At 45.4% G+C, this 56,340-nt stretch overlaps 7 protein-coding genes, 2 long non-coding RNA genes and 1 other non-coding gene across 14 annotated transcripts; 4 read left to right on the top strand and 6 right to left on the bottom strand.

Annotated features, from left to right (window-relative positions):
* The first annotated feature begins 2,388 nt into the window (after positions 1-2,388).
* On the top strand, positions 2,389-11,510 carry LOC9268732 (pentatricopeptide repeat-containing protein At1g76280). Of its 3 annotated transcripts, XM_026020340.2 has the most exons (15): positions 2,389-2,658; positions 2,737-2,794; positions 2,880-2,937; positions 3,306-3,499; positions 3,599-3,706; positions 5,035-5,217; positions 5,779-6,196; positions 6,290-6,456; positions 7,153-7,248; positions 7,714-7,893; positions 8,652-8,879; positions 9,813-9,956; positions 10,074-10,262; positions 10,372-10,491; positions 10,562-11,510. In XM_026020340.2, exons 1-15 carry the CDS (start codon positions 2,645-2,647, stop codon positions 10,997-10,999), a joined length of 2,595 nt encoding a protein of 864 aa, XP_025876125.1. In that variant the 5' UTR covers positions 2,389-2,644; the 3' UTR covers positions 11,000-11,510. The 3 variants fall into 3 exon arrangements, with proteins under 3 accessions (XP_025876125.1, XP_025876126.1, XP_025876127.1); XM_026020341.2 differs by lacking the exon at positions 8,652-8,879; XM_026020342.2 differs by lacking the exons at positions 2,389-2,658; positions 2,737-2,794; positions 2,880-2,937 and having other exon boundaries at positions 3,350-3,499; positions 3,581-3,706.
* Positions 11,511-11,981: 471 nt separating this feature from the next.
* Positions 11,982-13,395, top strand: LOC136351248 (uncharacterized). The gene is made up of 2 exons (XR_010735229.1): positions 11,982-12,193; positions 13,075-13,395. It is a non-coding gene; the product is annotated as an uncharacterized lncRNA (long non-coding RNA).
* A 413-nt stretch (positions 13,396-13,808) lies between these two features.
* On the bottom strand, positions 13,809-15,191 carry LOC136351937 (protein SOB FIVE-LIKE 4-like). Its single transcript, XM_066304402.1, has one exon. It carries the CDS (start codon positions 14,484-14,486, stop codon positions 14,004-14,006), a length of 483 nt encoding a protein of 160 aa, XP_066160499.1. The 5' UTR covers positions 14,487-15,191; the 3' UTR covers positions 13,809-14,003.
* Positions 15,192-15,241: 50 nt separating this feature from the next.
* LOC136351938 (uncharacterized) lies at positions 15,242-19,014 on the top strand. The gene is made up of 4 exons (XR_010735230.1): positions 15,242-15,390; positions 15,477-15,573; positions 16,809-17,148; positions 17,249-19,014. It is a non-coding gene; the product is annotated as an uncharacterized lncRNA (long non-coding RNA).
* On the bottom strand, positions 17,434-21,216 carry LOC4347348 (protein WHAT'S THIS FACTOR 1, chloroplastic). Of its 3 annotated transcripts, none has more exons than XM_015756165.3 (2): positions 19,995-21,216; positions 17,434-17,718 (listed from the first exon to the last, which is right to left on the bottom strand). In XM_015756165.3, the coding sequence occupies exons 1-2, from the start codon at positions 21,166-21,168 to the stop codon at positions 17,699-17,701; spliced, it is 1,194 nt and encodes a 397-aa protein (XP_015611651.1). In that variant the 5' UTR covers positions 21,169-21,216; the 3' UTR covers positions 17,434-17,698. The 3 variants fall into 3 exon arrangements, with proteins under 3 accessions (XP_015611651.1, XP_015611650.1, XP_015611652.1); XM_015756164.3 differs by lacking the exon at positions 17,434-17,718 and adding an exon at positions 18,386-18,858; XM_015756166.3 differs by lacking the exon at positions 17,434-17,718 and adding an exon at positions 18,386-18,807.
* Positions 21,217-21,338: 122 nt separating this feature from the next.
* LOC4347347 (uncharacterized) lies at positions 21,339-26,627 on the top strand. Its single transcript, XM_015756154.3, has 4 exons — positions 21,339-22,192; positions 23,318-23,450; positions 23,522-25,519; positions 25,973-26,627. The coding sequence occupies exons 1-4, from the start codon at positions 21,444-21,446 to the stop codon at positions 26,363-26,365; spliced, it is 3,273 nt and encodes a 1,090-aa protein (XP_015611640.1). The 5' UTR covers positions 21,339-21,443; the 3' UTR covers positions 26,366-26,627.
* Positions 26,628-26,833: 206 nt separating this feature from the next.
* LOC107276928 (EG45-like domain containing protein) lies at positions 26,834-28,151 on the bottom strand. The gene is made up of 3 exons (XM_015756167.3): positions 27,995-28,151; positions 27,440-27,716; positions 26,834-27,329 (listed from the first exon to the last, which is right to left on the bottom strand). The coding sequence occupies exons 1-3, from the start codon at positions 28,104-28,106 to the stop codon at positions 27,323-27,325; spliced, it is 396 nt and encodes a 131-aa protein (XP_015611653.1). The 5' UTR covers positions 28,107-28,151; the 3' UTR covers positions 26,834-27,322.
* A 15,736-nt stretch (positions 28,152-43,887) lies between these two features.
* LOC4347346 (EG45-like domain containing protein) lies at positions 43,888-44,846 on the bottom strand. Its single transcript, XM_015755813.3, has 3 exons — positions 44,637-44,846; positions 44,260-44,536; positions 43,888-44,124 (listed from the first exon to the last, which is right to left on the bottom strand). Exons 1-3 carry the CDS (start codon positions 44,755-44,757, stop codon positions 44,118-44,120), a joined length of 405 nt encoding a protein of 134 aa, XP_015611299.1. The 5' UTR covers positions 44,758-44,846; the 3' UTR covers positions 43,888-44,117.
* A 7,167-nt stretch (positions 44,847-52,013) lies between these two features.
* On the bottom strand, positions 52,014-52,149 carry LOC112936499 (small nucleolar RNA Z247). Its single transcript, XR_003238804.1, has one exon. It is a non-coding gene; the product is annotated as a small nucleolar RNA Z247 (small nucleolar RNA).
* Positions 52,150-53,121: 972 nt separating this feature from the next.
* On the bottom strand, positions 53,122-54,066 carry LOC9268005 (EG45-like domain containing protein). The gene is made up of 3 exons (XM_015755815.3): positions 53,844-54,066; positions 53,466-53,742; positions 53,122-53,311 (listed from the first exon to the last, which is right to left on the bottom strand). The coding sequence occupies exons 1-3, from the start codon at positions 54,043-54,045 to the stop codon at positions 53,305-53,307; spliced, it is 486 nt and encodes a 161-aa protein (XP_015611301.1). The 5' UTR covers positions 54,046-54,066; the 3' UTR covers positions 53,122-53,304.
* Between the last annotated feature and the right edge of the window lie 2,274 nt (positions 54,067-56,340).

Raw genomic sequence — 56,340 nt, 5'->3', positions numbered from 1 at the left:
ATAAGTGATATACATGAGTTTTGGCACAATTTTTCGGAGGGAAAAAAATGTTTCTCTGCTTGTTGGTTATTTGCAAATATAGGACTACATAGCATATCCTAACACTGTGAAGGTATCTCACACTGTCACAAATGAAGTGATATGCTTTCCTGTGCACAATGTAATAAACCACAAAACTGATAAGGTGCTGCTGACAAAACTGACAAGGTGCTGCTGACATAGTCATCATGTACACAAAGAACATCATGATACTAGTAACAGGCTAAATGGCCTCACCTCATCGTTCTACTCCTGTCAGCATTGTGCCACACCCACAACAGTAGTATAAAAGATAGCGACTACACATCAGCGCGTTTACAGAGTTCGTACTCTGTGTAATATTACCGGCAAAAAAAAAAAAAAGCCTAACCGTGAGTGAGGCAGCGTTCATACAAGCAATTACGCAAACACAGAGCACGCATTGCAGTAAAACAAGGAGCATAGTAACAGAGGGAGATCGCGAATTACGAGTCGTCTTCACGCAGCAACTGGGGCTTCGCCTCCACCTCCTCCTCCTCCTGCTGCTGCACGGCAGCAGCAGCCCCCGCGGCCGCGGCGTCTCCCCCTTCCTGCGCGAGGCTAACACGAGCTCAGTGTGACCGCGTATAACCGAGAGCAGAAAGAGCAAAGGGACAGTCGGACACAGATGCGGAGACCACGGGACGGGGTGGGGTGGGAGGGGGCGACCTTGACCGGGCGCTGCTCCGACGTCGTGGCGGGCGCAGCGGCGGGAGTCGCGGCACCGCCAGCCGCTCCTTCCGGAGGCGCGGGGGAAGCGGCGGCGGCGGCGGCGGAGGCGGCGCCCGTGGTGGGAGGCCACGGGGAGGAGGACATCGGCGCGCCTTTGCGGCGGTGCGTGGGGAGGCCGACGTTGGAAGAGAAATTTGCTCGTGGTGTTGGTGGATCGGTGGAGAGTGCGAGAGGGTGCCTGCCTGCTTGGCTAACTGCAGCCTGGTTTTTATTTTGGGCGCACATGCTGAGTTGGTGGCAGTGGATTTTGCGAGTAATTTGAATTTTGAAGCAAGTTTCTACGAAATTATTGTCCCTAGCAGACGATTAAATTTTTTTTGAGTAAAAAAGCTATTTTAAATATTGCCAAAAGTCTAAAGATTATGGGTGTATATCTCGTGACGTGTTATCTAAATCCGTGGGTTTCATTATTTGTCACTATTGTAGTTGCTAAAATATTAAGTGGAAAATCAATTATACTACACATTTATTAAGAAAGTAGTGGCACGTAAGTATAAATTGTATATATGTTTTTTTCACCTACTACACCTTAGTAACTTTATACTTATATTTGAGTAAAGAAATAATGGTGTCTCACATTGTAGATTTAAATGGAACAAATTTTTGACATAAAAAGGTGAAGAATTAATTTATATGTGCATTAAGGAAGAAGCAACATAGTTTCTACATAAAGAATTCGATATAAAAAAGATAAAAAAATACTTACAACAATGTGATAAAAAAATATTAGCCGTCCGATTTTCTTGCCATGCAATGTGAACCACTGGATCCTTCAATTGATAAAACCTCCTAGAGACCCTTCAAGAAACTTCTATTTATTTCTAGTCCTTGTTTTCGTTGCAGTGAATTTCCTGCAATGAGTTGTCTCATGCATATCTACTTTCTCGCGCCTACAAAGAAGAGTTGAGAGATCCTCTTGGCTTTGGACTGAAGGGTTTTTGGTTGGCACCAATGCACAAACAGACAAACTATACTAATTGTGATGACTCTGAATTTTTTACTACACTTCATAACAAAATTGTGTATTTTTATTTTGGGATGTTTATTATGTTATCTTCTTGAGATACTCAGAGGTCAAATGATCTTTGAGCAATTTGTGTTGGTTTCAAATCATGGACTAGATTGCCATTTAGTTTGTCACTGTGTATTGTGTTAGGTTTGACTATTTTATGCCTTATGCATCATATCGCTGAGTAAACATTCTCATCTTTTGACGGTATACGGTGAAAGGTTGATCCTGAACATAATATTTGAACCTTTAGTTTAAATATAGCTTGAGCTGAATCTATAGATTTAACTAATAGTTTATCAAGTTGTATGATTTTGTAAAAAAATATATTCAAAATTAAGTATGATTGAGAGCATTACGGGCACATAAAGTCGTGCAAGGCACGACTAAATGGCTAGTTACACTGAATTACTGAAGGGTATAAAATATCAAGATGCGCAGCCTATCCTACAGGTTTACTAATAGCTGTTTAGCACCCGATGGGCCTAAACCTATATTTTCCATTTCACGCTTAGCGGCGCGGCCCAAATCAACAGAAACGGCCCACAAGGCACAGCCCACTTAACTGGTAGACTTTCCTGTTTCCCTTTGCACTCTAATCGAGCCAACACGAACTCCCCGACGACATCACCAGCCACGCCGCCGCCGCCGCCGCCGCCTCCCCGTGCGCGGGTTCGTCGGGGTGCCCCCTCACCTGTCGCCCCCCTCGCGTCGACGGCCTTCGGCGCCTCAACGTCGCCGGCGGCCAGCCAGCCAGCCAGCCCCGCTGCCCGGCTGCTCGCGCGACGCGCCTCGCCCGCCGCGAAGGGACCCCGCCCAGGAGCTCTACGGACGACATCTCCCTCGATGCATCGAATACTGTAAGAGTATCGTCCGTGGAATGATTTTGCGCGGGGTCAGGTGTCGCCGTGATTTCACATTTCTCTCCTGTACTGCAGATCGAGAGCCGCTCGCCGGTGCACCAATTCCTCCGCGGCATTCAAGCCCCCGCAGATTGTAACGAAGAGTTTCTTCCTTGCGTCCTTATGTATTTTCTGTGCGTTGGTGTGTATTCTGGATGCTGAAGTTGCACGTTTTGCAGGCGCAAGCCAATGTGGTTAGTGGAGTTCACTCCGGAGAGGCCTCAACTTGTTCAAACGGTGCTGGGCTTTACACCTTTTCGTTGTACTGTCATGTTTTCCTTATGGAAGGCCATAACTGTTGTTTCTAATCTAGTTACCCAGTTCTATGCTTGCAAATTGTATATGAACGGTATATTGCAAGAAACGTGATGATCAAATGGGGAACTAAGCGTTTTCCTTTTATTTTTTTTTGGGGTAAATTCATATAGTTTGGAGCCTGAGGTTCCCTTTTTAATTTATCTGTGTTAGTAACTTCTGTAAGTCCTGTCTCACTGCCTTGCTGAATTATACCATGAGATGCTCTGGTTTGATTAATGCTCATATTAGATTGTTATAGAAGTGAATTTTATGCATATGCATAGGTAACAATGATGTAATGGTTGCAGAATATGATGAATTTAAATGGATGACCAGTTTGGCTACTAGATCCATTCAAGCAGATATTGTTGGTGCTCTTCGCAGAGGTGATCGGCAGCAAGCATCCTTGTTGCTTTCAAATCTTCAACAGACTAACAGGGCATTGACTTCAGAAGATTTTTCTCATATACTGGAATATTGTGCAACAGCACCTGATCCTTTGGTAAATCTTCTGCTGAGTGCATGTTTTATTCTTTGCATGGAGTAACAGTATAGTCATTTTGATTAGATATCTCTTTTGGAGCTTTTTGATTATCTATAGTTTGTTACGGAGGCTTTGGAACTCATGGAAGAGAATGCTGTACATATGAGTCAAAGAGTCTACAGATCTGTCACTCGAGCTCTCAGCAAAGGCGGGTATTCAAAGGAGGTAATCCATACTTGTGATTTATCTGTCAAAAATTTACTAATACCTTTATGCTTAGAAGGTTCAAATTTTATCTGTATAATCATGCACACTTGACCGGTTGTCTACATGCTCTAAATAGAGTGTTCGCAATAACGCTGATACCATGCTATGAAAATGACTTATTGCACAATGAACCTTTGACATTGTTTACACATGCAAATTGTAAAATGAACTTACACACTACATAACATGACAATTTGGCTATCTTAGACCTTGGCATGTAAAACTGTGATTTTAGAAGGACAAATATGAAAAGAACAACATATGGAAGGTTTATTATATAATGCTGAAGAAATCAAGTTTATCCGTAACAAAAAAATGCAGTGGGTGGTGGTGGGCTGGCACCTAACAGATTTTTTTTGGACAAAAGGCCTACACCCAGCTTTACTTAAAGCATAACAGGTTTCTGATACAATGTTTTTGCTGGGGACTCCAGCTTGATGACAGAAAGCAAACAGGACAAACTAAACATCGCAAGCTAAACACATAAAAAAAAAGCTAAAACTGAAAGTGCTGCAGGCAGCCGACCACAAGCATGCTAAACACACAAAACATCGCCGCAACTACCACACCGGTGCCTAAACCACAGGGCACTTAAGGCTAGAGCTAGGCAGGGGAAAAGTGAAGGAGTTCCTTGTGTCCTGGCTCCTGCCAGATTCACCACCACCACCACCATCACCACCATTACCTTATTAAATGATACAGAATTATAGATGTTGGCTGCTAAGAGTGCACCTTGCTTGATGAAGAATATGTATAGTTACACCATGGTGTATTACTATTCCAAAAGCTGATATGCACATGCTTGTATGTGCATGTAGTGGTCATCTGAAGTGCCTAACCGCATGGATAAGTTCACATTAACCCATCAATCTTGGATCCAATTCGGGATTTTTGTTGGGATGTTTCGGGAAGAATTTGGAATGGAATACTTCATCATACAATTCATACAAGATCCATCTGTCTACAGATTGCCATGTACATCTAGAAAGCCCCTTATATTTATAATGCTTTCATAGTCAAGAGTTGAGACACTGACTAGCAAATTAATGTTCTTAGCAAAATCTTTTGATAACAATGGTTATTAGGTCAATTTTTTTTTACCATAGACACGGTAATACGGTATGCAATTTGGTACAGTTTAAAATTTTCTCATTTATACCCATGTGCTATACATTTATCAATATATAGAATTATGCCTTAATAAATCATTACTTATGCAAGAGACATATTTTGGCTGTTTCAACCAGTCAATGTATTAGTTGTTCATAACCATCTTTCCAATGCAGGCAATTCACTGGCTGACTCTTTTAGTTGAGAAAGAAAGCAGTCACAATTATTTGCCAATTTTTAACATATTTTTAAGTGGCTGCGGGAGTACCACAAAGCAGAGTGATATTGAAGGCTGTCTAGAGAAAATGGAAACTTATTTTCTTGGGAAGTCTGAAATAACATATTGTGAGCTCCTGAAGGTCTGTTCCAACATCCTCAATATGCCAATATATGTTTCTCAGAAGTTCTTTTTTCATGACATTGTAAAAGTATTAGTTCATTTAGTTGGACTCCTGTTGCAGTCTTGTGGATGTGATGCAACCATAAGAAGACAGACTTACCATTTTATTTGCTGCCTATTTGGCCCTATTTTTAATCAACATTTGATTACGTTGTTTACTAATTCACTTTTAGTGTCCATGTGAATACCAGCCTCTAGCAATGGCAAAGGAAATCTTATCTGTTTGTTCTTTTGCCTTTTCTCTTTGTCAGTAATTGCATTGTGTTGATCTTAGTTTCTTCTGCCTCTCTTATGAAATACACCCACGTTTTCCTTTTCTAGTTTTATTTTTTGGTCTTCTCATATTGGCACATTGCTCCTATTCTATTGAACACTTAATCTGACATTTTGTGGGATATATCAGCTCTTGCCAATTAATTTACTTTCCTTGTTGACTGCAATATGTTGAATGCTCATTCTCTCATAGCTTTACATCTAATAATGTGAAATCTTGCTTATCTGATTATTATATCCTTTTTAGCTTGCAGTTTCTCAGAGAAATTTATCTGCAGTTCATGATATATGGAAGGACTGCACTAGGAATTATAACCCAAGCATCATTTTACAGAGGAAATTTGTTAGGGCCCTAACTACACTAGGGGACCTTCGATCTGCATATCGTATCATGCAACATATGGTAGTCCTTGCTGGACGAAACACTGACCATCTGAGGGGTAAAGGAAGATACCAAAGATCAAGACTAGACATTCCTGTGCCTGCTTTGACTGAATTAGAAGACCTCAAAATTCTATTAGGCTGTGACCTGCCATCATCATTTCAAGGAAAGGTGGAGGAATCTGAGAAATGTTCAACTGATACTCAACCTGAGCTGTCACAGGAAGAAAATATTTCATTTGAAAATTTGCAATTGAAGGGTTATGCTGAATTCATTTCTACTGGTCTGTCTTCCATTTACACAAGTCATTCAATATATTAGTAAGTTTAATCGCAATGAAATATTAGGAACTTATTTACGTTCATTCTTGTTTTAGGCGACAATCTCTCTGACAAGTCTGTCCTAGACAATGGGAGGATGGCAAGGCCATTAAGATTGGTACCAGCTACAGTAAAGAAATTTCTGCTTTGGTCTTTCAATGATATTGTACATGCGTGTGTGCAACTGAACAACTGCCAGATAGCTGAGCAGTTATTACTAGAGGTAACAAATAGTCAAATACATACAGTTTTGTTGACTACTGCCTCTGGTCACATAAATATGTCATTTTGGAAACACATCAAGTAAAACCTTCTAAACTTTGATAACATTGTAATCTTGGGTTTTGCAAATATATTACAATAGAGATCAGTAGTCAAATTGCATTTTGGAGACTGTCGGTGTCCAAATGGCAAGCTCTTGTGACGGGAAGGGATGGAGCATGGCTGTACCTATGTAACCATTTTTCTGGATGTCACTTTAATTATTTCTCTCATTTATCATATTTTGAACATTTCTTTCTTCTTGATGGTTGTTGAAATCCAGTATGGCAATATTACTTTTTAGTTGATTTGTTTCATGTAACGTTCCTATTTGAGTTTAGTGTGTAGGACAGATAGCGTTTTTCAAAAAAAAAAAAAAATCTCAGTCATGTTAATTGACCTTTGCTTGTCTACTTTATTAGCTTTAAAATTCTCCATCATAAGTTTGGCATTTCTATCAGAGGAATTATTCCGTAAACATTTATGAGCTTGCATGCTAGCAACTATTTTTTTTTATTGTGCTTTAATTAGTGGAAAAGGTAATGGCAAGCAGGAAATATGCAATTAATATTTGAATATTGAAAGCACTTAGACCAAAAACTTCTCACATTGTTTGGAGAACTCTGATGTTTATGTCAAATAACAAATTTCTCACCAGATGCAAAGGATTGGATTGCAACCATCAAAGTTTACATATGATGGTTTTATCAAGGCTGTCATGGTTGGGAAAGGAGTTGCATATGCCATCAAAGTGGTATGCTACTTATAGCCTGCTGTCAATTATGATGTATCCAGTTCTCTCAAAGGATATAGCGGTAAACTGATAATTACGCATATCCATAATCTTGTGAAACCCTGAATATAGCTTATATATATCTGATTGGATAAAAAAGACATGTTGTGCTTTCGTTTTTTTTTGTAAATAAGTTCTTTAATGCCAACCATTGTTTAGCTCTGCACCTGGACAAAATCCCATATTTTAGGATGGAGCTACCATATCTTTTTCAAATGTTAAGATTGGATATATGAGAATCTTGTGTGTAGATTTGTCTCAAAAAGTGCTTCTGTAATATGATAATTTGGGTTTTAGGAGGCCATGTCGATGTCCAAAACAACATGCATTTGTGATCACAGATTGTATTATTCATCATATTAATAATATATTATTAGTACTATTAAACTCACACATTGCTTTCTTTTAATTCCTTTTTTTTTCTAGATTGAAGCAATGGAGAGAAGGGGTATTGAACCTTACAATGACACACTTGCTGCTCTCTCAGTTGGCAGTAGCAGAAGTTTACAGTTGAATCTGGCTGAGGACTTTTTGGCAAGAATTTCAAAGCCACAACCGAAGTACATACACGCTTTTAATGCTTTGCTTGCAGGTTGCGACATGATGGTAATGCATTGGTTAAGAGATTTCCTGATACCCTGTGCTTCTGTCCATATCTTCATCTTGTCTTAGTTTTGTTTTGGTCATTTATTCTATCAGTAGCTCAATACTGATCTTCCGCGGTTATGGTATATTGTAATCTTTATACTAATAATGTTTCCTCATTCCCATGTGTTGCAACAAGTCTCAACTCAATGTAATACTGCCTCTTAGTCACAAAAGAACACTGTTTAGCCTTTTAGGGTGCGTACCGTCTAACACAAGTTAGCTTTGAAATTGTAGTTCAAAATATAGGTTTCAGTCGTATGAAAATAATGTTGGCGAGTTTATCATAACAGAGCTTTAATGATGTTATATTTGCATTTTTTTTATTTATGCAAAAGAATTAAATAGTATTGTTGACTTTGAAAAGTCCAAATGACATCTGTTTGTGACCAAGGCAATATAACTTTATAAATCTAAAATAAAAATGCAATACATAATTATTTGTTCTCAAATCTACTCATGTGCAAAGATACAAAATTTTGTGAAGAACAAACACATGCCCGTATTTGCAACCACAGAAGGTCTGGAGTGGGGGTGCATCTAGAACCTACCATCACCCCAACTCTCTTTTAAAGAGTAAGACTTGTATTAGTACTTGATGCTCCACAACAAAAGTTCTTCTTTAGCTATCAATGCGCATGCCTCTGTCCAAAAATTGTTGAAGGTTCCTTGTTGGTTATGGAAAGTATGAACTAAAATATTTTTCATTATGTTTGTAGAATGAACCAGAAAGAGCTGTCCGCGTACTAGCTGAAATGAGGCATCTGAATTTGAAACCGAATCTCAGGACTTATGAGCTTCTCTTTTCTCTGTTTGGCAACGTCAATGTTCCCTATGAAGAAGGAAATGTGCTCTCGCATGCTGATGTTTCTAAAAGGATCAGCATAATCGAGACAGACATGTTAAACAATGAAATCCAACACAGTTTTGTGTGCATGAAAAACCTGGTCTGTTTACTTTCCATCTGTTCTATAGATATCCCTCTTATGTAAGTTCATTTTGAAGGAAATAGATATTATCACAGAACATAGACAGTTGTGCAGAATTCTAAATAATTGAGTTCTGTGGGATGGCACATTTAGTGTGCTACTGCTACATGACCTTTGTTATTGTTTTTGGGGTTAGGGTCTTCACATTTTTGTTGTTCTTCTTAGAAAGAAATACAAATTTATCAAGAGGGTTGACACTTGGTGCTAGTAAGTATTAAGGACTCATGCCACAATGGTCTAGAGCCATGCTGTAAGTAACTATACCATTTATATGACTTTATATTTAGGTAACTTATATTGATAGTGGATCCACAACCCATTATGCTCTTGGCTGATGAAAGTTTGTAAATGTCTTGTTGTTTGTTGATGATGGTCTTTCAAACTAAGGAGCTGATTTATGGTTGTCTTAATCTACTCGTTTTCTACCCCAAGATCCCCTTTTAACATTTTGATTATTTATTCTCTATCAGTTTTAGTGTCTAATGTGCTCTATTTATACTAATTAGAAGCAAGGTTTAAATTTGCTTTTGCAAACCTGAAATATACTCGGTAATATAGGTGTTCTGGCTGAGGCCTCGGAGAGTAGCAAGCACCAAACACTTGACTGTGCATTGCATTCCAGAGTAGTCCTCACGTGTCATGATCTAATAACAATCTGAACTGTGGCTTGTGCTATCTGTTTACCTGAAACTGTTAATATAACAACTGTTTTGGTGAATGGGTAATACCACTATTTTTGCATGTCCACATTAGCAGTTCACAGATTGAATCAATTTATTTGCCAAAAGTACCTTTTCTTTTTTGTGCGTAAAGATCACCTGTCTGTTAAAACTTCAACGCATGCTGCTATCGATGTTTTTAAGCTGTTATGTTTAATTTGTGTTACTCCAGATACGAGCTTTTGGGGCTGAGGGAATGACAGAGGAAATGCTGAAGTACTTGAATGTAGCTGAAAATGTCTTATGGAACATGGATCCTTATCAGAAAAGTGACCTCTATTGCATTGCCTTGCATGCTCTGGTCAAGGCCAAGGATGTATGTACCTACCATCTTTTACTGCTTAGTTCGTTGTGTCCAAACGATTAATGTTTTTTTATATATTATTTTTGATGCTTGAATTTTGAATCTGATAGGTCCATTCCTTGTTTGCAGACCCACAAAGCAATAAAAACCTTCATGACCATCAGATCATACGGACTTCCAGCAAATGTTGCAATTTATAATATTATGATAGAGTGCTGTAAATTGTTGCCTTGTGTCAAATCAGCTAGCGCTGTGCTATCATTGATGCTCCGAGATGGCTTTTATCCTACAATTTTGACTTTCACATCTCTTGTGAAGGTTAGTCCAGTTAGCGATGCAACTGTGACTTTTGATTCTTTTCTTTTAGTTGACTTTGATTTTTTGGGTCCACTTACTTGAGTTTCATATCTATTATTTGCCATGACAGGTTGTATTGGCAAGAGAGGATTTTGAGGGGGCGCTGGATCTGTTGGATGCATGCATAATAGAAGGAATTCAGCCTGACATTGAGATTTTCAATACAGTACTCTTAGAGGCATTTGAAAAGGTTTGGCTATGATAATACACCTTTTTCCTGAATGATGCTGATGTCTAACTCATTTCTGAACATTCTGCAGGGTCAGATTCATGTCGTTGAATATATAGTTGAGTGTATTCACCGAGCTAAAATCCGACCTGATCAATCAACGCTTTGGTACACATTTTGTGCCTACGTGGATCAGGAACTGTACAATACTGCAATTGAAGCATTGCAAGTCCTCAGTGTGAGAATGATATCTGAGGAGGCCGATGTTCTTAAGGAAAAAGGAGTAATTGTAGAAGATCTAATCCTCAGCGAAGAGCCAGATGCTGAATTAAAGATCATGAAGACATTTGAAGCAACTGAACATCTTGCGACAGCCTTACTGAACTTGAGGTGGTGTGCAACAATGGGTTCCACAATATCCTGGTCACCCGAGGATAGCCTCTGGGCAAGGAGGTTGGCATCTTCTTATGACGGTAACAGAAGACCACATATATTTACCAGTATTGTGCCTAAACAGTTTGTGGTTTGACCAGTTCTTCCCAAAGGATCTGTATATACATATTGAGTGTCTTGTGACTCTCTCCTGAGGGCTGAGGCATCAGTTCACATCCATTGATGGACTGGTCTCATGCAATTCTCCCAGCTCCACCTGCTGCTGGCAATAGCGGTGTTCAGAGCATCAGCAGCACAAATTCTGTACCAATTTCATTGATGGTGACGAAAAGATCGAACCGCACAGCAGCAATAGTTTTTTCCTAAGATTTTGGAGACAATAATGAGAGGTTTTTACAAGAGCAAGAGTTGAGAGTGCTGTTCCTTGTAGCAAGACCTGCTGCTTATGAGCCTCTGACGTGAATTCTTTCTGATACATGTTGTAACAAAACCTTAGTCTGACACACTGATAAAAATGTTGTAGTTTATCCCTCTTGGAGAGGCCCCTAAAAATGAGAGCTGCACCAAGCATTTTTCATCGGCCATTTTGTCAAGTATACCATCAAATATAATCATATTTTCTTTAGGTTGTCTTTTGACATCATATTTTTCTTCTAATTTCTGTAGGCTGTTGTAAGTTGTAACATGTTAATTACTCCATTAGCATGGATAATCAGATAATTGCTTGTTACTGGCAGTCGGTCCTCGATTATTTAACATCAATCCTGGCTCACTATCATATACTCAGATAGCCCCACGTATCATATTCAAAAGTGTCAATATAATCAAATTTAGCCAATAAAAGGTTTAGATTGTCAAATTTTACTTATGTGAAATTTCTCTTATGATTTGTTTGTCTGATACTCTGTCTGATCGGTTTGTCATCTGGTGCCCACCGCTTGGCCTCCGTGAGATGGCACGAGCGCTCGTCCAGGTGGTCGGCTCGCCGCCTCCTCGCCCGCGCTCGCCGCGCCGCGTGTCGCGCCACCGCCTCCCTCTCTTCTCACCCCCCCCCCCCCCTCCTTCCTCTCTCTCCGCTGCCTACGATATAGGCATCGGCGAGGGCGACGAGGGGGATCGGAGGAGGAGGAGGCCCGATGGCGTTGGGGGCGGTGTTCCACGGCGCGCAGCTGATGCTGGATCTGGCGGTGGCCGGGCTGTCGCTGGTGGTCGCGCTCGGCCTCTTCGCCGTCGTCACCGCCGTGCTCTGCTCCGCCGCCTTCCTCCACCACTCCAAGCCCGTCGCGTCCTAGCCACCCGCTGCTCATCACCGCCGCCACAACCCCCCTCGGTGCGTATCATTTTGGGTGATAAATTTGCTCTAGCGTCGTGTTCCCCTGACGCGGACACGCATTAGTTTAATTATTTTGGGTGGAATTGGGGGGCAACAATTCGCTCGAGCGCCATGTTCCCCTAACGTAGAGGCGGGTACTGGTGCAATGGAATGATCTATGGATGTTGAACTGGATTCCCTGGCATTTTATTCTGTCGCGCCACATTAGAATCTTCACCGTAGCATTTACCAGATGCCAGTATCCTTGCCCTTACTTGTGATTTACTGCTTGGTAGGTGGTCCGTCCAGTGAAACATCCTGGATTGGTATTCCCTGAAGATTGTGCCTACCTGTTGTCTCTTTGGTTTGAAGAATATGTGTTGTCAGATTACGCATGGTGGCAAAGGCTATTTCTTTAGGGGCCTTTTGAGCTGTTCCGTGCTGTTAGGTGGGCATATTTTTGTTGCTCAGGGAAAAAAATAAGCAACAGACGAGAAGTGGAGTTGATAATCAGAAATCTGATTCTCCTGTTAGATGGATAATCTACCGCTCATTAAAACGACAAAAGCTAGGAATTTCACATTTGGCAACTTTGTGTTTATTTAGGCAACTTTGCTATATGAAGGCGTCGTGTTCAACCATATGATAAAGGCCACTCTATTAGAGTATTAGTAAAAGGGGCACGAACTAGCAATCTAGCATTTGCCATGATATTCAACATTACAGATTTGTTGTAAGCCCTGCAAAACTGTTTTTAGTTCCCATACTTGTCTGAGATAATTCAGCAACCTTTTTGATTCACCTTGTTTATTCTCGTTTGATCAAGCTCTGCCATGTAGTAAATAGTAATCAACTACCATTCCCTTGAAATGTTGCCAATTCTTCCTTTTCATTTTCAGGAATGAGATTGTTGTTGGAGGCATGCCTTCTCATGCACCATATGCATAGCAGAAGGCGCACCATTTGATGCCAGAGCTTCCTTCAGACACTTAATGTAGATGCAAGTGTAGTGAATCACACGTATCAGGTGATAGTTCGATGCACTTGTAGTTGTATGAATGTTATGTTTACTTGTACTATTCTGCCGATATTAGCTGTTTGTATTGTAAATTTCCCATTTAGTCAACCTTGGCAACTTTTAGGGTTTTACATCTCATATACCTTATGTACATTGTTTTATTCTTATATGGAAGTATGGAAGGTTCAGCTCCTTGAGGCAATAGATTTCATCTAAAAAGGTAAAAATGGCACATTAGCTGAGTTAGAGTGCTTTTTCTTATATATGATCTTCACGAGCATTAGTTCAGCAAAAGAAAACATAAACATGACCTAAATACATCATGCTCCGCTGCAACTATTTGTCATAGTAGATTTTGGATTAGATTAGTTATGATGGTCAAATTATCCACAGAAACAAAACAAATCAGGTTACTATGTTCTCTTTTCTGAGTATAACCGCTACAAATACTGGAAAAACTGAATCCATTAGATTGAACTATCCTTTTGTGTTGGTGACTTGAACAATTCATACCTTGAGAAAGTTTATCTGGACAAAATGTGGCTTTCTGTATAGTAGTTTTCATTCTTACAGATAAAAGACAGGAGCATACAATTTTGAAAGAGATAATGAAAGTATGTCATTGAATAATAACCAGAGGGCCTCAAATTTGCTTTACTTATGAGGTGGTTAACAAATGGACAAAAACTTGGAAGACAATTGCGAGGAGCCGAGGACCCTCACAAGGCATTCCATTCTACATGCCTCCTACAAGAATTTTTGCTCAAGAAAAAACATAGGTGAGGATATCCTACAAGGATTTTACAACATTTACCAAAAGAAGCTTGTTCTTGAGGAGCTACGTCTCTTGTTTTGTCCTCTTCTACTGGTCTTCTCATCTCCTTTCTTTATCTTGCCTACCTTTTTGCTGTAGCTGGTTGAGAGTTTGGTGGGTATCTCATCTTGTTCGTCCTTAGCATGTTGATGTCTGTTACCACCATTCATTTGATGATCTTTCTCTTCTTTGCCTTCTTGCATCTTCACTTCAGCTGGTCCAGTGGAAGCATCAGAAGCCAATGAGTCGTAATCTCCATCATCGTTTGCATGGCCTTTGTTTTCTTTCCCTCTGCGCCTCTCATTGCTAAATCCGCTGCCATCTTCTACGTTACTTCCTTCACTGACAATTGCTCTCACGTCATCACTATGTGTGGGGGATGCCAGGTACATCGTCCACCCGGATTCATTACTGTTGCATTCCTCACCATCATCCTCAATGAGCCGAGGGGATTCCATCACAGGAGATGGGGGAGACATGATACAAAGAAGGAATGCCAAAGACCAAGGGGCAGAAGGAAAACAAGTCAGAATGAAATTGATGGAGAATTCTAGGAACACTGACTCTTATGCTTCTTCAGAAACCCATAATAAATGCAGCAGCGAAGGAGGGCACTGTTCTTGATCTCGTTTGTGCTTCTTGACCTTCCACAATCTGCGAAGAGCTCTGAAATCTTCACCAACTAGCTATCTTCACAGAGAGGAAGAACAGGGGAAGAATTGGGTTGCATGAAGGTGAAGGCCAAGAAATTCTTCATGGGATGACTGTTTGTCTATGGTTGTGTCTGTGTGTGGAAGTGTTTCAAGGGGACTGCGGAAAAGGATGGCAGTGCCTTTAAATGGGAAAGATGGCCTATCCTTCCAACTGTATTCATAACTTTCTCAACCATTTCTGTACTCTCTCTTGTCACCAAAGCCAAGAAGAGACCATTTGCTTCCAATACAGTGTTACAGGTATTTCCATCTGTAGTCCATGTGGCCTTAGCTTCTCACACCTCATGGTGGGGGACTAGCAGAGGCTGGAGAGAGATAGAGAGAAAGAAAGGGAGATAGATACACACACCTGCTTCGTTAGGCAATGATTTGTTAGGATTAGAAGGTTACAATTAGGCTGGCATTGCTCAAAAGGCTTCTTGTCGCCGCTCTGTCAATCTGCCTGTCATACAAAATGCTTAGCTTGTTTATGACACATTTCCCTCGGATTGCAGGACCAGGAGAACATGTCTTTTGTTTGCTTTAGTACGTGTGTGCAGATGATGATCAACTAAACTCAACGCCGCTGGATTCCTATGCTGTATTTTTATTTCTCCCTGTGGTTCCAATACAATAATAACCCTGCAGTTCAAGCGACGATATTATATTTTGCTGCAGTTGCATTATAAAGGTGAGTCTCATTCCTGAGATGTTGCGGTTCATGGAGTAGATTAAACCGGTTGACTCTGCTCTTTGTTTTGCCATTGCATATAGCAGATTCTTAGCTTGATTATGTGGCATTCCTTTCCTCCAAGTCGGAGGAACGAACAAGCCTGACTTGTTTCTGAAGATTTCAGTAAGGGCTTTGAGACAGGTGAGAGGCCAGAGCTTGCGGTCCTTGTAAGAAAGTTCTTCTATCTAGTTGTTTCCTGTAGTACCCCGTTTTCTGTTGCTGATGTGAATTCTAAACCTGCTTACGCGGCAACATGCATCTTAGGTTTCCTTTAGAAAACAGGAATCTTAAAACAAAGTAACAGGAAACAAACATTTTAAATTGATAATCATACAAGATTAGAATATCCTAACATCTTAAATCCTATGGAACTACGCGCTGGATAAATATAGGAATCAGAAGAGAGATAGGTACCCATGGTTTTCCTTTTTCTAAAAGGTTGAAGCTCATATTAAAATTCCTCCAAGATTCTTAAGTTTTGAGCCAATCTAAAGGAATTTCATAGGATTCTTACATAGCTGTTCCTTTGATCTAAAGAAGTATGTAGAAAAATTTTAATTCCTCCAAGAATCCTTGGTTCCAAAGGAATCCTTGAAAGTGAGGATCATTTACCCCCAATTGCTTAAAATAATTTACAGGCTACATACACAACTTGTGACAAAAAAAATCCCTATTCCCATACGAATTCTAGATCATTGTATTTTCTTTGAGATTCGTGCGCATTGTAACCTTATCCTTTCCTCCTCTTCCTCTTATCTCCCTGTACGCACACGAGCAAGGTCTCCAACATGCCGCCTTCATACACAGTGCGCTGCCTCCTAGCCTTGTCGATTAGCTAGAAGGCACCAATGAGGCCCTCCTGGCTGGTCTCCTTCCCATCTCCTCCTCTCCTCTTTCTCAAGCTAGAGGCGGCGAGGTGCTTCCGCCATCTCCAGTGATTCCTACTCAGTCACTCTACTTTGCTCCTTCCATCGACACCGGTCAACCGGGAACAAAAATGAAATTGAAAAATGGAATTGTAGCTGAACATGCTGACCTATTGATCAAATCGTGTTCTAGAAGTATCTGCAAAAACACCCATCAGTCTTGAACCCGTTCCTCTCAAAACCCTAGAAAAAAAATAGTTTTCTCTTCTATAACTCGTACATTATCTCTTTCACTATCTTTTATACAAACCCACAATCCCATAATCTATTACGTAGTACAAACTAAATTACCGGTTCACTCCCATTACGTCCAAACACCACAAACCCAATTGCGTACAGTGGCGGCGCTAGGGGTATGCCTGGGTATTCCTTGGAATACCCAAGATTTCAGTAGACAAAATAAATACATATTATAGTACACATGTATATTCTATTTTTTAATTGGAACAGAAGCCCACAAACGAGCTAGTAGCAGCGAGCAGGCCAACCTGGCCAAGGCCCAAACGGCCAGAATTCCTACTGTCGGCATCCATTCACAAGTCACGACTCGCGTAGTCGCGTTCTTGTAGTTCTTAAAAAAAAAGTCACGACTGCTCCCGTCCCAACTCCCAAGCGGCGGCGCCAGCACATGTCGATCTACTGCTGCGGCCTCAGCCGGGCTGCCGGCTGCAGCGGTGGGCGGCGGCACATCTCGATCTACTTCTGCGGCGGCGGCGGCCCGCGGCCGGCCTGTGAGGTGGTGTCCAGCAGGCTGCAGCGCATCGTCGTCACAATTTCAGCAGGCAGCTAGGTAAAGATTTCTCTAATTTATTTGTCTTGCTACTGCTGTGCTGCGTGCTACTTTGTTTAGTAATTTTCTAACATTCTATTCTTTGTGAATTGTAATCTAGATGAGGAAGGGTACTAACAGCATATTTGCATTATGGGAGAAAGCTGCAAAGGCAAAAAAAAAAAAAAAAAAAAAAAACAGCTTCCACATCTACACCAAATCCTCCTCCTGTTGAGATTGAGAACAATCTGCAGGTAGCACTTGTGCAAGCACAAGATGATGGTGAAGCACAGGCACAGTCCGCTGTTGAAGCAAATGATGAAGCACATGCACATTATAACTTATGATCCATTATAATCCATTATATTGCATACTTGCTTTGAATTTTTTATATGTTGGCATACCCAGCCACAGGATCCTGGCTCCGCCACTGATTGCGTAGAACATCCCCATTCCACGTCGTCCATCATCTTATGTGCCTAAGTTAGAGCATGACCATCCAATGACATATCTCGACTGACTCTAACCTTGGAAATCTATTGTAGTTTCGGTCCCTCGTCATTCACCATGATCAACTCCTCCTAGCTTCACCTGCACATCAAATACAAAGGAAACATATTTTGAAAACAATTTTTTTAACTTGATCCACATTAAACCAAACAAAAATATCTTTTCTCAACTATTTATACATATATCACATATATATTTATCAATTACTGACAAGTGTTTGCTCAACATTCAACCAATTATCATTTTATCCCTTATAATTTGGTATTTTCGTTGGTCCAAAGTATTCCCCAGTAGTAAAACCGTCTACCACTGTCTTTTTTCTCTTTTTTCGCAATCGTTTTTGGCTACTTGAAAATTTAAGGTGTGGAAAGCTAATTATACAAAAGGCTCTTCATCTATATACATAATTCCTGCTTGTTGTTTCTCCATGGCAAAATATAGGGCACAACTATACTTTTTTTTTGGATGTTTCATAATACAAGATGCGCATTAACTAGCACCCCCCTCCTAAATTCATTGTTTCTAAAATTCCCAAGATCTCTAATTCTATTGATTACATACTTTGAATTTATTAGGGCGACCCAAATAAAGAGGTGACAGTAATTTTTCCTTGATCTTTATGTTAGGAGTATTTTGGAATAGAGGGAGTACTTTATTTTGCCTAGATTGCTCATCTTAAAGATCTTAAAAGCAACATAAGCAAGTAATTTTTGGTTCTTAACAATATGGCACTCTGGTGCTCCTAGCAACATGGCAGATTTGGAAACAGATAAACCAGAGAGTGTTTCAGCACGTAGAACTCTCAACTTTATCACTTTCTGCGAAGATAAAGGAGGCGGCCGAGACCTGGACTGCCAAAACGAATAGACTTGCTTAGATCATCCCTTAGTTTTATTTCTCTTATAGCTTTGTACATTTTTTCTCATGCTATATTTAATGAAATGAGCACACCCTTACACCGATTCGTTAAAAAAAAACAATACAACACGGCATAAAAAAAAATACAACACTGCATGGTATGCACCGGACAACTCGACCGAAGAAGCAGTGGAGTGTTTGTTGTTGGGCAGGAACTCAAACAACTTCCCTGCGGACATTTTTTCCACCCAGACTGCACCAAACTTCCCTGCGGACATTTTCCACCCGAACTGCATCAGGAAGCGTCTGTTGCTGAAGAAAGAAACAGTGCCCGAAGTGTAACGGTGAAGTTTAGTAGACCGCCTATTAAAACAATTATAATTTTTACTCTTTTATGTATTTCTTTTTAATAATGTTGTGTGGGAATATTAATAACATTTGAGCCAACTGGCATATTTATTTTTCCTGTCAGAATTTTTTTTCTATGAAATATCATGTTGGAACATGAGTTTGTGGGAAGACATATATGTTGTTCTGCCTCTTATATTAGGGCAACCTCAATGTTGGGTTGCTGAATGAGCAATAGGGGTGGGCCCATGTGCAGATAGCTTTAGCTATATCTATCTCTACAATGGTTATGGCCTTGGATGAGAAACAAGCCGGGTCCCACTGGGTCCCATCAAAGAAGAAACATACCACCAATTCGCAACCATTTGCTGATAGGCTCCATTAGATATCATTTTTTAATCTCTTAAGTTCAACTGTAAGCTTAGAGCTGTTTTTAAGCATTTAATGCCTTATGTCCATGTCCACAATGTATATAGCTGAAAAAAAGTCTTAAGGCTCACTCTTATGGTCACATTGTGGATGCCCTTAAGGGCAGCTAACTTTCTTAGCATTATTTAGGCTGTCTTCAAAGAAATCTTCCTTTGCAGTACTTAGGTCTTTTTCAGAGGTAATTTGAGCCCTGTTAGACCAAGTTTCATGGGATGTATATCTGCACTTTTGGTTCATATTTTAGCGGGGTGTCGGGGTGACATCTTTTTGGATATCAAGCACCATGTTTATAGTATAATGAATTTTGATGCTGATAATGCTATGGTGTAAGCAACATGGGCCAATCTAGGGGAGATATTTAACTAGGGAAAATTGCAACCATGCCATTATAATTTTGCAAAATTTGAGATATACCATCCTGACCCACATGTCATTGACTCATGTGAGTTCTACATGTCATTGAGATACCGATGGTATATCTCAAACTTTGAAAAATTATAATGGCATGGTTCCAAATTACCCATTTAACTATTAGCAAAATTGATTATATAGCATCAAAAGTTCACGTATATAACCAATTTTGCCTTAACTATTTGCCGCAAGAAGTGATCATAAGTGAAGAACTGATCAGCGTTACGCGACTGAAACCAAAGCTGAACCCAGTAAATTCAGATAAATTCTGCAAGAAAAACGTCACTAGTAGGCAGTAGCAATGCTCTCACTGGAATCCATCTTGGTCATGCACGCGTAGCGCCGCAGCTTCTCGTTGAACAGCACGAGGGGGTCCTTCTCCCTGAGATCGCCGTCGCCGCCGTACGCGTCCCTGAGGAACACGGCCCAGTTCATCTCCGTGCCGGCGAGGTAGAAGGCGCGGCTCTGCTTCCGCAGCGACGCGTGCATGTGCCGCGTGAGGCCGAGCTCCTCCTTGAACTCGAAGATGTGGTGGATCAGCGCGCGCTTCTCCAGCGTCAGGCTGAGGAACTCGTGCACCACGCCGACGCGGTACTTCTCCGCCTCCGGCGTCCACGGCCTCAGCAGCGCGCCGCTGGTGTACGGCGAGACCAGCGGGAACGTGGTCGCCGCGTCCAGGCGGTCGGCGTCCTCCGCGTCCAGCGGCATCGACCGGCTGTGCGGGACGGCGAAGCGGAACGTGCGCCGGACCCGGCGCTCGTCCACCACGAAGTCGCGCTCCAGCGCGCTCACGGCGAGGGCCGGGTCCCACCGCGCCAGCTCGAGGACGTCGCGGCCGTCGGGGTCGACGGCGACGCGGAAGTCGCCGGGGAACTCGCGGACGCGGTCCCGGAAGTCGTCCGGTAGGCCGAGCACCGCGCGGCAGTGGTGGAGCTTCGCGAGCGGGATGCGGCGGTGGTCGGCGAGCATCAGGAGCTTCCGGACGGCCCGCACCCTCGTCGGGAGGAGCTGGTCGTGCAGGCGGCGCTCCTCCTCCAGGAGCGAGCACATGAGCGGCGTGAGCGCGAGGTGCGGGACGGAGTCCACCCTGGGGAGGTGGAAGAGCAGCGGGTGGCGCGCGGCGGCGCGGGACACGCTGCGGCCGCGGGGGAACCCGAGCTCGCGGTACAGCTTCCCGGCCTCCGCGAGGGGGATCCGGTGCGGCGGCGGGAGGGAGGCCAGGAACGACCTCGCGCGGGCGAGGAACCGGAAGGCGGCTTCGCGGTCGAGGACGGCGTCGAGCTCCGGCACGCGGCGCGCGGCCTCCGGCTCGATCGGCGCGACGCGCGGGCTGCTCAGCTTCTTCCGGAGCTTCCTCCGCCGCTTGCAGGGCAGCAGCGGCAGGAGCGAGGCCGCCGCGGCCGCCGCCGCCGCAGAAGAAGAAGGAGACGGAGATGGAACGGCTCGGAGTAGCGCTCTCGTGGCGGAGAAGAGGCGGCGCGCCATCGGCGGCGGCGGCGCCGTGGTGGAACGAACCTGAGGCGAGTTCAGTCTATTTCGATCAACCCCACGCACGAATATTAAAGCGACAGTAACCGTTGGATCTGAAAGCCTAGTAGCGTTCGGCGTTAGCGTAGAGCACACCACATCACACTCCCCTCCCCTCTCTCTCTCTCGTCTCCTCCCTCTGAATCCATCTGTAAATCTGTTCCTCTCCCACGCGCCCCGCCCCCAAATCCCCCGCGCGCCGCGCGCCGCCGCCGACGCCGCCGTCCGCCGCCATGGGGACGGAGGTGGCCCCGATGGTGGACATGCGGGCGCTGTCCCAGTCGGATCTCGTGGCGCTGGCGGCGGGGTCGCCCTACTCCGCCGACCCCCGCCGCGGCCGCGACGCCGACGTCCTCCCGCCACCGAAGATCGATCGCGCCGTCTTCAATGAGAGCGCCGGCTCCCGTAAGCAGACCTTCTCCCGCCACCGCGTCGCCACCAACCTCTCCCACAGCCTGACCCCGGCCACCGCTTCCGCCGCCGCCGCCCCCGCCCCCGCCCCCGCCGACGAGGACTCCGAGAACCGCCTCATCGCGTTCCACCTCCAGCGCCTCTTCGCGGGCGAGGACCCCTCATTCGCATCCCCGCCCCAGATTGCACCGCAACCCCAGCCGCAAACCCTAATCACGCCCGCGATTGCCGCTGCCGTGACCCCCGCGCCCTCCCTGCCGACGCCGCCTCCCTCGAACGCCGACATGGAGGTGATGAATCCGAATGGGGTGGCGGTCGATCTGGCGAGGCTCGCGGAGCTGGTGGATCCCTACGAAGAGGAGATGCGGAGGCGGACGGCGGGATTAGGGGCAGAATCCGAGCTATTAGGTTTCATGAATGGGCTTGAGGGTCAGTGGGGGAGCCGAAGGCGGCGGAGGAAATTCGTGGATGCCTCTATGTTTGGTGACCACCTGCCCCGTGGGTGGAAGCTGCTACTTGGCCTCAAGCGGAAGGAGCGTGTTGCTTGGATCAATTGCCGGCGTTATGTCAGGTTTGTTCATGTTGTGTATAGCTTGTTTCGGTAGTGGTGAACATCAGTTGTTAAGTGTCTTTTGTATGCATTGATGATTTGGGTTTTGTGTTTGAAGTGTGAAATGCAATGTGCTTGTCACAATCGTTTTTGCTGTCTATGATCTCCTTTTAAAGCTTAGTTTGTAAAGTGAGCCTCATGATAGCAACATTAAGCTGATCTTAGAAACATAGGAACCACAACAATGGGTATTTGAATGTGTCGTAATCCAACTATTTGAGTTTTTCTTTTTCTTCCTTGTTTTTGGCTTTGTTTTCTTCCTTCCCTGGCGTAGGCCGGTCTGGCCGATTGCATTGTGTAACAAACACTCTATTCCTCTAATATATTGACGTGCAATCCTTTTGCGCATTCGCAAAAAAAAAAGATGGTGGGCACAGCATCTGGACAGTGTTGCAAGATACTTTGTATCCAGATTTACCTTGTCTGTGGTAGTAACTAGTACGTGCATAGACAGTGAGCATATATTTCTTCTAATCAATAGTTAGTTGATCATGTTTCCTTCCCCACACCCATCCACCCACCTACGCTGTTATATCCAGTTGTCATTTCTACGGTTCAGTAACTAAAACATAATCAAGTGCTCGCCTTAATATGGCTGCCTCTATTAACCGTCATGCCTGAAACATGTATGATGATTCATAAGTTTAACTTTGTTTAAAGTAAGGATTCAACGGCATTGATCTGTTTGATAGTTCGAGCATTCTCGTCATGCTCATTTGTTGGACATTCTTTCTTTGCAAAGATATATTCTTACTCATCATGCTCTACATAATAGGTATATTTGCTCTCTAGAAAAAAAAACGTACTATACATATTTCGTTATTAATCATTACATTTTCAGACATGTTGATTTCTAGTCACTGAATGAAGAGGCTACCTTGTATTAGTAAATGTCTGTTAGGACAGTGCAACTTCTTAATATTGTCTTCATAGTATTTATTTTGAACTTGGTGCCATGTTCTTCATAATATGTGAATATCTGCTGGACTTGGAAGTTGGATCTCATTTATTGGAAGATTGTGTGTTTCATATTTTTGCTCACTACCATTATTTGCTCTAGCTAATTGTCCATGATGTACTTGCCAGCCCCAGCGGACATCAGTTTGCTACTTGCAAAGAAGTTTCTACCTATCTTATGTCTCTTCTTGGATATGTGGAGGCAAAGCCAACTGCCATTCAGAGCAGCGATGCAGAAGTGCTTGAATTAAACGCTGTTAATGTAAGTCCTTTTAGTGCACCTTATATGCACAACTACCTTTCATGGTTTGACTAACTAAAATGTTCAATTAGTCTGTAGGCCATTGCCAGCCTAATTCAACTGAGGAAAAGCAGAGTGCGCCTCCAGTTACATCTGTGCCTTTCTCCAGTCACCATGGTGATCCTCAGAGGCAACTTGATAAGAATGAAACTCAGGTGGAAGCAAATGGAAAAGAGTGCCAAAAGTGCAATTTGACTTTTCAGGACCAGAGTGCCTATGTGCAACATCAGTTGTCCTTTCACCAAAGGAAGGCTAAAAGGCGCAAGGTTAATAAGTCTGGTGAAGTGGGAGCCAACAAAAATGTAACAATTGTGACTCAAGAATGTCACATAACTTCTGAAGATAAACTGGGCAATATTGACCATAGTTTAGCCACCACAAAATCTCAAGGTCAAACACCAGAAAAAATGCCTGACGAGACCATTTCAGGAGAGTTAGGTGGTCGACCATCCATGGCACCAGAGCCAGTTGGTTTTCAAGAGACGAATGGCTTAACTGAACAGGGAAAAGAATCTTCTGCTGGTGAACTTCTCTCTGGACATTGTGATCCTCTTCACAATATGGCTGGTGTACCTGAGAAGGAAAAAGGATCTGCTGGAGAACCTGTCACTGGGAATCACGAGGACCCCATTGACAATTTCAGTGACCACAAAATCCATGATGGAGCATGTCATAATGCTGAAGAGCCTCATGCTGTTGAAGCTGCAAGCGAATTTAATATTGGTAACTCTGCAAACTTACAGCAGACTGACAGCACGAAGGATTTAGTACTTTCCAATGCAGATTGCACCCAGAATGACAACATCACAAAGGATTTAGCTCCTAATCCTACAATTCCTCAAGGTGAAAGCAAGTGTATTGATGATCCGATGGAGTGTACTGATATGAAACCATCCAAAAAAGTTTCTGAGCCTTGTGATCTACTGGATGACAAATTTAGTAGTTTTCCTGAAGGAGCTAATTTTAATGGTCAGGAGGAAAATAGCCCACTTTCTGCTGCTTTGAATGAGCCTGATCTAAATTCGATTGACATGGAGGTAGACAATGACAATGTAGAATGCAAGTACGGGAATGCAGGCGATTCTACTAGTCCTGAAAATGGCAAACATATTGAAGATCAGATTATTGATTGCAGAATGACTGCTTTGAAAGATCATGAGATCAATACCGATGTCAGGATAAGAGATGTCAACCTCAATTCATGTTTAGATGCAATGTCTCCTCCTGTTTCTGGTGCAAATTATGAAACATCTAATGCCATAGATGACAATAATAGATCATCCATCATTGCCCAATGCTTTGGTGCTAATTCTGCCGATGACAATGCTTGTAAGGAGGAAAATTTTGTAAACAACCAGAGCAGTGTATCCAAGGCTGAAAGCTTCAACCAGAACAATGACATGATATATCAACCTAATTTGACCATGGATCCTATCTCTCCTGCTCAAATTAATGTGGATTGTTTTACTTCTTGTTCAATGACATCTGAAATTAAGAACAATAGCAACAGACGTGAAGATAATGCCAAAGAACAGTTGGTGAATCCACGGAACATTACTAGCAATGATGCAGGTTTTGATGTTGAAGCTTACAGCAATATCTTCAATGGCGCTATCACAGAAAGTAGTCTTGCCCAGCTGAATAATGCAATAAACATGAAAGCTGATTATTCAAGCTGCTATTCGTTATCTGATCTGAACACACTGACTGGTGGTCCTGCAACTGATGAAATTGATATTCACAGTATGAGGAATAGTTTTGTTAATAGCTCCACCAGTCGAAATGAACCAAATGAACATTGCACACTGGATTTTGATATCAAGGGTTCCATGCTTGAGGCACTGGAAAAATCTGACAGTGACCTGGAGAATCAATACAATGGCAGCACTCGTCCTTGTGGCTCACTCCCTACAGCTGGCACAAGTGGAAGTATAGATGATTTTATGTCCTTGCAAACCAATTTTGGTAGCCTGACCTCTCTGGTTCGTTCTGTTGAAGATGGTCCAATGAGTAGAATTATTCAAGACCAGGTAATTTCTCAAGATATGCTGACTTTTTGCAACATCCATGCTACTGCTTTAGCAATTGCCTAAAATTTTTCCCGTTCAATCTAGTAGAGCTGTTTGTACTACTTGAGTTATCCACACTGCAATCTACTGCAATCTACTCAAGCAATTGCCTAAAATTGCTCCCGTTCAATGGCATTTATTTGAATTCTGACTAATAATCGTTGAGTTATGTGGGTTCATTGGACACATTTGAAGGAACAAGAATGGCAGTTATTTTCTTGATAGCTGAAAACATGTAAAGTTTAAGATCACATAATGTATGTTCATGCAACTATTGCAGTAGATGAACTAATGCTATTTATTACTAAAATTTTATTGTAGGATCCCTAGATGACTCTTTAATTTAATTGTTTCACTTCAATTATATGATTGCACGCTGGAATCAGACATGCTAATTTGATTGTCTTTCAACAGTGTGATTTGCAGCTTGGATTTGGTGTTCAGAAACCACAGATGTATCCTACCTTCGAGGAGCAGCTGAGGATGGCCTCAGCTGGAGCTCCACAGTTTGGGACTATGAACAGGCATAATCATGTACCTGTACCCGAACCAACACTGATGTTAGGTTATGCGCCGCACATTGGCAGCTGCCCTCCTGTCCAGTTAGGATGGGACATGTCCATGTCAAAGATGGTTGGCGGGTGTGTGCTCCAGTCGTCCATGTGTGTATGGTGCAACACTCAGTTCCAGCATTTTGGCACCGTTGCCGATCAGCAGGCTGATTCACTTGGCTTCATCTGTCCGGCGTGCAAGGAGAAAATCTCTGGTCATCTTAGCATGCTCAACAACAGTTCATCACAGCTTTAGCATTCAGTTTCGGTCGCTCATTTGATCTTGCAGCCCGATCTGGCACTGAAAGCGATTGTTCTCCCGTTTATCCAGAACAACTAACTTGTCCACCTCTAGGTTCTAGATACCCTGCCTCAAAATTGCACGGTTATTTATGTAGGAATTGTTATGTATGTATCCGTTTGACTTTATGCAATGCATGAACTCTTCGAGAAATAACACTTTTAACACTACAAACGTTTAACATGTTAAACAATGGTTATCGTACCATTGGTTTTCATATCCGAGCAATTTATGAACACGAATGTAAGTGTAGAAAGAACTCCTTTCCATTTGGTGTTTGTTTTCAAACTTCAGCAAGATCAGGCCTACAGTTGCAAGAGAACCTGATCTGATTCCCTTTTCTTTCATTCTGCTTGATAGTGCCAGATGTTTTGCCAACATGCATCAGACAACTGAGACAAACTGTTCATGAGGCATCCATTGTGAATCACAAATTAATTGTGGATTTCCAATAAATGCCTGATATACTAGTACAAGCATTTTCTGTATTACAAGTGTTTGATTAGTAAGGGTCTGTTTGGCACTGCTCCAGCTCCTCCTGGAGTTCAGCCAAACAGTTTCAGCTCCACTAAAACTGGGAGTGGAGTTGGGTGGAGCTCTATTACAAAATGTACTAGAGTTGTGAAGCTGGATTTAGGCAGCTCTATAACTCCACTCCAGACTTAACTCCTGGAGTTATATTTAGGAGACTTAACTCCTGAAGTTATATTTAGGAGTTGGAGCGGTACCAAACAGTCACTAATACTCCAAAACTAGATTACTTGAATTTAAATCTAATGTCTCAGACGTATGGTTTCTTCTCAACCACAGTGGAATCGAGGCATCCTTTATTCTTCCCTTAAATCCATCTTATGCTACTGATGACCAGAAGGACACACGTTCGCTTGCCTTCAAGCCATCCTGATTTTGATCTTAGACCCTGCAAATGAGCACAGCTTATCGTGAATAAATCTGATAAGAAAAAATCATCCTAAAATGAAAATGAGGCGTAAAATTAAGTTACAGTCTATAACTATGATGATCACGTACTCGTGGTATTCGACGAGGATCTTGCCGGCGTCGGGGTTGGCGATGGCGGCGAAGGCCTCCTGCGAGAGGTCGATGGTGCCACGGCACCCCGCGGGGCAGTAGTCGACGATCTTGACGGTGACGCTCCGGCCGGTGCACGGCTGCGGCACCCCCTGGTTCGTCGCGCCGGTGCAGGTCACCGCCAGCCGCTTCCCGCACGCCGCGCCGCCGTTCCAGAACACGTCGCTCGCCGCCGCGGTCATCGTCCCCTGCTCCTGGAACCCGAAGCACGCCGACGCTGCACGCATGCACGGCCAGCCAAAATGTTATAAGCTCGCACGATAATTAAAGCTACTGAATTACAGACAAATGTTATACACGCGGTTTAATCAGTAGTAAAAAAATATATATCTCTCTGAAGAATGAAATGCAACTGGACAGTGGACACATGCCCTCCCTTCTGAGAAAGAAAAAAAATATATCTACTATATATCTATGCAGCATTGCGTGTTTTCGTTTACAGGTTGGAGAAATTTTAGTTTCAGAGGAGTATTAAGGATCGATAAGAAGCTCAACGTGTGTAAGGAGGCGTGTAGAAAGTCGCAGTCCCTGAACTCCCTGCGACCAGCGAGACCATGGCAAGGCTCACTACAATCGCCACAACAACTGAGCCTATCTTAGGCGCCATAACACTAGCGATCGGCTACTAACTAATCACCCTTGCACAAATGATCAGTGTTAAGCCCGTGCAGAAGATGGATTTGTGCAAGAGGTGTAGTAGTGAATGTTACACTGGTTAAGCCACATTATATAGGCGAGAGATTTTACTGTGTGCACTTGGAAGTTACTTCCACGATGTACCAGCATATACCACATTCTATTAAGGTGCCACCGTACAAACCATCTGTCACTATTACTGAAGATTGCTATCGCTATTGCAGTTTCTTAGCATCGAGATTAACTAACCATCATTCGTCAGTCCGCCCCCATCTCATTCATCCAGAGGATGATCTCACACGAGCATGACATGAACGACAGAGGTGTACATAGATAGTGTAAACACACTTGGGACAGGGCACATCACCAGCTAAGCACATGCAAGATTTGGTAGGTTGTCCTATTGGTTCATACTAAAATGCAACAGGATAGGACAGAGAAAACGTCCAAGATGCTACTCCTAATATCCACACTCTGCTCTAGGTTGATGACAGATGTTAGTAACTTGGTCGTCGTTGTGAGTTGTACTACTGGATTTCTCAGGATCCCAGTACTGTTGTTTGCTTGACAAGTAGAGTAAAATACTAATCTCAACATTCTAGTGGTACAAGGTAGCAAGCATGCACACAATGTTTATCAGTTCTCTTCTCATCATGGAGAAATTCTATGCGTTGCTCTGCTCTGCATGCCCCACGATTGTGACGTTATGGCCGGGCTTTGCAGCGATTAACCGTGTAGAAATTGCAAGTTGCACGTCCTTGGATATTGCCGGTTTGGCTTCTGCGGCAGAAACGTGCAAGAGCTGACGCCGCGGGATGCTGATCATATCGCGCAGCCGGCCGGCTCGGCGAAAGTTAAGTTCACATTGTTTTGTGCCAATGCGGCAATGCTGACAGGAAAGATCCCACTTGGACACTTGGTTATTAACTTTGTCCTAACTAGTGATCATCAAAGCGTGCATGGGCTCATACAACTAGATTATAGTTTATTTACAAGTAGAGTTGCATTTTAATTTAATAGGCAAACATTGCTTCTATTTCTTATACAACTATTTTTTAACTAGCTAGCAAAATACCTGTGTGTTGCAACGAGCTCTAATTATATTAGATGAGCTAATTAAACTAAATCATCACTCTCAAGTTTTGATTAACGATGATAGGATAAAACAGTGTGTTGTACAGTGTACATGAAGCAAATAGAGTTTCTCACTTGAATACATTATTGGTCAACAATGATAGGCCCATAAGATAGATGGTGGCCTCTACTTGTCAGATAGACGGGGGTAGCAGAATCACGGATAGAGTATATAGTAAATCGAAGGTCTTCGCGGAAGCCAACGCTGTGCGACCCGCCCTCGCGCACAGCGCATTGCTCCGCGTGAGCGTGACCCCGCGCGATATGGTTCGAGTCGCCTACGCGTACGCGATCCAGAGTTCCCCTCGCCCGCCCGGCGCAAGTCGCACCGCGCGTACGCGATCCCAGCCGTATACCCCTGGGCGGGGCCTGCGGAGTTTACGCACGCGTGCATGGGCGCATCTGGCATCCGCGCACATACGGCTGCACGTACGCGCGGATCAGGCCAGCGCGCGCCGCGCTATCGCACGTTTGCACGGGGCTATAGGCCTCCACGCGCCCTCCGTACGTGCGCAGAGCGCGTCGACAAGTACGTACTCGTGTTTACGCCGAGGCGCCAACACTACTACAAAAATCGTTTTTCTGTACGAGGGGGTCGGTAGGTTCCATGCGGGCCGCTTGTGGCGGCGCCTGCAAAAACCGCCCCCCCGGGGGCGGGTTGATTAGCCGCATGCGAAGATCCATTATCGCATACGGCTGCTTAAGACAGCCGCATGCGATAATAGGTCTATTTTCGCATGCGGCCGTCTTAAGGGGCCGCATGTATTAGGGCATGCGGCTCCTTAAGACGGCCGCATGCGAAAATAGGCCCATTATCGCATGCGGCTGTCCTAAGCAGCCGCATGCGATAATGGATCTTCGCATGCGGCTGGCTTAAGGGACCGCATGCGATGATCGGCCATATATGCTCCTCCAGGCCCGAGCTTGACCATTTGAAAACGAAGCTTTCTCTCTCCTAAAGCAAGCACCAATTAGGGGGGAGGTTTTCAACTCGAAATTTTTACTTGAACTCTATACGAAAGGTGAAGAACTCTCTATCATGCTTCATTTGGCTCCATTTTTGTTATATTTCGTTGGTGGAAAGTGGAGTTTTTTTAATATTTTGACAAGGTTTGTTCTAACTATTTTTTGCAAAATCTAGCTTCAAAATATATGTTTTGATGGGCAAATTTTGCATGTAATCAATTGTACATACTAGTTACATGTATTGTTGTATTTTTTTTTGGGAGACAAATGCATTTAAACTTTTGTATGAAATACCTGCGGTCTATTTTTTTATCTGTAACTTTTTTGCCTTTATATAATTAGATGGATCGGTCGTCATGGATGTATGAGATGCGGAGAACGCAGCCGATATTTATTAAGGAAGCATCTAAATTTATTGATCAGGCTAAGGAGCATGCTTTGAGGGAGAATATGACAAAGATCTTTTGTCCGTGCCGTCATTGCAAGAATCAGAAATTGTTGGTAGATCCTGGTGAAATATTGGGTCACATAATGGAGTACGGATTCACCGCCAACTACAAGGTTTGGACCTATCACGGGGAATTCGCCAATCCGGAAGATGACGATGAAGAGTTAAGTTTCGAGATGAATGAGGCAGAGAATTTTATAATCGAAGACATGTCGCGTGAAAGAATGGTTGTCGATGTTTCCACCGATAGTGATGATTTCGATGGTGGTTTTGATTTAGAGGATATGCTACGCCATGTTGAACCAGAGGTGCTAGCGGGCAGGTCACGAGGATTGGAGAATTGGCAGGCATTAGAGAAGGCATCGAAGGATCTTCTTTACGATGAAACGAAGGGATGTGATAAGGATTTCACAGTCTTGCGTTCAGTGCTTGAACTTCTGAGATTGAAGGCTAAACATGGATGGTCGGACACAAGTTTTAATGATCTGATGAGTTTGTTGCGTGTGTTGCTTCCTAAGCCTAACTTTGTATCATCGAACACGTATCAAGCGAAGAAACTCATATGTCCTTTATCTCTTGGTGTAGAAAAGATTCATGCTTGTAAGAATCACTGCATATTATACCGTAAAGAATATGCGGAATTGGAATGTTGCCCAACGTGTGGCACAAGTCGGTATAAAACGGGGAATGGGCCCGTAGATTCAGAGTGTACCGATCCAGATTCTGATAAGGGTAAGCGCGGGAAGATTCCTTCAATGGTGATGTGGTACCTACCAATTAAGGACCGCCTGAAGCGTCTGTACTCAAACCCGACTGATGCTGAGTTGATGATATGGCATCAAGAGAGCCGAAAAATAGATGGTATGATTCGACATCCCGTCGACGCTCGCCAGTGGAAGACATTTGATGCAAAACACCCAGAATTTGCTAAGGATCCTAGGAATGTAAGGTTTGCGTTGAGCACTGATGGAATGAACCCGTTTGGTGACTTAAGCAGCTCGCACAGCACATGGCCAGTCCTTCTCACAATGTATAATCTTCCAACATGGATATGTCAAAAACGAAAGTACATTCTACTCACTATCCTCATACAAGGTCCAAACCAACCTGGAATCGACATAGATGTTTTCCTTGAGCCTTTGATGGAGGACATGGAGGAGCTTTGGAAAGAGGGGTTACGACTATGGGATGAGTTTAAGCGGGAGCACTTCAATCTACGTGCGATCATATTCGTTACCATCAATGACCTACCTGCAAACTTTTCATTATCTGGGCAGATTAAAGGGAAGACTGGATGTCTGATATGTCTGGAGAAAACTTCATACAAATACCTGACGTCGTCTTTGAAGACAGTGTACATGCGACATCGACGGTTCCTACCACAAAGACATAGGTACCATAAGATGGCTAGATTGTTCGATAATACAGTGGAGAATGACACTGCCCCAGTAGCAAGAGGTGGTACATACGTGTATGAGATAACAAAGAAGATTAAGGTTGTATATGGAAAGGGAAAGAAGAAGACAGTAAAGAGGAAGAAAGCTGATGGTGACAACGGTACTACGTCGCCTTTCAAGAAGCACTCAATTTTCTTTAAATACTTAGATTACTAGAAGGACCTAGAGATTCGACATGCAATTGATGTTATGCACCTCGAGAAGAACGTGTTTGATAGCACCGTTGGCACATTGCTGGACATCCCGAGTAAAACGAAGGATGGATTGAAGTCACGTAACGACCTTGTAGATTTGTCCATACGGCATGACCTTCACCCAGTAGTGCTGCCAAATGGGAAGACCGAGATTCCTCCTGCTTGTTACTCGTTGACACTTGAAGAGAAAAAAGCCTTCTGTAAATGTTTACAAGGGGTTAGAGTGCCTACTGGTTTCGCATCGAACATCAGGAAGCTAGTATCAATGAAGGATTTGTCCATTTCGGGATACAATGCGTATGACTGTCATAGGTTGCTAACGGTGTTCCTACCAATTGCTATAAGGGCAGTCAAACCAGTCCATACAAAGGTGGTTATAACAAAGTTGTGCTACTTTTTCAATCGAATTTCACAGAAGGTATTTGATCCTTTGGAATTAGGTCCGCTTCAGACATTTGCCGTCGAGACTGTATGCCAGCTTGAGATGTATTTCGCACCATCATTTTTAGATATGATGGAGCATTTGATCGTTCACATCGTCCCTCAGATTATTGAACTTGGTCCATTATACTTACATCAGATGTGGGCCTATGAGCGTTACATGTCGATCCTCAAAGGCTATGTACGCAATCGCGCTCACCCGGAAGGATCAATGATAGAGGGATACACAACTGAAGAGGCAGTCGAGTGTTGTATGGACTACATAAAGGATGCTAATGCCATTGGCATTCCTGTTCATCGACATGAAGGTAGATTGTCTGGAAGGGGTACTGTTGGTAGGAAGCAGTTCTTCGATAATGATTACAAAAAGGTGTCCGCGGCACACAACAGCGTTCTTCAACAGCTCGCTATCGTTGAGCCATTCATTGAGCGACACCTAGAAGAAATCAAAGCCTGCTTCCCAGGGCGGTCCAATGATTGGATATCAAGAGAGCACAAGCGTCGCTTTCCTCTGTGGTTGAAAGATCTAAACCTGCCAGTTGGTGATTCTGTGGAGGAACTTACTTTACAAAGACTGGCATGTGGGCCTTCAAGTATTGTCAATTCATGGCAAGGTTACGACATCAATGGATTTACCTTGAGTACGACTACGAAGGACATGAAAAGCACCGCACAAAATAGTGGGATCCGTGTCGAAGCGATTGACACGAGTGGAGAAAAGAGGTCGTATTATGGGACCATTCAAGAAATATGGGAACTGGACTATGGCCTAAACATCCAGATCCCTGTGCTCCGTTGTGAATGGGTTAAAGACACAATAGGGGTTTCCGTTGATGACTACGGGCTAACGATAGTCGATCACAGTAAAACAGGCCACAAGGATGATCCATGGGTTTTAGCAGAGCGTATGGCTCAAGTGTTTTATGTGAAGGACCCTTCAGATGAAAGAAAAACTATTGTCATATCCGGAAAGCAACAGATCGTCGGCATCGACAACATCGAAGACCCCAATGATTACAACAAGTTGGACGATGTACCATTGTTTACTGATCTTCCTATGCGAATTAAGAAGGTTGAGAGAACAATCGATGAAGCAAATATGTCGTACGTTCGAGCAGATGGTGTTGCCAAGGTTATTAAGTCATAGTTATTTCGTAACCTTTAGTTCTCATTGTATTCCAAATGTACATGCATGAATTTAGGTCCCCCTTATGTTGTAATCATTAGCATGTAACATTTGATTACGAGTTTTGAGCAATTTTCATGAGTTTTCTTAGTGCCAAAAACATTTGGAATGTATAATTGTGGCGAAATATTGGGAAAAAATATATATGGACAGTTTACTTAGAGAAAAAAAAATGATTTTTTTTGGTAAAAAGATCTTTCTATGCGGCTGGCTTAACAGCCCGCATGGAAAGATCTTTTTCGCATGCGGCCGGCTTAACAGCCCGCATGGAAAGATCTTTTTCGCATGCGGCCGGCTTAACAGCCCGCATGGAAAGATCTTTTTCGCATGCGGCCGGCTTATGTCGACTGCATGGAAAGATATTTTTCCATGCGGTCCCTTAAGCCGCCCGCATGCGATGATCTGCGCCTATATATAGGGAGCGCGGGGAGCCAAAATTTTCTAAGTCCCGGCTCCCGCGAAACCCTAGCTGCCAGGCTGCCAAAATTTCCCAAGTCGCCGTCGCCGTCGTCCCCGCCACCGCCGGCTCCTCCCCAAAGTCGCCCCGCCCCACGCCGCCGCCGCCGCCGCCGTCAGGACCTCTCCCCCCTCGCCGTTGCCGTCGCCGCCGCCAGGACCTCTCCCCCCTCGCCGTCGCCGTCGCCGCCGCCAGGTCGCCGTCGCCACCGCACGGAACTCTCCCCCCTCGCCGTTGCCATCGCCGCCGCCAGGTCGTCCCCGCCACCAAGTCGTCCCCGCTACCGCCGGCTCCTCCCCGAAGTCGCCCCGCCCCTCGCCGTCGCCGACGCCACTGCCAGGACCTCTCCCCCCTCGCCGTCGCCGTCGCCGCCGCCAGGTCGCCATCGCCGCCGCACGGACCTCTCCCCCCTCGCCGTTGCCATCGCCGCCGCCAGGTCGTCCCCGCCGCCAGGTCGTCCCCGCCGTCGCTCGGTAACATTTACTTTTAAAAAAAGAAATGTGAAATGTGCAATTGTGGATTGTGGATTGTTTAATTGTGCATCGTGGATTGTGATATGTGCAATTGTGGATTGTTTAATTTTGAGAAGGTTTAATTGTGGATTGTTAAATGGAGATTTATGTTTAAATTGGGACTTATGTTTAAATTGGGACTTATGTTAAATTGGGATTTATGTATAATTGGGACTTTTGTTAAATTGAGATTTATGTATAATTGGGACTTTTGTTAAATTGGCACCTATGTTAAATTGTGACTTATGTTTAAGTTGAGACTTATGTTATATTGGGATTTATGTATAATTGTGATGTTTGTTTGTAGCGCCCGTTCCGTCGTGGCGCCTAGCGGGAAAATTATCTCCGAAAAATCCTAATTGCGAAATTTGTTTCTTTGATTGTTGTCTAGTGTCCGTGCCATCTCAAGATCTCAATTCCCGATCTATCATCGAGTTCAATTCCGAATCCAATTCCTTCCAAATCGAATCCCTCCGCAAAAGTCTAGTTTGCCTCCCCCGGGTTCGATGGGCCGAATTCCGCTCGGCCCATCTCTTCCCCGGCCCTCTCTCTCCCGGGCGCTCTCTCTCTCTCTCTCTCTCTCCCCCTCTCCCCGGCCCTCTCCCCTCCCCGGCGTGCTCCGCTCTCCCTCCCCCCGCTCAGCTCCGCTCCGCCTCGCCCGCGCGCCGCGCGCGCGTGCGCGAAGAGCCGCGCCGAGTGCTCCTCCTCCTCCGCTCCGCCCACGCGCGTGCGCGTGAGCCGCCGCGCCGAGCGCCCCCTTCCCCTCTCCTCGCTCTGCCGCGCCTGCGTAAGCCGCCCGCGCGGACGCCGCCCGTTGCAAGCCGCGCGCGCGTGCTGAGTGGCCTACCGCCCGGTCGCCGCCGCCGTCAGCCTCTGCACGCGTCTGTCGCCCGTGTCGTCGCGCCGCTCCAAACCGCCCCGCCGTCATCGCCGTCGTCATCGCCCGGCCCCCGCCACTCCGCGCGCTAGCCTCCAAGGGGCGGAGGCAGAGAGCCCCTCTCCCTCTGCCGAGTCGCCCCGCTCCCTCCCCCTTTTCCCGAATCGGCAAAAGGGCAAGCCCCTTTTCTCTCCCTTCTTTTTCCCCTTTTCCTCCCGCCGACGTCATCCTCCCTTCCTCCTGTCGCCGTTTTGGCCGCTAGCCGGAGCGCCAGCTCGCGCCTTGACCGCCAAAGTCGGTTTCCAAACCGACATTGCCGCCCCCTATAAACCCAGGCGCCCTCCCTTCCCTTTTCTCCCATTCTTCCCTGTTTCTCGCCCGCGCCATTGCCGTCCCTCTCGCCGACCGCAGCCATCGCGTGTGTGCCGGAGGAGCCGGTGCGCACTAGGACGCGGAAGGGGACTCCGGGCGCTCGTCTTCCTCCTCTTCCCCGGCCCGAGGCCGGAGAGATCACTCCCGCGCCGTCGGCCTCTCGTCACTGCGCCCCGTCCCGCACGGTAGTGTCTCTCTCCGTTCTTCCTCCTCGCTCCATCTCCTCCCCCCTAGCTTTCGGTAGTAGCTTGAGTAGACTCCCCGTAGTTAGCCGGCGCCGCCCCGACCGTTGCCGTCGCTCGCCGTGTGCTCGCCGCCGTCGCCGCCCGAGCTCCGTAGCACCCGCTCGTCGCCGGCCTCGCTCGGCGTAGTTCCGCCCAATCCGACGCTAGCGTCGAGTTCCCGAAGCCGCGTAGATGCTCTCACCGCCGGGAATCGACCTCTCGTGACCTCGTCGCCGTTTCCCTCTTCTCCCGCCGCCGGTTGCCGCCGCCGCAATCCGCCGCCGTCGAGCAACCTCCGGCGAATCCGAGCCGTTGGCTCGCCTCCCCTTGTCACGTGCAACCGCCCGGTGTGCTCGCTGTTGCCCGTATCGCCGTGGTTCGCTCCGCCGCTCGCCGCCGCCGCCCGCCGTCCATTCGCGGCCGGGTCGTCGTCTACCTCCCGCCGGCCCGCGTGGCAGCCACGTAGGCGCCACGTCGGCGCCAACTTAGCCAGACCGGGTCGGGCCGACCCCGGTCGGTCCCTCCGCGTGCGCGCGATCCACCGCGAGCCGTGAGGCTGCGCGTGGGCCCGCCGCACCTGCGTCCACCGTGGACCGCGCGCATGCACCGCGTCCCTTCCCCGCCCGCGCGCGTGCGTCGCGTGCTCCCTCCGCACGGTGAGCCGAGCCGCTGACAAGCGGGTCCCACCCGGGACCGCGCGTGGTGAGCCCGGTCCACCGGCTCTCTCTCTCCTCCCTCCCGCGCGCGCGCGAGTTTGGGCCGCCTTGGGCCGGCCGGCCCATTTAGCTCGGCCGGACCGCTCCATTTCTCTTGGGCCGCGCCCTAGCCGTCCGAGAAAAGTCTATATTCCCTCCCTCCCTTCTTTTCTTTTTCTTTTCCAAAAAGGATTTAATTAAATCCTTTTCCTTTAGATCAAAAATTCAATAATCTTAGAAATTCAATATCTTCCCAACCGTAAATCCGTTTGACTCCGTTCAACTTCCAAAATTCCCCAAATCTCGAGATCTATCTAATGGCGCTTAGAGGTCTTTAATAGGGCTTTATTTTCGCCGTTTGTTGAGTTGTTCCGTTTCGCGTATAGTTTCAGAGCCCGAAGACCCGCAGTGCGAGGATTTCGAGGATCAAGCTCCAGATCTCGAGCAAGGCAAGCCACCTTTGAACATCTTGAGCCTATATTTGAAATTTAATTATGTTGCTTGCAAAATATTATGCATTGATAGATCGCACTTAATCTGTTTGTCCCGTCTGCAAGGCAGATTGGCGGACCTACCTAATTTGTCGCATTTGATCCTTCCTTTGTTAATTGCTATACCATGTCCCCTTGTAACCACCCAGTTGCGCCTCGATACTCGTGCACTCTGTGCAAGTATCGACGGTCGTCTTCAAACTTAAAATCTGAGTAACAACTTGGGTAAAACTGGAGTTTTACAAAAGACTTGGAAAACCCGACACCTGGGTCGGTGCTTGCGAACTAAATGAATTTCCAAAACCGCGGACCGGGGAACGTACCGGGTGTACGGTTTCCCGCTCTTGCACTTAAGGACCGTTTCCTTGGAATTTCATCCGAACATAAGACAAGTACGACCACATGGGTGGAATGGGACGCCCCTGGCTGAGTAAATTGCTAATCGGGGGAGCCTTGATGCCGAGAGACATGTGGATTCGCCGGGGTGGTGTCGGGGAGGACCCCTGGGCTTCCTGGCACAGTATGGTCTGGGACCTAACCTGTTGTTGGTCTGGGACCCCTCTCGTCGGCATATGGTAAACCTGTATCGACTTTCGAAATGCCTTGTCATGAAAGCTTGGAGGTCTCCCGACGTGGCTGATCCCCACGGGCTGGGTGACCCGGGTTAGTAATGTCGTGTGGGTAAAGTGTACCCCCTCTGCAGAGGTTAACAAACTGTTCGAACAGCCGTGCCCACGGACATGGGCGGATGTGAGGTGATTCCTAGCGTAGTTTTGTTTGTCTACTGCTTGTGAAATTGCTGTTGTGAAAAGGGGTTCGATGTTTGAAAAATCTGCAGCTGATGGGATCAGCTAGGCCCGGGTGGCCGTTTGGAAAGTTGTTGGCCCGGGTGGCCGTTTAAAAAGTTGTTGGCCCGGGTGGCCGTTTAAAAAGCTGTTGGCCGGGTGCCAACCTTGTTGCAATCCTAAAGATTGACACATTGCACATACTCCGACCGGACGAGACGCACTGTCTCATCCGTGTCGTTTGAGAAGCACTCACTTAGTTGTTTTCAGAAAAGAGTTCAAATAAAATCAATTGCAAAAACTACAGCCTTCCCTTGAAGCCTGCATTAAACACTTATTTCCCCTGGCTTGCTGAGTACCCCCGTACTCACCCTTGCTCTATATAAATATCCCCCCCAGTTGCTGAAGAAGATGAAGCGGATCCTGCTGATGAGGAGTTCTTCCAGGAGCAAGCCGGCTACGATGAGTTTTAGGGTTTCGGCCTAGTTCCCAAGTCGCGCCTGTGATGTTTGGCCCAAGTCCTGGCTTCCGTTTCCCTTTTGTAATGCAGTTGTGAGCTCGGGATCTGTCCGCAGCCCAACATGACTGTACCTCTACTCTATAATAAAGAGACCTCTGTTGCTGTGATATTCTGTCTCCCTGTGATACCAGCACTGTTTCCTGGGACTGGTATCGATTAACAGGCTAAATTGGAGCGTCTCGGGCTAGTTCCGGTCGGGACTAGTTCGGGGCGTGACATTGTTAAACTGAGATTTATGTATAATTGGGACTTTTGTTAAATTGGCACCTATGTCAAATGGAGATTTCTGTTTAATTGTGACTGATGCTAAATTGGGACATATGTTAAATTGTGACTTATGTGAAATTAAGTTATTGGGACTTATGTGAAAATAAGTTAAATTGTGACCTATGTTAATTTGAGATTTATGTATAATTGGGACTTATGTTAAATTGAGATTTATGTATAATTGGGACTTATGTTAAATTGAGATTTATGTATAATTGGGACTTATGTTAAATTGGGACTTATGTCAAATTGAGACTTATGTGAAATTGCGTAAAATTGGGACTTACGTAAAATTGGGACTTATGTCAAATTTTTTTACGTCAAGTTGGAAGATGTCGAACGAAAAGGTTCCATCGAACGCACCAATAGCGCCTCAAGAAGGTAACGCTCCTCAAAATTTCGGTAGCAATAAGCAGCCAGACGCTTCTAGTGAATAAACGTGGCGCACACCAAGTGACCCGTTTCCAATGGAAATAACACAAGTCGCCCCCCGCGATGATGATCCGGACTACATACCTATCGAACAGGCCGTAAGTGCTGAAAATCGTTAGCCATGTATTATTCCCTAACTATGATGTGACATGAACCTAATGGTGTATAGAGTTACCTATTCTGTGCAGATGGTAGTCCGACGCCGCTCGAAACGTAAAGCCGGGAGGAACAGGACAGAGCAAGAAGTTGAGATGGACACCGCTACGTCTGCACCTGAACGTACGGAGACATCTACAAGTGCAGGCGGGAGTGGGAAAAAAAGACGTGGTGAGAGAAGCAAGAATAAATTACCCAAGGAAACTTACAACGTGATTGCTCTCGATCAGGATGGGAAGCCCGTCGAGCCACCGATAGTGCGGTTCAAGTTCAGCAACGCCTGTGGCACTCTAGTCAGGACGCGTTGTCCCATTAATGTCAAGTTGTGGGAAACAGTGGACGACAACATCAAGACACTTCTCTGGAATGAGTTGCAGAAGTATTTTGTGTTCCCTCCTGGATCAGAGGTCAGGGGGAGAGATTACGCACTTAAAAAGATGGGAGATCGATGGCGACAGTGGAAGTCCGATCTAAATCGGGATTATGTTCAGAAGAATCTCCCACCGTTTACGGATTATGGACATATATCGCAGGCTGACTGGGACACGTTTGTTGCGGATCGTACAATAGCTGAAGCATTGGCTTTGAGGAAAAAAATGTCCGAGCTCGCGAAGAAGAACAGATATCCCCATAGATTGGGGTCGAGCGGATACGCTGGTCACGTCGATCAATGGCGGGAGATCGAGCAAAGATTTGCCGCGGCCGGTAAGCCCCTGCTGGTAGACCCCATGGTTGAACGTAGCAAGAACTGGGTTTGGGCGCGCAGCACAGGTCAAGTCTCGGATGAGGGAGACATACTATTCGAGACTCCAGACATAGAAGAAGTGACTACTAATTTGCAGCAGATAGTCGAGAAAGAAAGATCAGGACAGTTCGTCCCATGGAGGGAGCGAGATCAGCTTACTGCGGCGTTGGGGACGGCTGAACACTCTGGACGTGTAAGGGGTTTGTCCTCAAAGGCAAGTTGGAAGGTCGGGTTTCCACAAGACGCACCAAGTTATAAGAAGAGAGACAAATACAAAGAACAACTATCGGACAAGATCTATGCGCAAGTGAAGGAACACTTCTACTCGTTGGCAGCTGAAAACCCAACAGCATTTCCAAGGTTATTCCCTGATAGCCAGCAACCCACACAATCCGCACAGCAAACAACTAATGTACCCAGCAGTGTAGGCTCAGTGCAGACAAGTACCTTCCCTGTGGATAGTATAACTAGACCAACTCCGTGCAGTCTCGTCGTACCAATCGGCCGCGCTGGAAAGACTAAGGAGGTTGCAACGGGTTTAGCGATACCCGGACGTCAATTCCACAACACGGCAATCCCTGAGGATTACGCAAGGGTACAGGTCGCCAAGGTCCATAGCGACCACGTTTCCTTGGAACTAGACATACCTGGACCTGAGGGGATTGAACTTCTCGGTGATGCAGTGAATCAGTTTATCTTGTGGCACCGCAGAGACATAATCCTGAGCGCGGCCGTTCTTGCAGCAGGATCTTCAACCCCATCCTCAGCTGCCGCTCCTGCACCACCGTCGCCTCCTGAACCACCGTCACCTCGACATCCGCCGTCACCACCACCGCTTAGGTCACCGCCTCGCCAACCTACACCACCACCCTCCCCTTCTCAACAACCGCCTCTCCCGGCCCCGCAACCAGTTCAAGCCTCTCCCACCTCCCCAGCTAAACAGCATGCTCCCCCGGCTCCGCCCTCAGTTCAAACCTCTCCACCTACACCCCAATCTGCTCTGGTAGAACAAGTGCACATACCAGATGGTACTACATCCGAACCGAAGTCTAATACTTTGGAACCTCGTCGTATAATTCCAAAGTTGATATCGACATACGACCCAAAGGAGATTGACAAGGATAAGGAGAAGTTCATGTTTTCAGCTTTCAGGAATTCTGAGAAGAGAAAAGAACTTGCTCACATCTTGTCAGACTCCCAGAAGTCAGTACTAGCGGCCCAAGATGAAGTGCAATCCTGGTTATCTGCCGATGTGCCTGAAACTTATGAGTATGGCAAGCCATTCTTGCCAACTTATCTTATGAACAAGCTACCATGGGAAATGAGGGTAATGCACGAATGGTATATGAAGGCATCTAGGAAAGGTCTCGGTTTCATAAGCGTCGCCGTCCCGGAAGGCGCTTTCATGAGTGGTCCTAATGGGATATTTTTTATCTCTTTCCAAGACCTTTACGCCCTCTACAAGCTAGATAAAATGGACGTTAATCTCGTTGCGGCTTTCTGTCTGTAAGTCTGAACTCTTTATTACATGTTGCACGTTTCATTCGAAACAAATAAACCAAATCTCATTTCTTCTTTATTCATTGTACAGTATGCAATTCCACGAAGCTGATAGAACTGGAGCAAAGGTTGGATACGTCGATCCAACAAGAATATGCAAAACACAACACACCGTAGAGCTGAGACAGGACTGCGAGCAATTGGTTGGCAAGACCCCGGAAGAAAAGGAAGAATATGTGAAGACATTGCACAAGAGGAAGAAGCTAGAAGTAGCAACATACTTGGCAATAGCAATGTTGGCGCACGCCGACAAAGATGTCTTAATGGTCCCCTACCAGTTCACGTAAGCTCTCTCTTCTTTTTGTTTAATTAATTTATCTTCTTCGGAATTTTCTGTCTCCAATAAGCCTATCTTATATGTAAAGACCACTACATATTATTCCTTGTATATCCGAAAGACCAATTGATTATATCATTGGACCCCGCACACTATGACAAGGAGACATTTATGGAATTCCTCACTATTTTGAATTTGTAAGTGATAAACATTTCATTACTATAAATTGTTTAGGTCGATCACCAGTCTTCTAACTACTAATAAAACAATTGTTTCCTTCAAACAGAGCACACAAGTACTACCGCAAAAGAGGTGGACCAGTACATATTCCATCCCAGAAGAAGTTATCCGTCAGGACTGGCTGGCCGGTACTATCAAATTTATACCAATACAACTAATTATCGAACAGTACATATATACTAAATATATCTACTGAGATCGGTCCCCATAATTATATCGCAGTGCTACAAACAACCACCAGGAACCAACTTGTGTGGTTATTACGTGTGCGAGATGCTCAGAGTAAATGGGAGGTACAAAACAACCAGTAACCGAGTAGGTCATCGAACTCTTCTCTACAAAGAAACCCATCTCGCACACACTTCTCACTGAGTACCGTTTTATTTTCCTTTCTGTGTGCAGATCCCCGAAATCCCATATATTGCACAACGATTCAACCACACTACTATCTTGAACGTGGCCGCTGACCTCTGTCGATTCATCCGTCGCGATGTCTGCAACGCAAGAGGTCTCTTCTACGACAACCAGAGTGAACTCGCAATGGACGACAAATTTAAACCTCTCAGAGAGTGGGAGAAAGAACATATGCAATAACATGTACACTACTTATACATATGATGAAAAAACTGTGCCACTTGTATTATATATTTGTATGTAAATTACGATTGAATTAATGGTTATGTATTACATGTTTGTTACTGCGGCACTTGTCTTATCTTATATACTTACTACTCCGAAATACGATAATAAATCCCTCAATAATTTAATATTAATTACGAATCACCAAAATGCTAGAATAAATATTATTTTAGCTATTCGGAAATTGAATTTCGCATGCGGTCTACTTAAGACGCCCGCATGCGAAAATAGATCTTCGCATGCGGTCTTCTTAGGTCGACCGCATGGGAAAATATATCTTCGCATGCGGCTTCTTATATGGACCGCATGCGAAGATCTATTTTCGCATGCGGCCGTCTTAAGTGACCGCATGCGAAGATCGATCTTCGCATGCGGCTGCGACGGCCGCATGCGCAAATGGTGATCTTTGCAGACCATTTCGCGCATGCGGGCCGGCCAACCGCATGTGAAGATCGATTCCGCCCGTATGCAAAAACGCTTTCTGTAGTAGTGCAAGCCGAGCAGGCAAACCTCGGTTGGGTCGTAGCCGCCGCCGTTTAGTTTCTAGGCGAGTCGACTCCACGAAGACAAAGGCCGCGCGCGCGAGAGTCGTCGTACGTCATGGACAAACGGTTTTCAGTCCTCTTCATGTTCACAATCACGTGACAAATTCTTCCATAGTATGGGTAAGGAGTATGTTTCTTTCTCAACCACAAGGTAACTTTATAGATCAGGAGAGACATTTTTTCACTCTCTCCCAGTTACAATCTGTTATTTTTGGTACGTACTAATTAATTAATTAACCATAATTATGGAACACACAAGTTCGCTCCAATCCAAGCTAGCTTGCCCTTATTTTAATTTGGAGATGCACTTTATTATATATAGTGACACACGTGCGGTCTTCATCACCTCAACCGTAGAATTATTACACCCTGCAAACCACACACACATCGATCGAACAAATTAATTAGGAACAGCATTATTCAGTCGTCGTCTGATACTTATATAACAGCAGCAGAGAGAAACAAATTAGAGGATTTATATAGAGAAGTTGATGAGTGACGTACTGTTGGTAGTCGATGAAGACCTTGCCGGCGTCGGGGTTGGCGATGATGGCGAAGGCCTCCTGCGAGAGGTCGATGGTGCCCGCGCAGCCGGAGGGGCAGTGGTCGACGATCTTCACGGTGACGCTCTGCCCGGTGCACGGCTGCGGCACGCCCTGGTTGGTCGGGCCCGTGCACGTCACCACGTACTGCTGCCCGCACGCCGCCCCGCCGTTCCAGAACACGTCGCTCGCCGCCGCGATCATCGTCCCCTGGTCCTCGAACCCGTAGCACGCCGACGCTGCATATATACATTGATTTAACACACATCTCTCTTATCAATTTTACTTCACGTATGGATGATCGACGAATGAAATATGTAGAAAATTTACTGTACGTACGAGTGTAAGGGGGCGTGTAGAAGGTCGCAGTGCCAGAGTCCGCAGCGACCAGCGACACCATTGCAAGCGCTACCACGGCTGCAATGACAACCGAAGTGATCACCTTAGCCATCGTCGTCATCGCGATCAATTCGATCGATCAGGTGTAATCTCTGGGAGTCTGAAAGATATATTAATTCTTGCAGGAGAGATGCAGCGAACTGAAGCTGACTTGCAGGGTTCAGTTTGCACCGGCCGTTTTATAGACAAAGGTTGCGTAGGAAAACACGCAATGGCGGGCCGTGTTTCCAACGTCGCCGCTGCATGTACAGGGCGCAAACCTGAGATATCTTCCAATACGGACGCACGCTAGGGAACTCCAAACCAAGAAGATCCACAAAAAACACACATTGACACGAGAATCGATCATAATTACTCGATATCTTCTCGCTTGTTCGTGGACCGATTGCACGCAGTTTACTGTTGCCTGTGGAATACTCCTGGAAGTCCGCGAATACGACCGGCGACCGGTGCTATACGCGCGCGCGCGGCTCACCTCGTGTTGAAGCTTGCACATGAACGTCCTTGTAGTGTGTCACCGCACGCTAGCTAGTTCTCCGCGAAACTAACACGGCGCAGCCTGCTCAGTTGTCTGACGCGCGCGGCCCGGCGGCGAGAGAGGAGACAGCCACCGAACGGTGATATGATTACCAACTGGGGCCAAGTGCCCGGCCGTCCGTTCGATCGACTGTGTGTTTGGCGCCGCCGTACGTAGAAATCGATCGCGCGCGCGGCTCTCCGAGTCCGAGGTCCAAAGGCAGCCGCGATGCGAGCGTGTGCTGCACGACACGGCCGCTCGAGGCTGCTGCACGGACGGGCCGTAGGTCTTCAGCGCGCGCGGCCGGAAGGCTTCGCTGCTATGAGTAGGCCACGTCACGTACAGAGCGGTCTGAAAGCCTAGCAAAGCTGCAAGGGACGACGGGACGACGAGTGGTGGTATTGAATGGGAATATCCAGTTTGATTCGTTCAAATATAAGTCCAATCTGGTTCAAATTCTTTACATATTTTTAACCTAGCTCCAACTATTAAAATCGGTACAAAATAACTCCCTTGGTGGTATTTAGGGTGGTTTTAATTAAGGCTGTGAACTCACCTCCCGCGTACGTAAAACGGAGCGACAAATATCTATCTAATAAGGACTAATATTTATCCACGGGGATAAATATGTACATTCAAGGTCTTTGTAATCTATCTCTCAATCAATACATCTCTTGGCATATCACCACCCTCTTTTCCAAGGTTTTTATCACTGGCGGAACTTAGCACTTGACGCAGGGTTGCATCGTTTCGATCTCCAGCGAAGGGGTAAGTCCTAAGTTATGTTGGCCCTGATAATTGTATAGGCTATATGACATTGTTCAAGACTGCGTCTCTTCGATCTCTTCGATTGTTCTGATTTGGTTGGTATATTTGTCTACATGATATTTCAATTCTATGTTTAATTGCATTGTGTTTAAAGATACATCGGTTTAGCTGGGACTATCTCGGTTAGGTCCGATCTTATGTCTTAGCAGATATATCTTTACAATCATAATGATGTTTTAAATAGATTTTTTATATTCATCACTTTAATATGATTTATCGACTTTACTAGTTTATTAGGTTTATTTGTTGATGTAAACTTATGCATCGGTTTGGTCCGACCTATTAGTTAGGTTTACTGTTGATTAATAGATCTAATCTAGCTAGCCTGGTAACTCACGTATATTGTTTTATCGGAATGCTAGCAGATAAGTTATCTTTACATCGATCTTCCAACCGATGTATTCTTTAACCATCGAGCCTACGTTTAATATTTTGTTTCAATATTGTCCGATTGGTTCATTGGACATCTACTTCATCATATTATCATCGGTCGATTGGATTGTTTATTCAAGTTCTTCCATTATTTTTATCTACATGTCAGAATCTACATCGAATATATAGCCGATTAACCCTATTGACATGGGCTAATATCGCTACATCGGCTTATTGACCCATGGACTCTTTGATTATTAGTTTATCTATCTTGTCAATTGCAGAATCAAACTGACTGGTACGTGCATACCTCATCAAGATCTAGGACCTGCACTAGAGCTAAGTAGATCTCCTAGGCCTTCATGTTTTTCGCGTCAACGAAACCTGACCTCAAGTGTCTCTTTTTTGAAGCCTTCTGATACATAGTGAATCGGTGGGGGATGATGCAGCTCGCCACAATCGATAGATGGTTGGCCGCTCGTGGGTGTGACATTGTGGGAGGTTTGGTGTCAACCGGACCTTAGCTATTGACTGGTTTGACTAATAAAAGAACCGGGCTTGAGATTTGGGAAAGAGTCCGATCGTCCGGTCTGACTGGTTTAGAGCATCTCGAATAGCCTCTCCATCTCACTCTCCAAGTCAAAGTTTAGCAACTTTGAACAAAACTCGCACTCCAATAGCCTCCCCATCCCACTCTCCAAACCATCTAGATGGCCAAACTCCTTCCCTCACTAGCCAAACTTGGCCAACCTACTCCACTTGCCATTCGTTTTCCATCCGCGGGACCTACCACCTTCCATTCACTTTTCCTCTGTTCGGGAGCAACGTGGCCGAGGGGGAGAGCCGATGGTCGAGCCGCATTGGTGGCCTCCGCGCCGGTGGTCAAGGCGGTGCCAAGATCTCTGGAAGCGGTGGCACCTTGCAGTACAAGCTGGTGAAGAAGCAACTCCGCCACGGACCACTGGTGTTGTCCTTTGGCCCAGCATCGCCGTCGCCCTTGCCAACGTGAGCAAGAAGGCCCACACCACCCGTCCACCTGAATCCTCACCGCTGCCTCCATGCGATCTCCGTCCCTACGTGGATTTGACCGACGGCGTGGATTCGGGAGTTGCGCGGTCTCCGCCTTCATTCGACGGGTCGTCGTCGAGGTCGTTGTAGCGAGCCGCCGCTGTCGTCGTCAGCCTCTGCACGGTCGCCGTCGCACGAGAAGAGGACCGAGAGAAGAGGAAGAGGGAGAGAAAGAGGAGGAAGAAAGTGTAGTAGAGGCTGGCATGTGGATTCCAGTGTCAAAGGCTTATAATGGAGAGTGTAGATAGAGACTGTTGGAGTGAGAAATGAGTTTGGCTTGACTAATCAATTGGAGAGCTGACTATATAGGTGTTTGGAGAGACTGTTGGAGATGCTCTTAGTTGGTGGGTCAAACAAGCAGGACATATCTGATTTAATCGGGCCTGCAATTGGCCCATTATTATTGATGGGTCAACATGACTATTTGATAGTACAATATATATCCTAGATTTATGAGCTGTTATAATGGAATATATGTAACTTTGTGTCACTAAGAAGGAAGAGCAAGCGTTATGGATGTAGCATCTTCAACTGATTCAAAGTAACTACGAATTTTTTAAAGTTTCATGAGCTTGGTACGTGTCGAGAGGTCGATACTTGAGTACAATGATTGTCCGTGCGTAGAGAGGCATGAAAAAATTGTTGAAGCGTTCCTACCTCCAAAGAGGCCGCTGTACGTGTTTATATAGCAAAAACAGGAAGAGTACAGATCAGATTACAATCCGAGTCTGAATAAGTTCTTTACTTCTATCTACCGCACCAACCTATAGCAGGAGTACATGACTCTATCTCTGAAACAGTCAGACAAGAACCAAACTAAGACTCGACAACAAGTCTGAAAATTATCTCTATGTTTAACACTCCCCCTCAATCATAACTTACACAAGTTAAGATTGTTTCTGAAATTATTCAACTTGTTCAATGACTGGGCTTTGGTAAAACCATCAGCAAGCTGATCATTTGATGAAATAAACCGAATCTCTAGTGATTTCTCAGCCACACGCTCTCGAACGAAGTGATAATCAACCTCGATATGTTTCGTCCTAGCATGAAACACTGGATTCGCAGAAAGATATGTAGCTCCAATATTGCCACACCAAAGCAATGCCGCTTTCGGTTGAGAAACTCCAAGCTCCTTAAGCAAAGTTTGTACCCATATAATTTCAGCTGTAGCATTCGCCAATGCTTTATATTCTGCTTCTGTACTAGATCGAGACACTGTAGCCTGTTTACGAGCAGTCCATGAAATCAAATTAGAGCCATAAAAAACAGCAAATCCTCCAGTAGATCTTCTATCATCAGAACAACCAGCCCAATCTGCATCAGAAAAACCACTGACAATGTTTGATTCTGATTTTGTGAATCTTAATCTAAAATCCACGGTTCCACTTATATATCTTAGAATCCTCTTCACAGCTATCCAATGATTAGTTGTTGGACAATGTAAATACTGACGAGCTTTGTTGACTGCAAACGCTATATCAGGACGGGTCAATGTTAAGTACTGAAGACCACCAACTACACTCCTGTAGTTAGTACTATCTTTATCACTCAACAATTTCCCTGAAGATGCTGAGAACTTTTCTGATATAGAGAGCGGTGTATTGACAGGTTTACACTCTTTCAAACCTGCACGGTTTAACAATTCATTTGCATATTTCTTCTGTGACAAGATCAGACCTTCTGAAATCGAAGTCACTTCTATCCCCAAAAAATAGTGCAGCTTTCCGAGATCTTTAAGAGCAAAATCACTACGAAGATCTTGAAGTAAAGTTGACACTGCCTTATCTGAGGAACTGACTACTATGATATCATCAACATATACTAGAAAATATATTGTGACGTCTCCTCTTCTGAAGAAAAATAATGAAGTGTCTGCTTTTGATGCAACAAACCCCAATTGTAGCAATTTCTGATAAAGTCGAGAATACCATGCTCTAGGCGCCTGTTTTAACCCGTATAATGCTTTATCCAACTTGCACACATAATCAGATAAATTTTTGTTCTCATATCCAGGAGGTTGCTTCATATATACTTCCTCTTCCAGAACACCGTGAAGAAACGCGTTCTTAACATCTAACTAGCGTATACTCCATCCTTTTGAAACTGCAAGAGATAAAATAAGACGGACAGTAGCTATTTTAACAACAGGACTAAACGTGTCCTCATAATCAATACCATATCTCTGTTTAAAACCTTTAGCCACCAATCTTGTCTTATATCTATCAATTGTCCCATTACTTTTCTGTTTAATTTTATATATCCACTTGCAGTCAATAACATTTGTACCTTTCTGATAGGGTACTAAATGCCATGTTTGATTTTCCATTAAAGCAAAATATTCTTCATCCATTGCCTTTTTCCAATTACTATCTCGCAAAGCATCTGCCAAATTTGTAGGCTCTTCAGAAGTACTGACCATACCCCATCGAACAGTACCATCTGTCCATATTCGAGGCTTCCGAATATTACTCTGTAACCTTGTGTGAGGCCGAGTGCTTATAAATTGATCAGTATTTGATTCATCTTGCACAGAAGATTCCGAGGCAGGTGCAGCTGATGAATCAGGAACCAATTCATCACCCTCAGACGGCAACACAGATGCTGAGGACTGCACAGGAAGTGCCACACTAGAAGACTACAACGGAGACAAAGCACCAGAAAACCCCGATCCCGACATATCAGCAGCAGACTCGCCATCTATATTGTCCTGACTGTGCACATGAGCAGGAGAAGCAAACTCAGGTTGCCCGTCGTGGTGTCCAGTAGTAGTAGACACAAAATCATGAGCCAAATCTTCATTGATTTGCTCCAAATTTTCACCAGAACCCTGCATAGCTGGAACAGAACTTGTATCTCCAGGATTAGTAGCATTAATCAACATGGAATCACTATCATGCATACCCCTAGAATTTAACAAAGAAGAGGGCAAAAGACAGATCTCTGATCGAAGCAAGGCTCCTGCGTTAGGATGAAGATCAACAAAAGGAAATATTGTCTCATCAAAGACAACATCTCTAGAAATATACACGGCCAGAGGAAATATCGAGGCACTTGTATCCTTTGTGTTGATTACTATAGCCAAAAAAAGCACAACGTTTAGAACGGAATTGAAGCTTATGTGCATTGTATGGTCTAAGATTAGGCCAACAAGCACAACCAAATACTCGTAGGAAGTGATAGTCAGGTTTATGGCCAAAAAGAAGTTCCAAAGGAGTAGAAAAATTGATAACTCTACTAGGAACACGATTGATCAAATATGTGGCTGTGAGAAAAGCTTCATCCCAAAATTTAAGAGGCATAGAAGCATGAGCAAGAAGAGACAACCCTACTTCAACAATATGTCTATGTTTACGTTCAGCAGAGCCATTTTTTTGATGTGTATGAGGACATGAGATATGATGAGCAATGCCAATCTTCTGAAAGAAGGAATTAAGCTTCTAATATTCACCACCCCAATATGTCTGCATAGACAGAATCTTCCTATTAAACTGTCGTTCTACAAGATGTTGGAAATTTGTGAAGACTGAGAAAACATCAGACTTATTCTTGAGAAGATAGATCCAAGTAAATTTACTAAAATCATCAATAAAGCTTACATAATACTTGAATCTCCCTACTGATTGAGGTGCAGGACCCCAAACATCTGAGAACACTAGATCTAAAGGAGCAGATGACCGACTAGTAGATTTAGGAAAAGGTAATTGATGACTCTTAGCTTGTTGACAAGCATCACACACCACATCTCTATGAGGCTCACTAACAGTAACATTGTTTTCTCTAAGAATTTTGCTGACAATATTAAAAGAAGGATGACCTAAACGACTATGCCATCTAGACTCTGAAGAATTTGTAGTTGCAAGAACTTGACGTGTTTGACGAGCATCTATTTTCTCAGGAAGAGGATAGAGACGTCCTCGAGCTCTACCTTGAAGAAGTGTTGTCTTCGTGACCTGATCCTTGATATGAAAGAAATCACGATGAATTTCAACAAAAGCATGATTATCAGAGGCAAGACGATGAGCAGAGATCAAATTCTTTTTTTGCTTTGGGGACATATAAAACTTTATTAAGATAAAGATCACGAGTAGGGGTATGAATAATAGTTTTTCCAATGTGACTTATGCTCATACCTGTGCCATTTGCTGCATGAACTTGATCACTACCATGATATTTCTCCTTCGTTGTCAGCTTATCAAGTTCTGAAGTTATGTGATCAGTGGCAGCCGTGTCGACGTACCAATTTGTGTCAACACCATATGATGATGCCATAGCAGAAGAGGCTGACCTCTGAACTTGTCTTTCATCTCCTCTGTAAGATCGATCAAATCTCTTCCAACAAGATTGAACAGTGTGTCCAATCTTGCTGCACAATTGGCACACAGGACGTGTATCTTCGCCACCACCATGACCTCGTCCACCACGGCCGCGAACAAAACCACCACGCCCATGGCCACGATTCTGATAGCCTCCTCGTGAGGCAGTATTTGCAGAAGATTGATAGCCTCCATCAGCTTGGAGCTTGAGATGTGCCTCGAACGAGAGTAGTTGTGCATATAGATCACTCAATGACACATAATCTTTAGCAGAAACTGATGCGACAAGAGGATTATAATCTGCATCTAGCCCTGCAAGGATATATGAGATGACATCGTCATCATCTAGCTTCTTCCCGGCCGCCGCCATCTCGTCGGCCAAGCTCTTCATCTTGGTGAAGTATACAGCAGCCGAAGAATCTCCTTTCTGCTCTCTTGCTAGCTGCGAACGGATCTGAATAATCCGTTCCCTTGATTGCGAGGAGTACATCTCCCCGATTGCAGTCCATACCTCCCTGGCACTATCTAGATGTGCCACTTGAACAAGCACCTCTCGTGTGAGAGATGAGAGGAGATATCCCAGGACTTGTTGATCTTGAGCAATCCACCGAGAATACGCCGGATTGTCGATCATCTCCTTCACGATCTTGTCATCGACTTTCTTGACGACGCTGATCATCGGTGACGGCACCTCCTTTGTATCGTCCAAGAAACCAGTGAGTTGTACCCCACGCACAGCCGGCAAAACTTGCGCACGCCATACCAAATAATTGTCTCTGGTCAGCTTTTCTGAGACAGGATGACCCAACACGCTCGAAAACGATGAGGAACTCGACGACGCCATGGCTAGATGAACTATGTGGAAGGGAATGGCTCTGATACCATGAAAAAATTGTTGTAGCGTTCCTACCTCCAAAGAGACCGCTGTACGTGTTTATATAGCAAAAACAGGAAGAGTACAAATCAGATTACAATCCGAGTCTGAATAAGTTCTTTACTTCTATCTACAGCACCAACCTATAGCAGGAGTACATGACTCTATATCTCTGAAACAGAGTCAGACAAGAACCAAACTAAGACTCGACAACAAGTCTGAAACTATCTCTATGTTTAACAAGGCATATGTGGTACGAAGATACGTACGAAATCACGCAGCACACATCACATTAATTTAGATCTTTGTTATTCTTTCATGTTCGTTTACCGATTTAAATTGCGGGGCCGGTTTTATAACATCGAAGACCCCGTGTTCGTAGGCCGTGTGACGATGTACGTTGTTGTCAGTCCTTTTCAGTGTTCAAACAAATATAATCCACAGGACAAATTCGTTCATATATACTATATTATTATGTTTCTTCTTTTCGCTCTCTCATACAATCTGTTTTATTGGCACCAACCGGAATTCAGCTGGAACACTGAACACACACGTTCGCTTCCTGTCTCGTTTGGAGAAGCACTGCACTTTATTGACTATATACTCCGTAGATATGCATGTATTGTCTTCACCTTACACCCTGCAAACCACAAACACATTGGTCGAACGAATGATCAGCCGACATGCATTCTATCATCTTCTGATAGTAGTACCAGATAAAAATTGAAAAATAGAAGTGGATCGATGAGATTGAGAATTTGAGATGCATGTATGCGAGTATATATGTAACGTACTGGCGGTAGTCGATCTTGATCTTGCCGGCGTCGGGGTTGGCGATGATGGCGAAGGCCTCCTGGGAGAGGTCGATGGTGCCCTGGCAGCCGGAGGGGCAGTGGTCGACGATCTTCACGGTGACGCTCCGGCCGGTGCACGGCCGCGGCACCCCCTGGTTGGTGGCGCCCGTGCACGTCACCACGTACCGCTTCCCGCACGCCGCCCCGCCGTTCCAGAACACGTCGCTCGCCGCCGCGATCATCGTCCCCTGCTCCTGGAACCCGAAGCACGCCGATGCTGCACGCACGCACGCATTTCACACACATCTCCACTTTTACTTCACGTACGTGTACCCAGTGGATGCATGGTGGAGAGAGAAGAAAAAATACTGAACATACGCGTGTAAGGAGGCGTGTAGAAAGTCGCAGTGCCAGAGATGCCAGCGACCAGAGACACCATCGCCAGGCCTACCACGGCTGCCATAACAACCGAAGTCACCTTAGGCATCGTCGTCGTCATCGTAATCAATTCAGGGTGTATCTGGAAACTGGAGTACAAGATCAGAGTGTCTAAAAGATTAGTTCTGCAGGAGGGTTGCATGGTTTAGTGTGCACCGGCCGTTTTATAGCCAAAATCAGAAGGTCGATCGGGTAGAAAAACACGCAAGGGTGGGTCGTGTTTTCAACGTTTGCGTCTGCATGTACTGATGTACATGGCGCGAAGATGCGATATCTTCCAATGCGAAGAGAAGACAGGCGATGTACTGTTGCCCGTGGAGAAAAATATGTGAGATAGCAAATACGACCGGTTGCTACGCGTGACTCACCACCTCTCGTCTTGAAGCTTTGCACGTCGTTGTAGTGTGTCACTGCACGCTTCTCCTCGAAACACGGCGCAGCCGGCTCGGTTGTCCGATGCGTGCGGCGGCGAGAGAGAGCAGGCAGCCACGATGATTACCAACTGCAAACTGGGGCGTAGAATCGAGCGCGCGCGCGCGCGGCTCTCCGAGGTCCAAGGCAAGCCGCGACGCGAGCGTGTGCCGCATGACTTGCAATCTTGCACGAGCTACGGCCCGGCTGCTTGGAGTGCTGGAGGCTTCGTCGATGGGCCGGAGGCCTTCGCCGCGGCGCGCGCAAAGGCTCTCAAAAGTCCAAGAAGGCCGATCAATGACAGCGCGCCGTCGGACGGACTGGATGTCTTCGCAGCTACGAGCGGGCCGGGTCACCGCACGGTCTGAAAAGCCCAGGAAACCTGCAAACGAGCGCCGAAGGAATAAGATCACTTTGACTCCCTCAACTGACAACTGAATCTAAATTGTATCCCTCAACTGTAATACTAGAAATTTTAACCTCTAAACTTAAAAAACCGGTGCAATTTGACTCCCTTAGTGGTTTTGGAGGGCGGTTTTGCTGACGTGGCGCACACATGGCAGTGTTGATTTACTCTTTGTCCCACGTGGCATTGACGTAGGGTTTATGTGGCATTAAAATAAAAAAAATATGCGGGCCCATTTGTCATTAAAAAAAAGTGTAGGGTCCACTGACATGTAGGCCCCACATGTCATATTCTCTCTCACTACCCTTCTTCTTCCTCCTCTCTCCTCTCTCCACTAACATGTATTTTCATCCATCTCATCTGCATTTGCATCTGTTTCTCCCTCTCACTCTTGCTTCGTGTTCGTCCTCGTTTGGTCTCTGTTTCTTCTCGATTTGGTTTTTCTGCTATGGAGCCCATGAAGCAGCGAGCAGCAGAGCTCCTCTAGCTCAGCCCCTAACAACCTAAACTCCTGAAGAAGGCACTTACGTCTGCGCCGAGCGTCCATCTGTACACACGTTCTTTGTTGACGATTTCTTTGCCTGTTGCTGAATTGAGCATCTTGAGGATGTTGTTGATTCGGTAGGGGTGGAGATGGATGAGGAGTTTGCAGATGGGTGGGGGCGTCAAGCCGGAGTTGTCGGGGGCGGAGACGGACGAGCGGCTGACGGGTGACTGCAAACATAAGGGCGGCGCAAGGAAGGTGGTTCATGGCGAGCGGGGACGCCACGGGCACACATGCGCTGGTCCTTCCTTGGCTCGACGGCGAGCGCCTCGGCGTCGTCTGTCTCCGGCACCACCGGGAGCAGCAGTACGGTGTACGGGGGAAGCCCACGGCGGCTGCCTCCTCCTCGGCCATCTTCCCATTGGTGAAGCCCACGGCGGCGGCGGCGTTTCTCGGCCTCGAGGCAGCAGCGCGAAGCGAGTGGTCTCCGGCGACGCCTTCCACCGAGCCATTACCATCTCCACCCGTCGTGGCCGATTCGGAGTTTTGGATCTGGGCTGGTGGAGCTTGGTGCTACGCCGCGGAGTCACCATGCCCTCCTGAGCTCCTCATGCATGGCTGCGCGACGCCGTCGACGGCGCCACCACCATCGTGGTCCACCGCGACAAGCCACCGCCGCCGCCGCCGCTCCTGCACCCGCTTGCCGCACACGGCCGAAGAGGTCACCAGTGACGGTCGGTGGCACAGCGGCGGCGGCCATGGCGTGGCTGCCCGCCCTCCCGCCCGCCGCTGCCGCTCCGTCCATCGGCCACCGTCGCCGCCGCCGATCCGGACGCCGCTCCCCACGTAGGAAGAGAAAAAGGGAGAGATAGAGAAGGGAGGAGAGTGAGGAGGAAGAAGGGATAAGAGAGGATGACATATGGGAGCTACATGTTAGTGGGTCGCACACTTTTTTTTTTTTGTGAATGATAAATGGACCCGCATATATTTTTTTATTTTAATGCCACCTAAGCGCTACGTCAATGCCACGTAGGACAAAGACTAAGTCAACACTGCCACGTGTGCGCCATGTCAGCGAAACCGCCCTCCAAAACCACCAAGAGAGTCAAATTACACCGGTTTTACAAGTTCGGGGG

This window comes from Oryza sativa, chromosome 9, assembly GCF_034140825.1.
Source record: "Oryza sativa Japonica Group chromosome 9, ASM3414082v1".
Classification (NCBI taxonomy): Eukaryota; Viridiplantae; Streptophyta; class Magnoliopsida; order Poales; family Poaceae; genus Oryza; species Oryza sativa.
Note: the sequence above shows the minus strand (reverse complement) of the source record. Positions and strands in the feature narration are given on the sequence as shown.

Excerpts from the sequence above, each read along its gene's own strand:
- LOC136351937 (XM_066304402.1), bottom strand. The coding sequence starts at position 14,486 with ATGTCTCCCCCATCTCCTGTGATGGAATCCCCTCGGCTCATTGAGGAT.
- LOC4347346 (XM_015755813.3), bottom strand. The coding sequence starts at position 44,757 with ATGACGACGATGGCTAAGGTGATCACTTCGGTTGTCATTGCAGCCGTG. Across the intron at positions 44,537-44,636 it reads CTACACGCCCCCTTACACTC|CGTCGGCGTGCTACGGGTTC; the intron begins GTACGTACAGTA and ends GTATATATGCAG.
- LOC9268005 (XM_015755815.3), bottom strand. The coding sequence starts at position 54,045 with ATGCAACCCTCCTGCAGAACTAATCTTTTAGACACTCTGATCTTGTAC. Across the intron at positions 53,743-53,843 it reads CTACACGCCTCCTTACACGC|CATCGGCGTGCTTCGGGTTC; the intron begins GTATGTTCAGTA and ends GCGTGCGTGCAG.
- LOC9268732 (XM_026020340.2), top strand. Across the intron at positions 2,795-2,879 it reads CATTCAAGCCCCCGCAGATT|GCGCAAGCCAATGTGGTTAG; the intron begins GTAACGAAGAGT and ends CACGTTTTGCAG. Across the intron at positions 3,707-5,034 it reads AAGGCGGGTATTCAAAGGAG|GCAATTCACTGGCTGACTCT; the intron begins GTAATCCATACT and ends TTTCCAATGCAG.
- LOC4347347 (XM_015756154.3), top strand. The coding sequence starts at position 21,444 with ATGGGGACGGAGGTGGCCCCGATGGTGGACATGCGGGCGCTGTCCCAG. Across the intron at positions 23,451-23,521 it reads TTGAATTAAACGCTGTTAAT|TCTGTAGGCCATTGCCAGCC; the intron begins GTAAGTCCTTTT and ends ATGTTCAATTAG. Across the intron at positions 25,520-25,972 it reads GTAGAATTATTCAAGACCAG|TGTGATTTGCAGCTTGGATT; the intron begins GTAATTTCTCAA and ends GTCTTTCAACAG.
- LOC107276928 (XM_015756167.3), bottom strand. The coding sequence starts at position 28,106 with ATGGCGCCTAAGATAGGCTCAGTTGTTGTGGCGATTGTAGTGAGCCTT. Across the intron at positions 27,717-27,994 it reads CTACACGCCTCCTTACACAC|CGTCGGCGTGCTTCGGGTTC; the intron begins GTTGAGCTTCTT and ends GCATGCGTGCAG.
- LOC4347348 (XM_015756164.3), bottom strand. The coding sequence starts at position 21,168 with ATGGCGCGCCGCCTCTTCTCCGCCACGAGAGCGCTACTCCGAGCCGTT. Across the intron at positions 18,859-19,994 it reads CATGACCAAGATGGATTCCA|GCGGTCTACTAAACTTCACC; the intron begins GTGAGAGCATTG and ends TTGTTTTAATAG.